The sequence below is a fragment of the Anser anser genome (assembly GCF_964211835.1).
Source record: "Anser anser genome assembly, chromosome: 4".
Taxonomy (NCBI): domain Eukaryota; kingdom Metazoa; phylum Chordata; class Aves; order Anseriformes; family Anatidae; genus Anser; species Anser anser.
In genome coordinates, this window is record NC_139724.1 from 41,650,150 (window position 1) to 41,722,238 (window position 72,089).

At 36.2% G+C, this 72,089-nt stretch overlaps 2 long non-coding RNA genes across 4 annotated transcripts; one reads left to right on the forward strand and one right to left on the reverse strand.

Annotated features, from left to right (window-relative positions):
• Positions 1-28,170: 28,170 nt before the first annotated feature.
• LOC310898483 lies at positions 28,171-52,023 on the forward strand. Of its 2 annotated transcripts, none has more exons than XR_014583330.1 (3): positions 28,171-29,314; positions 42,709-42,768; positions 50,652-52,023. It is a non-coding gene; the product is annotated as an uncharacterized lncRNA (long non-coding RNA). The 2 variants fall into 2 exon arrangements; XR_014583331.1 differs by lacking the exon at positions 50,652-52,023 and adding an exon at positions 45,965-46,047.
• On the reverse strand, positions 46,285-54,572 carry LOC310898482. 2 transcript variants are annotated; one of them, XR_014583328.1, is made up of 4 exons: positions 54,548-54,572; positions 50,753-50,827; positions 49,846-49,954; positions 46,285-47,830 (listed from the first exon to the last, which is right to left on the reverse strand). It is a non-coding gene; the product is annotated as an uncharacterized lncRNA (long non-coding RNA). The 2 variants fall into 2 exon arrangements; XR_014583329.1 differs by lacking the exon at positions 54,548-54,572 and adding an exon at positions 53,055-53,256.
• Between the last annotated feature and the right edge of the window lie 17,517 nt (positions 54,573-72,089).

Here is a 72,089-nt window from a genome sequence, read left to right on the forward strand (position 1 = left end):
CTCACGTACCAGAGGCAAAATGAGGAGAGTGCATTTTTCCACATTGGGTTACAACAAAGCATTAAAATGTTGCTGTGCTTTAAGACACAAAGGTATACATATTTGCTTCTAATTTTTCCAGAGATGATTTATCATTCTCCCTGGTGTGGCCCTAAAAGATATTTTATTCTTCAGCATCTGACAAGAACAATCACTTCTCCAGGCTTTTCTACTCAGGAAAGCTGGCATATAGTCAGCCTGAGTAGGGCTTTACAGAGCACTAACTGCTCTTCCTAACTGCTTGCATGGACGTTGTTAATGCAAAGTAAATAATAATAATAATAGAAAACCAAACAAATGAAAAAAAAAAAACAAAACAAAACAAGCAATCAACAAACCAAAACCCAAACAAAAAACACAAACCAAAACAGAATTAGTTCAGAATAGCTGATAAAGTTTAAATTCCCACCATATCTGACTGTGCTATTAACTTACCAAGGAAATGATTCATTTTTCCTTCCAGCAAATGGAAAAAAAAAAAAAAAAAAAAAAAAAGGCTTGTGGCTAGCAATATTCCTGTATGCAGGCTGGAACCTGGCTGGAACTAACTTACTAACTTTTAGCAAGAGTGCATAGGTACTCTGTATTCAAATCCAGGTCTTGCATCAATCAGAGCCCACAACACTGTCTTTCACTTTTCAAGTTTAACCGCCATTTGGGCACCCTGACTTTTTCTGGAGGCTTTTCAAGCAGCTTCACAAACCACAGTGGAGCACAGAGAATTGCTTCTACTTTTTTCCCCCTGGGTTGTTCTTCGTCTTTACTACACTGCTCTCCTTTGTCACCATATCTTACCAAGAATCCATATCTCTATTTTTTTTTCCTTCCTTTGGAGCTTAAAAATTAAATGGTGCAACATGCAGCACAGATTATGAGAATGAGGGCTGCTCCCCCTTCTTTACTTTTTCTTTAGAGAGCAAACACAGTCCTCAAATTAAGGTTCTTCCATTCTCTGATACAAATGCAACTTCAGGCATTAAGCAGATGGCATTACACACTCTGTGTTTACATGACAGCTGCATCTCCTGAGATAAAGGCATCTTCTTCCCTTCACTACTCACTAGCCCCTTTTTCCTCCTTGTATAGGAAGCATCTGGATCTGACTGCTTGATGAGCTTCAGTTATCTTTCTGGCTCTAACAATTAACTCTTTTCTACCAGACATCTTCAAATGTTTGAAGGCTCTAGGTTTGGAGAAGTTTTGCTTCCCATCGCAAAGGAGAACTGAGAGTTTTCAGGCACTTGCTAGCTGACAATAATAAAAATGTTCAGGGAAAGAGGTGAGGTTTTTACAGACGTTACATGAAACTATCTATATCAGCCAAGTCATGATTAGTGGGGAGAGGCTGAAATGCAGATTACTGGGACCTTCAGTGATGCATAGAAATGCCATCTCTTCAAATACATCTTCTAAAAAGTATTTCTCTCTTTCTCATAAAAATAAACTTTGAGGGGATTCATAAAGACATCACTTAAGCAGATACAAAAACAAAACAAACAAAAAAAACCCTCAAAAGTGGATATGTTAATCAATGTTTTGTGATTTTAACATTCTTATGGCTTTGTATGTATTTTACTATTTCACTGCCTCTGGCTGTTATTAGACTATTGCTGCAAACATATATGAGAAAAGTACTGCAACAAATGTGTAGCTGACAATGAAATATAATTTTACTGAAATATATAGCAGTAACTCAGTAATTGTATGTTCTAAAACATGATTTTTCTCTATGTCAATAACAAAAAACTGATGAGAAAAACAGAAGAGACTGACTGATGTGTGGAGTTCAAATTCATGAAGCTTTAATGAATTTCAGTGAAAACTACTACAATAGTTTTCACCTACACGTACCCTCAGAAGGATAGAGTGAAAGAAGAAAAAAATCTCGTTAGTCTTATGTCTAATGTGAATTCTCTCCTGATTTACTAATGTAATCAGAATTTCACTATCTTAAACAAAGATAATAACATAATAATTGTATTGCAAAACCACCACCAACAAAATTAAAAACTCCATCCTATCTGATGGAGCTTCCCACACTGATGGATAATGGACAGATAATCAAAACAGAGATATCCCAGCACCAGTCACTAGAATAATCCTAATGAACATGACGTGGAAGAGACCCTGCTCTTAGATACATGATTTAGCAGGATGCCTCAGATGATGTTTAGCTCTAAGCACAGCGTTACATTCATCCCTATGCAGCACAGGCTTTAAGCGTAGTCATATGTTTAAATATATTCGTGAATCACGGTCATAGCCAACTATCAGAGAGCATCTGTTCTTTGATGCTGCCTCAACCCTGTCTAGCTCCCAAATTTTCTGTTTAATATAGGAAATAATTTAAGTCTATGCCAAGACTTGTTTTCTAGAGTTATTTGTTACCAGGCTGCAGATGGCTAATGCTGCAATTTGTAACTCATAAAAAAAACCACAACATTTTACTCTTTGCATTTCTTATGCTATATGCTTCGTAGATCAGAAATACATGATTTTTACCTAGGCCAAGAGAGTTTTGACCCTGATTGGAGGTAGAGAAACTCCTATGGACTGAAAAGTAAATGATAATAGGAAAAAAGACATTTGTATTACTAGCATGCTGTTGTGATATGTGTTGACAACCTATTCATCAAGAAATCATAAAAACGCTTGGGAACACAAGTTTGGGGGTTTCAGTTATATAAGTAATATCAACTAAATGAATTTATTTATTTTACATTTAATTGTAAGAAGTCAAAAGTGATAAAAATAATTACGTGAGGCAAATTTCTGAGACTATAATGATGGATTAAAGATACAGGGTCAGATTGACAGATGATATAAATTGTCAAAGTCAATGGAGCTATGACAATTTCCTTTGCTTAGAATTTTTCCCATATATTATAAGTTCCTGATTATAAGATCAAAAGAAATAGAAGAACTATTAGGTTTAGTTTTAAATTGAAGCGGCAAATGTTATGATATTCTTGGTATGGATCAAGTAGCTGTACTCCATACAGACCTTTTCATATCTTAAAAATTTTATGCATTATATGCAGATAAGTATTGCCAGAAGCACTTTCTATTACCAGATTCTACTGTAATGAAAGATAGGGATAGAATTTGGAAGGAGACATTCATCATATTTCTTTCTTGATTTAGTTAATATAAAATCTTTTAATGTAGCACTGAATACCAAGAAGACTAAGCTTTTACATTAGCAGCATTGGTACTTTATATCAGGACCTGCTTAAGAAAAGGTATTATTTCTCTTCATAATTATTTCTTATTAATATTGCTAATATAATTGTACAGTATTTTAACAGGACTCTCCTTGATCAATTTTAAAAGTAGGAATGAAACTGCAGGCTGAAATTGTTCTTTATAACTAGCTTTCATTTGAAGTGGAAATGAGGGATTTTCGCTGACCTCATTCTCTTTGTTCTTGTGGTGGTGGATAGTCACTTCTGGGGTGTGCATGAAATACTGTCATTGCTTTTGGCCCAATACTGCTATCTTTACTTTGATAGCATTCATTTGCACAATTAATTACAGTGAAGTGCTGGGATTTCTAACAGAAATAAGGTGCCAATGAAAGGCTAGGAAAATTAAGCCCTGCTGAGACTTCAAATAGAAAGAAGTCTAAGTCCATGAGCTTACTCAGGAAAGCCTTTTGAACACGCTTAAGCCCTGTTAAAGTCAATTGCTAGCCATAGTCCATTTCTTTCTGAATTCGTAACGTGAAAGCTTAAACCAAAATCTTAACTATAAGTTTTAGGAAACGTACGGGTAGGAAATATACAGCTGAAGTAGCCCCGTATCTAAATTAGCAAAGAAAAGACTTCATCCTGTGCATCTTTCCTTGAAATTGCTTAGATATGTAAGGAAATGATAGAAATGCAGGTAACTAGACGTCAAGAAGGCTTCCTGTATGTCTGTCTTATGTAGGTCAGGAGGCTGAAGAAGCTCCTCAAGACATTTCTTTTAAGAATTTTTTTGAGGAACTTAATTTGACAGAAGTTACAAATAGCAATAACCATGATGGTCTTTGCATATAGCTAACACTATTAAACTTTTTAGGGTTTTCCAACTCATAGCCTTGAGAAGCAAGCCAGAGCAGCAGCATTCATGTTCTTGTACTTTCCTATTAATTATTCCTTCTTTAATAATTAATTTGTGCAATAAGTTACCTTTAGTCACATCTCCTTTCACGCTGATTAATTATCCTAATTATTTCTGTATCTCTGTATTTTTTGCTGCCATAAACAAACTGATAACATGGGTGGTCCAGATTATGTGCATTATCCCTTATTGCACATGATTCATGGAGTTCTAGGGATAAAACTTGAGTTAACCTATTTATTTTAACAAGGAACAAATTACTCAGGCAAATCTCCCATTCAAATCAGTAGGAGTATTGCCTGAGTAATGATTTTATTTCAAAATTAAACTTAAATTTTCCCTTGAGGCTGCCCTTATGTATATTGCTGGAACCAGATTTATTTACAGTCCTCCATGTAATCCTTACTTTGTAGAAGTATAACAGTGGTTGAAGATAAGTGTTAGCCACTAAGTCCAAGTCAGTCAATTGTTCTCTACACAGTGTATTTAGTTAACATTTCTTACTGTCTACTGCATTGCTTTTTGTCAAACCCAAATGAGAACCAGGGGGAACATTTGTGATGCTATATTATTTATATATTAATAACAAACAATCCAATTGCCATACATTACTTCTAACAAATTTCTAAACCATTACATTATGTCAGTAAGTTTATCAAGTTTATCTTGTTCAACAACTGTTGATTATTACTTGTGATCAATGGTACAAAATTAAAAGCATAATTATAAAAGCGTATCATATATTTGTACTATGGAATTATATATGTTACCATATTGCTGATCATTCCTCAATAATACATCAGTTCCTTACTTTCAGAGATAAAGGAGAAAGTGAGCCCTTATTTTCAATGTGTTAAGGACAAATTCTAAACAGAAAGGAAGCATTAAGCAGATGGTTATTTTACTTTTTCACAGCAATGAAAAACTACATTAAACTATTGATGCTGAAAAAATAAAACTCAAAATTGGGAAATACCATAAATAAACCTGTCCAGATAATCTTAACTCAGAGTTTCTGTCTGTAAGTTTTATAATAAAGTCTTCAACTATATGATCATAGAACGCATTTTTATGCCAACAGATTTTGGACTGTGAACTAGATGGCTGATGCCCAGAAAACATTTGTGGATGTCAACTAAGTCATGTTACCTTCATCACCTTCACCTTACTTTTTCGGATATTGGAAGCTATAAAATTAATTGGTATGGAACTGGAGGGAGCTAAAAGGACATTTATTTGTAGAACTAGTTAGAATGATTGGGTTGAATTGCGTTGCACAAAAAAAAAAATGTTTATTTGACAAAAACAAAATGTTTCTTCGAAGGTCATTAACTTTACAGAAGACTTGGATAATAAATTCACAGAATACTTCCTCCTTTTGATGTAGCTGAAATCTTTTGTTCTGAGCTGCTTAGCAATTCATCATGCAAGTTTATAATTTCAGTTTTACACCAAGACTGAAACAGCAATCTGTTTTCCAATGGGCTTTATTCTTACAGTTAAGACAATGTAATGCCAACTTAGAAAATGCATTTTCTGTCATCATCTGTCACAGAAATACCTTATGATTCAATGCAAGTCACTTAAACCCGACTTTTGAAAGGAAAGATGTTCCTCATACTTTGAGTGTTTATCTTGTCACAGCAAAGTTTTCATTTGCAATAATGCAGTATATTCACAGCTTCAACTGAGACCAATAAAAGTTGGGCTGTGAAAAAAATAAAGCGATAGACTGTGAAAATCTGCATGTAGGTCATTTAAGTTTGGAAAAGAAAATCTTAATTCTGGATTTTTCTTAAGTTTGTGTTTTCTAAATGCAGTTATAATTATCAAATTGTTCTTATTCTGTGATTCTTATTTAAAGATAAATCAAATTGAAAATGCAAATATCCTCATTTTGAGCCATTGGAAAACAATGACAAAAAATTCTTGGAACCCCAGTGATCAACGGGCAATTACATTCAAATGATTATTCATGTCTGAATGGTTTATGGCTAACTTCTAGCAGGAGAATCAGTCTCAGGTGATTCACCTAAGATTTAAAGGACATTCACATAACAGCATTCAGAATTTTCCTCCCATTTCATATAGTAAGCTCTTCTTTTCTGCTTGAGCACCTTCAGAATGTAATCCACCCAACAGCATTTACATCTCATATCAAAATTAAAAATACCAGATCAAATTATTTTTCTTCCCATTGTACTTCCCGCCTCCAGCATTAATTATATAAAAATAATTATAATCATTTATTAATTATAAGTTAATAATTCTGAGGTATGTGGAAATATCAAAGCCAAAAAGGTGTACAAGATGCTGCTGATTTTAAGCTTGAAACCTGTATTCAGTAAGTGGTAAGAAAACCACATTGGGGCACCTCTTGCCAAGCTATAACTATCTGGACATGACTGTTCATTGCTTCTGTTATTCCTCTGACCAGAATAAACAACCTGTTGTGGACTCAATGCCCACAGAATAATAAACAATGCGTTTTCTTGAGGTAGCCTTGATTATCTATGACTACATTTACAGTAACACTAATTAACCATTCAACTGGACTTTAGGCTCCTTTATGACCAAAGATTTTTCATCATAATTGACTGATAACAACCATAATTAAACAAACAAGCAAATCAATATATAAGTAAATAGGAGGAAAGCATCAATAGTATGAGTTCTTCTACCAAAGCAACACTCCTGATGAATTGTGTTGATAGTGTCTTGTTTTGTTTTGTTTTTGTTACCTACAACATGTGTGAGTGGCCAGCACCAAGCAATTAAAAGCAACAGCCGTATGAATTATGCTGCATGTTACAGAAGTAACAGGTTGGCAGTCTGAGCCTGAATTTCCAGTACTCTTTGATGCCTGCCGTGAAGATAATTTATGCAAGCAAGTAGTACACAAGCAGTAAACATAATCAGCAGGAACTTGTCCTTCTGCTTTTATTCATATAAAAGCCTGTTCCTTTATTTCATCTGTCTGCTGGCATTTGTTTTTGTTATCACAATCCACTATTCAAATACTACATGATAAAGTGCCTGTTCCCTGCAAAACCAGGCTGGTGGGACAGCAACACAGCTTTGTTTCTGTTACTTTTTTACTGAAAATGGCAAGATGAATTCAAGGTCTTATATATTATACACTTAATAGCAGGGACACTGTAGTTCAGCGAGATTATCTGATAGCTACAGACAGTACAGCTTCATAAAGCAGAAGACAAGAACAAAACAAATAGAACTTTTGTTTTGCTGTAATAGGATTTTCTGAAATTGTTTTGCTATCCCCCCTCAAACTCTCTCACAAAGTCTTGTCCTCTGGTTGCTTGTTTTGACCAAATCCTGCGGCTGTTAGCTTTCCATAGAGGAGCACGAAGGTTTGTGAAATGTGAAGCAGTTAAGTACCAGACTATTTCTGGAAGAAATGGAGAAATTATATCCTCAGATGATCAGTCAGTGACAAGTAGATAGGACAGAGGCACTGTTTTAACAATATATATAAATTTTATATGTATATATAAAAGAATAAATAGTGCTTGTGTGTCTGTAGACTGAAAGCAAACCTCTCATGCTGATATTGCAAAATCTTTTGCTTTCTGTACCAGATTCACTTGGAAATGATTCACTTCTACTGCTGGGTAAGTTTTCTGATCATTTGATGTGCTGACTCAGAGGCTCAGCTGTGCAATCCAGCCAATTTAAGGCAAGAAGAAAGAATGATAGAGCCAAAAGCAGGAGAGGAAGAAAAAGAGAGTAAAGAATGGAGACAATAGCATTTTTCCTTTTACTGGAGTTCTTCTGTTAGATCAGATCAGATTTTTTATTAGACTAAAATCAAGAAAATTTATTACCTGAAAGACATGAAGAACTCACCTTGAAGCCAAAGAGAAGATAACTATGTTTCACTGATTTGTTTGTTGGTCTCTATCTTCAGAGACAATAGCTGCTTTCTTAAGCTTTGCTTTTCACTGTTAAGGACCCTTTTTGTCTTTGCCATAAGGTTTGCCTGGAGTTAGGAGACATCATAGGAGTGAATTCAGGGAAGGCTTTTATGTCACTCACACTGATGGTGCTGAACTCTGGAATAAGGTCATCAGCCCCTGAGAATGTTCCTGATTGAGCTCTACAAAGCTGCAGAGCCAAGGCTGGAGGTCAGTAACATGGTGTACTGGCTAAAAAAGGAGTCAGCATTAGCACAAGGGTAAGCCGCTTGGTGTCCATCAGGGCAAAGATGAGAAGACCTGAGACTCACATGTACCCTTCAGAATTGTGTCAGTGATGGTACTAACACCATGAATAGCCTTGCAGTTAAAGGAGAGCTTTATTGGAGAAAGAACATGCAAGTGGAGAAGAGGCCAACAAATTTGAAGGAAATAGGTCAAGGGTTTTGAATAAAATTGAGGTAAATATTTGCCGGTGTGTCTGATACATGAAGTGAAAATGAAGGTAGTTTTTCTGAAGTGCAGTAATACTTTTCACATGCAGTCTACCTTCAAAAGGTGCTGTAGATATATTTAAAGCAAACCATTTATTGGAAAACATATGAGGAAAGACAAAGGAAATCAGCATCCACCTTTTTCAGAGCAAATGCTTTCTCAGCAATTTGAACCATCATTTTTGTGCACTCAGAGAGGGAAATTTAATCCAGTGTCCTGAAGCTACTTTTTTTTTTTTTTTTTTTTAACATTGTGTTCATATTGAAAGCAAGTGATTATTAAGAAAACTGATCAATCAGTTGGTACAAGTTTATGGGAAGACTCATTACAGTTGACACTCTGGGGATGCTGTACTGCGGGTTTCAGAGCTCAGGGAGCAACAGAGAGCACCAAAGAGGGAAGCAAAGCAGTTGTTTGCTTGTGCCCATAACAAAATAACTTTATTAGCAATAATTCATAGCACTTCAAAAATAATAAAGTAACAGTTTCAAACTATAGCAGTCATAATTTTCTAAATGAGGTGTGTGTGTGTGGCAAAAAGCCTGACACATAATTACTTTCCTCTAGCATTATGGTTTTCATCATTTCTTTGAAATCCATACCTTTCATGTACAGTTCATTAACACTGATCAAAGCATATATCTTTCTAATAAAGTCTATTTTTCCTTGTAATCTTTTGTAGATGTTTTACTTCACGTAATATTTTGGATGTTCTTTATCCTGAAGTCTCGCTTTTAATTTGTGGCTACAGTCCAAAATGCGACAGTATATAAATGACATCAAGGTGTACTATATATCTCTCTATCAATGACATCCATAGCAAGCTTCTGACTCTACAAGGCAAAATAAGATTTTTATAACTGCAGATAAGGTACTTTCAAACTGGTGCCTGCACAATCAGCTGTTTGTGCTAAAATATATAATTTCTTTGTGCTATATAAGGTTAACTTCCAAAAGAATTTTCTGACTTGAAATAAAGACATTGAATGTACAAATCTCAGAGTTGCACCTCTCACTAAGCAGCAAGGTGTACGATGATTTGAATTTTATGTAGGAATATCTGCTTGCACATTGGAAAGACTGAAACATGGCTATTTAGCCCGTACATCAGGTGCTGATTTATTTCTGATCCCTGATGAGGATGGTAGTTAAGAACATCCACATCTTTTAATGATGGATTTCAGGAGGGATGTGGGATATGGTAAATGTTGTGAACCAACATCTCTAGTAATGGAAAGTTTAAAAACAAAAATAAAAGTAAATAAAAAACAAAACCAAAAATGTTTGAACTGGGTAAAATGAGGTCAAAAGTGACAGCAGAATTAGAAGACAACACTCTGGAGGTTAAGTGGATGATGATAAAGAAAAACATATTAGGAAAGAATAAAGAGATTGAAAAGCACACAGTCAGATGGGTTTTCCTGCTCTGTCACAGCTTTCTTCACTAAGACTAGTTCTGTTACCTTCTCTGATTAGGGAAAGATCTTCAACGTCTTGTTCCACAAATTTTCTGCTGATTTCAGTGGCACTGCTGATATGTAAAGCCCTGCAGCTCAGCATTAGAAAAGATAACCATAGGCTTGATTTGCTCACACTTCTATGATTTAAAATTACTTAAAGTTTCCTTATTAATAAAGAGGAAAGAAAAAAATAAATAAAACCACACTTTTCCAGGTACAGACTGAAAGAAAAAATAAGTTCTGTGAGTCCAAAATTCAATAATTATTTACTGTAGGTAGAAGAATTGTTTATTCATTTTGAAACAGCAACATTTACTGATATAGGTAAGCAGGAATAATTTTTCAGTGATTCCTGAAGAATCTATTTAAATTTTTTTTCAGAAGGTTTTTTGTTGTTGTTATGCTTTACATACATTAACAGCAACCTTAGTAGAGAATCAAAGGTTTTACGTCCAGTAATAAACTTCCCAGCTCCAGATTATTATTCTGTTATTAAAATATATACTATATAATTGAAAGGTATTAGAAAAGCTTCTCTACTACTTCTCTTTAATATTATTGTAAATAACACTGTTTATGTGTCAATTTAGGGTGAAGCTTAAATCCTCTGCCTTGTCAGTGGTAAAAACAGACCATTTTTTGAGAGGTTGTTTAACGTTAATATTTCCACCTACTTCACCTTTAAAACTGTGCACTTATGAAAAAAGTATGATAAAGAGAGTTATTTTGGTATGCAGTGAGGTATATAAACTCACAAAAGATCTTGTAGTATTTAAAATGTAGAATGTGCAGCATGTATATTTACTTTATATAAACATACTTACGTACCTAAAGAATTGTTATGTCTATGCCTGTGGATACGAAAAAATACGAAGACAGATACAGTAGTGGGATGTATTCAATAGCACTAATTACAGTTAAGACTGAAAATATTTCAGTGATAACCCCCTGCTTTACCATGCTAATAACCTTCTAAGTGTTTCTCGTAAAGATTTTCCATGCATGTTTTCTGCCTGAAGGGTTGTGTTATTATTGCCGTGTTTGAATAGAAAAAAATGGTCTACAGTTAGGTTAAGAGTGAAGAAAGATACCTTCCATCCCTTAGAAGAAAATATTAATCACATTTTGAAACCAAGTTTCAAAAGAATGGCTAACATTTGAGACTTCAGAACTCGGCTGAGCATCATCTTATTTGTAGAAGTTAGAGATGGCAAATAGCAGGTCATACACATCATAGTTTTCAGATGCATATCTAGGTTGGGCTAGCATACTTATAGGTTTTCAGAGACTAACCAGCCATCTCAGCACTATGGGATATTTCCAGCCCTGCTGCCCTTTTGTGAAGAAGCTCTTAACCTCCTTCATACAGACAACTGTAAGCCTCATCACATGAGGAACTTCTCTCTTTCTTGTGCCATTCTCCTTAAATTCAATGTGACAGAGACACAGAATAGCTCCGACTTCAAAATCTCCATATCCAAGCACTTGCTTTATGCCTCCAGAAATGCGTGGTTTTTCTAATGCGGTATCGCACACTTAATTTGTTGACAGACTTATCTTTTGTAAGAGATAGTCAGAACACTTCAGTGGGCTGGACAGCTTTCTCATTTCTACTAGTGACAGCCTGCATGATCAAGCAAGAACAATGTCATGCCTTGCTGGAAGTCCATTTAAAGTTTCCTGCTTTGGAAGAAGGTTCACACACGCTGATCTTCAACTGGAAAAACAGACTTATCAACTCTCCAGGACCGAAGAGCCTGCAATAAAGTCACAAAAATATAAGAGGCTGATCTTATTTTTAACTGTGCTTCTATTTTCTCTGGTTTTGATGTCATGACACATACAGTTCTTAACAACACATTAATTTTATGTGCACCAGTATGCTTTCCTTTTTAATTCCTTGTTCTTCTGAATTTGGTATCCTACTTGGCCTCCTATGTCCAACACCAGAGAAATCAACACCAGAAGATGATTTTTGCAGGTGAGGCAATGAATTCCCAATGTCAGAAGCAGTAAGCTGTGCAAGTTCAGGTCAGAGAAAAACAAAGTTGTTCACTGGATAGGACAGATGGCTGGGGGTACTGGCTGTCCCTGATCTGCAGGATGCATTATTTTGAAATCATGGTATCTCTTCATAGCCTGGGTTCTACTTTTATTATTATTAATCAGCTCTCACACAGGGTTCAGAAGACTATCCCTTGAAAACTACAGGATAGATGCATGGAAGCTATTTAACATGGGAAGAAAGGACAGAGTCCAGGCTCATTAATGCTTTTATAAGTCTATATTCACTTCAGTAGATAACATACTCTATATCACACAACTTCTGTATCCAAATATTTAGAAGACAAAGAGACCTCACACTTCTGAAAATAATCCACCTCTCAGAGTTCCTGACAGTACACGTAATATAAAAATATCAATTTCACTGAGAACTTAGAATGGGCATCCAGGATATGGTAGACTATTTGCCTCTAGAGTGGGAGACTGTCCCTCTTGATATATGACCCAGGCTAGGAACTTTCAGTAGTTCCTACCTGACATGGAAATGACAGATGTGATTTTTAACCTCAAGGTAATAAAACCAAGAGAGAAACGTAGTTGCACACAGAACCTCCTTTGCAAGTACTGCCTCATAAACAGAGATGTAAAGAAGAGTCACAGCCCTATCAGCAGTGCCTTGACTACTAGGCCACTTTATGAGAGCTGACAAAAGGCGGAAGAGAAGAAATTCTGCTCCTGGGCATGTGCTGGGCTTTCCTATTGCTATAGTGTATGTCCTTCCAGAGTTGCAGGAGGCTCAGTCAAAGCACTGAAGCCCAATGCACCTCAGTGCAAAGAACGAAAGACATAACCACATCTCCTTCTCATGCTGTTTGTAGTAACAGCAGGGGAAAGAATAAATAAATAAATAAATAAATCAGATATTAATGTTTTTACTAGTCCAGCTGGCTTGTAGAAAAATAAATATTATTTGATACCCAATTTTAATAATATTCAGAAATGTGCAGACAAATGCTGAAAAGTAAAATAAGGATATCAAGATTTATTTTCAGCCTTTCTGTTCACTATATTGTGTGCCATCACACATTATCTTTTATTATACACACAAGTCTCTTTAGAACACTGTCTATGTATTTCTTGCAAATGGGAGACAGCTCCTTCTAGGTTATTATTTTATTGATATAGTGCTATAAGTATATGCAGAAAATGTCCATAAAGTGTTGTTTCAGTAGATCTACTTTACTGTGGGCTTTTTCTCAGATGATTTCCTCAGTTCATGCTTTCCTAATCATATTTCCTCTGATCACAAGTCTTTGATAATCAAAGCACTAAATACTTTGTGTTTGTGTCTTTTGTTCCTGAAAAATACCTCTTTCGTGATGCCTTTTGAAAGGATAAGTGTTCATTCCTATACTTCACTGATGTTTACTGGGGCCTGACCCACTGAGTTCAATCAAGTCTGTCCAGTCTTTACAAGAAATCCAAGGAGAACCCCTTAGGAGGACAGAGGAGTTGCTTTTGGCAGAATCATTTGCGCTTTTCAATATTTTATGAAGGAAAATAAATAGGCTCATGAGGAGGACAACATACTTTGGCACATCCACATATTACAATCCAGTCAGAGCAAATATAATCTACTTGTCAAGTCACTATACAGTGTGGTTTCATAATCATGATGATCTAAATAATTGACCCATGGGGAAATAACAGGGGTTCCTTGCAGTGACAGGACTGTTTAAGTAGCACTATGACATAAGTGAAAGTACTAGCAATTTGTTGAGCTACCAAGTATGTTTCAATAACCTAAACGCTTCAGGCTGCTGACAAAGACCAGAAGGCAGGTCAGAATACACCTATAAATAATTGAAGTATGTGAACAACAAAAGAAAGCACACAAATTAAACTATGTTAGAAGGAATAAGTCATTATAGAGATTTCATATTAATAACAGACCATTATAAAATTAATAAGAATGAGAATGGGAATAAGTTATTAAGCATAGTCGTTAACTGAACATTAAAAGCATGTTTGGAGGTCAGTGAATTTGTAGCATATTTGAAAAAATTTGTAGCATATGAGATTAATTCTATCTTTGTTTCCTCCAGAAACAAATTTTATCATGCTGTTACATTTTTGTTCATGCGTATGTTAGGCTACTTGTTGTCTCACAATTTGATATAAAGGTTAGAGTCCTTAAGCTCCTACAAAATTCAAGGAAATAGTCTGCAAAATAAAAGTTTGATAAGTTTCTCAACTCAGGTTTCATCTTCTATTTACACCTTATTAAGCACATGAGATCCCTACAGGGCAGGGCACACATAAGTGACCCAATTACAGAAAAACTGGAGATTACCAGGCTTGAGACACCAAAGCCAATCAACAATGAATAAACCTGTAAGAAACTAGGCTTCATAGTCCTTCCTCACCGAACTAATTTTTCGGTCTATTCCCCCTATGACCCCTGCCTTCTTAATTTAGTCTTAAGACCACATCTTTCAACTTAGAAAGCTGAACCATAGCTATGATAGATGTTATATTCCTGAAACACCTTTTTCTGTAAGTAGCAACAAGCAGAAAATATTCCTTGCCAACTTGCTTGTCTGTTGTCTCTTTGTAGAATTTCCTGTTCCCCAGATAGTCTCCACCTGTAATTCTGAAGCATAGTGTTGGGTTTGGTTCCCCTTCTGTCCTGTCCTTGAATGTGTTAACCTGTCTTTTAGCTTTTATTCTTTTCTGCCTCTCACGCAATTTACAAAGTCTTCCTTTCTTAGAGGAACAGCTAGCAGTTTCCATTCAACTGACAGGCTTCCTTCACAGTTTATATGGAAAACAAGAACTCTCCACCCCTCTAAACGCGCCCCCCATCCCACTCCGCCCCACCCCCCCACCCACCCCATCCCCCCCCCCCCCAAAAAAAAGGAATAAAAGAAAACCTAAATTTTCCAATGCTGTGATCTTCAAAGACAGCATTATTAAATCTAACGTAATAGCAATGGCCACAGAAGGATCTAACAATAATTGTTGCCATACTCTTTTTCATGCCTGACTATCTTCTTTCAAATACATTCCTTGTGTCACCATTTTGTATTATAGTCCTTATGAGAGAGAGAATAGCATGGCTCAAAGAGTGATTTGAGAATGGAGAAACTTACTAAAAACTTGGTTGAAACATTATATGGGGTCCATGATACCCCATATAAATTTCTGGGGCTGCATGAACATAACAGAAAACTGAATTACACTTCAGCTGTAGTGAGAAACTGGAGCTCACGTACTGCATTTCTCAAAAAGAATGTTACATTTTGTTTTTGTTCAACCCAATGCTTTTATCTTTGATTACACCTAGTGTAGCACATGGTGAAGACAGCTACTGTATTCCACATCTAAACAGGAGACAATTCATATACAGCTAGAGCATAAATTCACATCTCCTACAACTTAAAATTTAATTTAAGCTGAAGAGGAAGAACAGAACTGGTCCTTAGACAAATAAATATATGCCTTGTTTTCAATAGTCATGTGTTTTCTGGCTATCACATGGGAAGACACTAGATAGTATTACACAATAACAAGACAACAACCAAAAGTAGTAACAAACGTATAACAGCAAAATGGATGCCTCCCAATTACAGAGCATGCCTTTGCTTTATTTCTTTGAATGATGTTCTTCATACACATGTCTAACAGATGAGAAAGGAGGGATCAGGAATGGACCCAATAGGCTCTTGTGGAAGTAATGCTGCAGCCAGCAGACTACTAGTGACTGAGTCACCACACACACAGACCCCGCTACATGGGTATACAAACCATTGTGCTGCTTTAAAATTCAGCCCTGCATATCCCGTCCTGCAATTAAAAGCCAAGGATCTGCCTTCTTGCTCCATTTCATCTCTTGATATTCCCCTCAACAAACTTGACAGAAAAACAGATTTATTTGATACAGTGCTAGATTGAGCTAATGTGACTCTTGTATAGTGTTTGTAGTGTAAATCTAAGCTGACATTTTAGGAGCAATACAATGAGGCTTTTAATTAAACCTTCCAGATAAGGGATCCCCATTCTTTTATCCTTGCCTACCTGAGGAATCAGTTACCCCATTTTGATACCTCTGTGGATCTCAGAAAATTGTAAATGCAGCATATATTTTTCAAGACTCACTGATACCTTTATGCCTTGCACTGTCTTCAGCTCATAGTCAGAGTTCTTGATGGTTAGTAATGCCATTAAACTGCCTCCTTCTGCTGTGCTTTTGTGTGGAGCAAATGGCAGAAGTGTATGGACAAGCTACCCAGGTATTCAAAGAAAACGTGGGAATTCCTGGTTAGACAGACTGAGATGAACACAATTGTTTTCACCTATTCCCTTTATTCTCCTGCCCTGAAGAATAATCTTTCCAATATCTCTTAATTGCTGAAAATGGCTGTTGTGAATTCTCTGAGAAGGCTCATTATTTCACAGAGCGTTTGTTGCTTTTCCCACAGTTCCTTGCTTTAATGCCTAATAAATAAATAATGTCATCAGGTATATGGACATAGCTCACACTGGCTTCAAAAGCAAATAAAAAGGGGAAATTTACTTCATCTATGTAAATGAGGCCTTATCATGCTACGCGATAGTGGAAGCACTAAGGAAGTTAAGCTAGCAAAACTCTTTATAGAAGGCAATTCTGCTTAATGCAAGAAAGAAAAATGACAGAAATTGTGGGGAAGGGAATAAGAGTGCACTTTTACCCCTCTAAAAGGTTGCAGCCATAAAACCAGTGCTTAATTCAAGAAGCTAGATACTAAGTGCAATAAGCTGAATATTAAAATAAAGTTTATTTGGCAGTAAACTGATGAACTTTAAGAGTGCAGTGAACCATGTGCCTTGTATACACATATTAAGCCAAAAAACTTTCAGTTAAACTAATGTTCAAAGTACAATTCAAAGACACAAAAGCAAGAAAATGCCCAGGATAGACTAGAATTAATGATTTTGGGGTACTAAAACACAGGTTTTATGATATAACCTATTGTTTCTAGACGTATTCAGTACCAATGGCATCAGCTTAGGACTCTCAGAGGAAAATAGCTTGACTGGGGAAAGAGACCTTCTATTAAAGACATTATATTATAAAGACATTTATTATAAAATTGGTATTTTGAATGACTTCAGTTTTTCTAAGCTTTAAAATAGTGTGCCAATGTGAAGAATTTGATTTTCAATCATCAGCTCTCTGAACAGGCTGAAAATTGAATGTTTATTGTAACCATCATGTTTACCAGAGAATAAAATTCTCCACCTGCTTTTAGTTTATCAGAAGACAAAGGAGATGATGACATTATTTGTAGGTTTTCTTTCTTTTTTTGTTTATTTACACTCATGGCTTGTTTGTGAATCTTTCTGCTTGAAACTGCTCCTTTCTGCAGACACAGTATAGCATTCATTATAGCATTTCATTAGGGTCTGGTATTGTTCCAGATACTTCATATTCCACACAAGGAACTTCCTTACTGCAACTACAGAGTCTCTCTTTCTCCCTCTCTCTTCTCTGCATCCAAACTTCTCACCCAATATTCTTACTTATAACATCAACTATTACCACAGACCTGCTGTTTTACTGGAGTGGGGTACCTCATTTGTGAGATTTTCAGTGCCAAGTAAAGCAGAGCGGTCTAGTAGTTATTGTTTCTATGCCTACAGAATGTGAAGAAATACTTAAATATATTATTTCAAGCACTCTTCCATAGGCACCCACCTGTGATCTCTGACAGAAAAAGACTACCAGAGTAGCTGGCTCTTTGTTTTTTTCCTAATACAGTCTTTCATGCATTCTTAGGAGCATGTGAATGATGAATGAAGGTGGTAATGCCATTTACATGCTTAGATCTTCAAGATTAAGCCTTGCTTCTGGGAAGAAGCAGAAACTGACAGTACTGAGAAGTCTTAAGCAAAGTTGTATCTTGTTCTCCCAGCTTTCCTCTGCACTTATGCTCTGTCTCAATTAGATAAACAATCAGAAATGTTTTCCTCTGATGGACAGGAAACCTGACATTGTCTCTTTAAAATCTAAAAGACATTTATTCTTAGAGACACCTTTGTGCGCAAATGTACTTAACTGGTAGTTGTAACAGAATAATTTGTGTGTGTTCAGGAGCAGCGATGCATGTGGGTGTTTGTCTCAAAGATCGTGTCAACTAATACACAAATATCTTCAATGGAAACAACTTGTCTGAAAGCATTTACAATTAATTGCTTCTTCCTGATACTTGTTGCACTGGCCTGAAAAGTTTCTAGATTAGATGTCTGCTAATTGAGCATTCAGGGAGAGTTTTAATGTGGCATCAACATTACTGACATATTGGACAGTAATTTAAGCACCGGTAAACTTGGGAATAGTCAGCAATTAATATGTACATGTCTAATTATACAGTGGTAAGAAGCAATATGAAAGAAATTTTAAATTGCTTCCTTGTTATTCTTTGTTTACTTTTTAATTGTCTGTGCCTGTAACAGGAATACTGTAACGTGATTCTCTATCTCAAGTTTTCAAGAATCAGTCCTGACATCAGTTGTAGGGCTGCCAAAAATAAAATAAATAAATAAAAAATAAAAAAATAAAAACAAAAATCTTAAAGTTATCTTATTTCTACAAAGTTTTCAACAAAACAGTATTTTATTTGGAGGGGGAGGATAACAAGTCTTTCTGTGTAGAATTTTCAGTGTTGGGTATTTCTAATCATATGGGTAAAATTAGCACATTTCCTAAATACTAGGCATATTTCAGCAGTTGCATGCCCCAATTTCAGCTGTATTGCCCAATCTTCTTCATAGACCATATTGTCCCAGTCGATATATTTAACTTTTAATAATGTACTGTTACTGGGAATCACAAAATATACTGTCATCCAAGGAAGAATAAGTAGAGAGAAAAGTAGCTTATCAGACTGGCAAATCAGTCTCTGGACAGAATGGCAGGAGGACAAACCTGAACCAGAAATCCCAAAGGAAAGTGTTGCAGCACTTCCACACATAAAAACAGGTTATCAATGCTGAATAATAAAGTAAATAAATAAATAAAACCCCACTGTTATAATTTACTTTCACTGAAAAGCTGTCTCTCATGTGAGTAAATCATCTTTTATAATAAACTCTAGATGTCACCCAGATAATAGGTTCCACAGAAGAAGTGATTGTTTTTCAGTGCAGACACTCCCAGGTTTTATTGGGTCCTGACATTTTCAAGTACGCTTTAACTCCAAATCTCATTATTTGTATCATATCCCTATTAAAACTTTGACAGTCATGATTTTCCTTCCCTCAGTCTAAACAATCACAGGTCCTCATAAACTGAGATGACAGGATCCTAAAACCAGCTCTAATTAGAGTAATCTTGTTCTCTTACTAATTTAGAAGTCCAAACAGCAGTCTATCATCTTATGCAAATTGCATCATGTATGGAAAAAAGCCCTCTGTATTAAAACAGACCCTATTGTTATTTTATTAAAACTGTCAAAAATGAACAGCATTTTCAACCAGATAATTGCACAAAAGTTCTAGCATAAAATTAAAAATTATAATCAAGTATGTAGCTTTTCAGATTTATACTTGCTTTAGCAGTCATCCAACCACTACAAAATGCAAAAATATTAATGAAATGAAAACTAAATTGAATAAAATATAGTTTAATTTAAAATAGTTCCACAACCAAGCTGTACAAAGGAAAATCTCTTTTATCCCTTGCTTTGATGAATCTAGCCTGTGATCTTGTGAGCTTCTAAAGATGATCAAATTGAGCAGAGAATCCCATGAATCCTAACACAGCACTCTGACTGATGTCCTTAATGAACACAGTATGAGGTATTTAGACCATCTTGAGGACAACTGCTTCCATCTAGCTACTGATATCTTCAAACAGCTCTTTAGTCAAGATACACCATGGGTCAGCTATTGAAGCACTCATCTAGTAACATCCCCTTCTATGAAACATATTAAATTTGCATATTTTGCCATGTCTCAGAGTATTTCTGTCACTGGAAAGGTTTTGTTTTATTTTACTATTTTTTCTTACTTTTATTTACTATTGCTATTGTTATGATAGTTTTACAGAGGAGAACTAAAGGCAAAGAAACAGCAAAGCAAAGAATACGAAAATAATATTTTTAGCACTTCTCTCTGTATTTCTATTACCAGCTGTAAAATTATTAGTTTCACCTGAGCATTAATTTTTAACAGAATGAAATGGGTACATTTAACAGAATGAAGTGGAATACAGGCCAGCTGAGAGGCCCTAGGCAGCACATCCTCTTGCTGAGAAGTGTTCTCACCTGCACAGAGCCTTGCCTTTTACAGAGAGGAGCTGCAGACGCTGGAGCATGGTGTGAACACTGACTTCTGCACCGATCAGGTTTGGCTCCAGCCATCACCAGCATTAACAATGCAGCAGGGCTCATTCAGAGCAGGGAGATAACTGCCTCGTCTGTCTCTTTCTGCACATCCACTGCTTCCATGCAGCTCATCCAAAGCCATACGTGCTGCTCACCTAAGGTATTTGACAGCATGAGCTTGCAGCTGGGGCAGGAGCCACATATCATGTCCTGCATCCAGCACTTACTGCTCTGTGAAAGGACTTTGAGGCTCATTTGACCCAGCAACTTCACGTTTCATCACTTCTTTCTCAAGTTTCACTGTCTCTCCGTTCAAAACTTGACTCAGCTGGACACATACAGCTTCTGAAGCCTGGGCTGATAAGAATCCAAGTTATCTCCCCCCAAAAAAGAATAATTATGATCTGATCAAACGATTATGCAGATGGTACTTCCCAATTTTTACTGTCTTGATTTTACAGTGAAGTTAGCATTTTGACATGAATTTTGGTTTTGAGTAAGATGTAAAGACACCATTTTGGAGGTAACAGAGAACCATAAAAAACACAGACAAGTCCTGTTACATAGAATTTCTTCTGAGTTACCACAAAAGTTTTGTCTTCTCAGTAACACAATCACTTCAGCAGAGTACTACAATGAAATGAAGATTGCTATCATATTAGAGAAAGTTTTGTGCTGACATGGAGTTTCATACATATAACTGATTTTTCCTTTCTTGTAAAGCTACTGTGGCACATTATGGTAAGCAATATTTAATTTAACACATTCAATAATATATCCTATATATCTTTTTCTTTGTGACATCTTCCTTCTTTTTCAAAATGACACCTTTTTGTTCTTTTTCACAAGAGCAAAAAATATTCTTTTAATGAATGTGGAGAGTGAGTTTTCCATTTATCCAGCCCAGATTTATGCAAAATCCTTGCAGAATCTATGCAAAAATGACACTATCATTTACAGTGTGAGACCTAGTCATTAAACAATGAAAGAGGTGCAACAGGTGATATATTCTCTGGAATATCATTTCCTGCTGAAGCACACGCCTACCTTTAGACTAGTCAAGTTGTTAACAGTCCCTTCTACTTGAACTGTGAAAAAGTAAGACTGGAAACACCAAGTAAGCATGGCAACCCTAAAGCTGTTATTCAAAGCAGGAATTGGCAGGAACATGGTCATTGCTGGCTTACCTTGACTCACAGATTTGGTAAAATGAAAATGTAAAGCCTCTACAGACTTTTTCAGTGAAGAGAAATATAAATATATAATTACAGTGTAAGCTGTGTTATTTGTTTAAAAGTGCTGCTAGCAATCAATAAATAATAAAATGGGGTATTGCACATACCTTTTCCAACAACTTCCAAATTATCATAAATTAATTCTACTGATGGCTTTTTGCAAGCTTCTTAGTTATGCATCAGGCATTGTGTAACCTTACAAATTCACCTTTGTGTGGTTTTTGACTTTTTGTGGGGTGGAGAGGTCACAGAAAGCTTTGTTAGGTTTAAGATAGTATCATACTGAAGTTCACTCTAGGAGCACTTTCAATATAGCCTTACAGTTCTAAATAGCTATAGAGGTAATATTTCAAGGCAGAATATAATGCTTATTAGCAAAAACATCAAGTAGCACTGTTACCTGCTGCTACTAAATTTCCTGTTAGAAGGAGGAGATCATAAACAGCACTCTGGTGTATTTCACTCTATCTACTGGAATTCAAGTCTAATGCTTATCTAGGCATTTTGTTTTCCAAAGTAAGTGTTTACCTTTCAATAGGTCAGTTACTTACATATATATGCATACAGCCCCATTCTTCAAAATTTTATCATATTGAGTAATGTCTGCATTGACTTCAGTGATGTCACTTGCAGGGTTCAGTAATATTCACTATTGAAGAATGAATACTATTGAAGAATGTCACCCTTAATCAGCAGTTTATTTGAGAAGTAATTGTTATGTAACAGTTACCAGTGTGTGCTACTGGGAAAAACTTAAAAGGGAATCAATCTGCATATGCCTATTTACTCCTATCAGACTTTCCTGATTGAATATGGCAGCCACATTAGGATCAATAAATTCTGTGCTCTGAAGTATTCTTGGCATTCATGCCTCTAGGTAGATGGGATGTGGCTGACTAACACTGCTCACAGTGTATAAATTTTGTACATGGGTAGGAGCACAGATCTTTTTTGTGTATTTTGTACTTGAAGATCAGTGCCTGTGAAATACAACATTAGACTCCTTCTAATATATATGTCTAAAGAAACATATAAGAATATGTGGCAGAGCTCATCAATCTGTCAGCAACTTTATTTTGAGATGAAAATAAAGGTCAGCACAAGGCCTTTTCCAACACTGACACCCTGCTCAAAGGCTGTGGAGAGCTGCAGATGGGCACACAGGGAAGGTGTGCTGTGAAGAGCAGCCCCGCTGCAACCCTGGCAGGGCAACCTGCAGCCAGTAAATGCAGCGTTGACACTGACTTTGTATAAAAAAAAAAACAAACAGCACCGGCCCCAGGATTTGTCTGGACTCTTTGCCTGTCTGCTGCTTTGTTTTATCTTGTTTAGCTGTAACGAAAATTATCTAATGATCAGCTGTCTGTTAGCTGAACTATGGTAGCTTTTGCTTAGCTTTGTACAACTGTGTGATGCAATGCTTATCGTTATACATCCCCATGTGATATGATGCTTACTGCTATATAATCTAGAACACCAAAAATTTGTAGCATAGGCCCGTGTGAGTACTCTTGGACAGGCCTGTGAGGGGCCAGACAATGAATGTTCACTGTTCACTGAAAAAAACACACCAGGTGAGTGTGAAAGGAAGCTGCAGCTCCTTCTCCATGTCACATGTTGGCTGAGAGGCAGCAATGACATGGTGGAGAAAAGTGATGAAGAAATGGATGCAGTGAAAATAAAGCTTGACTGCCTTCTACTTCCACAGTCGTTTTGCTTCTGGAGAGAAAGCAATGCAGAAGTTCACCAGGCCATAGGGAAATGGTCACTTCTTGTGTAGGCAGCGATTCTGAGACTACTGTTAGACCTTCACCTCAGTATCTCAGTTCCTTGCTTGGTTGCCATTCCTCAGTCTCCAGTGCTTGTGTTTTTGCTATAAGCTCCTTACAAAACACTCAGGCTATTTCATTCAAGCCACCATTTGCAAAAAAATAAAAATAAATTAAAAAAAAAAGTGCTCCTTTAGTGAAGTTTAAGCTAGGAAAGGGAGATCATAACAGATCCTCTATCATCTACATGACTTAAAGTCCTACAGTTGTTCAAAAAGGAATGAGATGGATGTCTTTAAAGTATTCAACTTACTCTAAAGACTCATAAATGAAACCACTTATCTATTTTCAGACTAAACAAAAACATTACAAAATTGCAGCCTTCCTCAAGTATAATACAAGGTGTTTACCATGGACAATCCTGCAAAAATATTTCTTATTCAGAGGACTATATCTCCCTTTCAGGCTATTCAACCAAAGAATTACCAGGTACCAACTGATATCTATATATCTAGCTGCATTCTCTTCTCTTCACAGAAATTCAGAAGTTCTTCACATCCTTTAAAAAATGTATACAAAACACTTCTTCCAGATGCTTGTCTAAAATATTTGTGGTGAATTTTATTTAACCGCTAGGTAAGGCAACTCAGCCAGGCTCAGTTTCTCTCCTCAGTTTTCCTCTGCTCCACAAAAATAATAAAAACTCATGTATAAGCCCAAGACACCTTCACCAATTTCCCAGTTCACCTATTCAGAAACAGCAAAATGTATTGCACTCAAACAATACTGAAAATGAAAGAAACAAGAAAAGACATGATACCAGTGCTGGAAATGACTGCTAAGAACTAGTGAAAAGATAAGATCTATGAATGAAAGAATATTGAATGAAAAGCAAGCTAAATAGTTGCTGAGGGATTTACTACTAGGATTAAGACTATTTAAGATTATATAAATTTGACACTACTTTTGCAGAAGCAGGAGCATATTACATTAAAAAGAACTTCATTGTTCTCTTCTGTAAAACTCTTCTAACGTAACTCTGTTCATCACTGTGGATGATTAAGACAACAGGCTTTAATTTCTTGCAGGAGAGAGTGGAATTTCTTGCAGAAGTGGCTTGGAATAACTTGTGCTGCTCCTGACAATAAGGAAATAAGGGTAATTTTGGCCATGTCATTTGATCTTGTGGCAATACCTTTTAATTTAAGTTGGGCTGATGGGAGGAGATCATAAAATCAAAGAATATCCAACTTGGAAGGGACCCACAAGGATCATTCAGTCCAACTCCTGGGTCTCCAAAGGACCACCCAAAAATCAGACCATAGGTTTGAGAGCAATGTCCATATACTTCTTGAACTACGGCAGGCTAAGGAAGAATTAAAGCACAGCTAAGAAGTATTTCCTGAAATTTGAATCAAGCGCTGTAGGCAGTTTCATTCGAGTTTGAATGCTAGTTTACATTGTAAATACAGCCACCCTTCCTTTCACTCAATCTTCCTCAACTCTACTGAGCAAATGTTTTCATCTTTCTCTGCGTGACTGAGTATTACAATACAGACTGTGAGTAGGCCTGGAGTACATATGCCTAGCTGTCAGAAGTTGAAAAATAAATGTGGGAAATGGCAAAACCCTGTTGTTCACCCATTCTCTGCCCAAGTGTAATAATGCAAGGACACTGGAGACACCTTCTAAAACCCATGTACCTCAGGCAGAGTAGATAAAATCAAGAGAGACATCAGTACCTATTTTTCATTGTACATCATGATATGAAGATATTTGAGACAATACTAAGAGTTAATGCAAGCATCAGAAGCAGTCTCATTCTCAAACTCCTATCAAGGACTCATAATTCCCGGTGTCTCACTTTGGTGTCTCTGATACAGTGCTCAGTGGTACTCTCCTTGATGAAGTCTGACTTTCCTGAATTGTGGAAGCTCTGAAACACTCCCACAGTCAGACCTTAAGGCTACTTGCCACTGCTTTTTACTGAGAAAGGTATGTGTGGCTTGCTGGTACTTTGCAAGAGAGAAAATTTATAAATATATATATATATATATAAAATTTATAAACAATTGTAATTTGCAGAACTTGCATCAAGGCTAAGTTTAATAATAAATATCTGACTTGCCTATTTTCAGGTATTGTTCTAAACAATGTAAAATGCCTTTCCTATGTATGATTGACTTATAATTAATTAATGTTAAAACACCTGTTTGGCTAGATATTATGAATGTAACAAAAGATATGGAAGAAACTTTTTTTTTCTTATTTTACTTAGAGTTGCTATCATTTTTATTTTAGTTATGAAACATAACTATGGCACCAACAGATATTTGTCTGTCGTCATCAGGAATTCAGTGACTGTTGTCATAAAAAGTTAAGCCAAAGTAAATACATTACACTTTGCAATGAGGTGGAAATTTTTATACTTATGAGACATAACAGACAAAAAGCTAGGCAAGGATGGTAAGACATAGTGTATTCACGACTGCATACTCACTTAAGAGAAAATAATGTAGGGAAAATGCAGTGAAATATTACTTTGAAGGCAGGATCTACTGGGTTCCTAAAGAGCTACAGCTAATTATCCCCCCCAACACCTGAAAAAAAAAAAAAGCACATATAATATTTTTGCTAATAGATTAGTTGTGTACAGTTATATATGTACAGGTAAACATGCATAGACATAGTACCTGCAATGAACAGCTGAGGATAATTTGCATTTGGGATTGATATAGTTTACACTTATTTACACAACCTACACACTTAATGGAAAGATGAAGAAAAATAAATAGAGGAAACAAAAAGGCATATTTTATGATGAATAAAAACTACTGAACTTTTGCAGATATATACATATGCCATGTAAATAAGCAATAATGCATCAACACATGAGATGTTAAACTTCTAGCTTTAGGCTCTTTCCTCCCCAGAACACCCTGTAGATTTGGATACCCATAAGGGGTGTATGTATATATGCACATATGCTGCCCATCCCTTACTGCATTATATAAATGAATTATGTGGCTTTTATGCTATGCAAGAGCTTGTTCTGCCAAGAGCTTTATATGCATATTTCGTATGTGCAATGAATTACACAGACTATTTTGCCATTGTTGACATGCTGAGGGGGAAAAATAATAAATGTTAATGAAAAATTCAATAATATAAATAGACACTACCAAATTCAATGGGACTTCTGTCATATTCTTCACTAGCACCAAGATTTCAGCTTTACTCTTTACCATGGGCAGAGACAGGAATGAGTAAAGATGCTTTGTTATTCTCCAGTTCAATTTTTCTCTCTTCAAATTCTTCTTTTCCTTCTGTACTGCATGAATACTGGCACCCAGAGTTTAAAGAAACTAATCCTTATACCTTGTGAATACCTCTCTCATACTGAACTAGATTGCAAAGCGCTGAGCTGAGTTGAAAAGAAAACAGGAAAGTGAGCCAACTGAGAAATAGATTAAAAGAAGGAAGGGGAGGAATTTTCTCATAAAAAGGGCAGTGGCTGTGCATTAGAGCACACACCACATTGTTTCCTTTGTATGTATAGTGTATTTTAATAAGTTGAGGTGACATTATTCCCAGAGACACTGTAGGAAGGTATATTAGTTACTGTAAGGAATTTACAGAGCTGTTGTGTATCTCTTAGGCCTTCTCCTTTTAAAACTGCATGCATATGGATACTTCAGGTTTCCCATGTATTTAAACCTTTTAATCCTTTTAGCATTATTGTTACCCATCTTCAGAGCTTTCATAAGCAGTGAAAGACCAGTATGCAAATTTCTGTTCTCAACAGAGTTTGGCAAAGTCCTCACTTGTTGCCCTAACTTTATGTATAAACTTCTGATCCCCTGAGGGCCTAATCCAAAGATCCTCAAGTCAGCTGAAGGAGTCCCATTTGTTCTCATGGGTTACACAGCAAACTCTCTGTGAAGACTTCAGAACACAGATCATACTGGATTTCTTTTTCTTCTCTGACAGTATCTAATTGCAACCGCCTCTCTGAAAGCCATGTGCCTGACATTCCTAAAATACACATTTCCTCATTTATTGACTAGTGCTAATACCTTAGTCTGTTTCCTTTGGAGACCAATTACATTGCTCAAATTTAAAGTCTTTATCTTTCACTTAGAGAGACTGTTGACATACTGGAAAGAGTTCAGAAAAGTCTCACAAGAATTATCCAAGATCTAGAAAATCTATTTTAGAATGAGTGATTATTTTGGTTAACAAAGAGAAGGATACCAGATGAATTGGTCCTGATCTGCAGAGACCTAAACATGGATATGATTTTTGACAGTAGCAGACTCCATAGCATGCCAAAATTTAAAGACTGGAAGTTTAAACTGAACAAGCCTGTGTATTTCTACCAGAAAAGGCAAGGAGGCCCTTGGAATTATTTGCTTAAGAGTATGCACACTCTCAATTTCTAAGTGTTAAAATCAAGCAACAGCCCATAGCCTCTGCAGAGGTAATGTCCTGTTGTGGAATCTTTTAATGAAATTCCATGACCTGCGTATGCAGAAAATCTTGCATACATCTGACTAGGTTTTCTCCCCACCTCCCTTTTTTTTAAAAAGCATGTAAGTCTTTTAACCTAGTTGCACCTTTTTTTTATGCATTAACACATCAAAAAATCAGCAAACATTCTAGTTAGGCTTCACTTTTATCAATTTCACATTTTAAAATCTGTTATCTGAAGTTTTTATTCTGTTATGTGAAGTTTTTATTGATACAGGAAATCAGGTCAGGATCAGTCCTAAGCCTTAGGGACAAAAGTGCATCCTCTTATTTAAAATCACAGGCATTGAGTCAGTTTTGTTATCTGTCAATATAAATCATCTGTGAGTGTTATTCACAGTGTGACCTCTTTTTTGAAATACATAGACAAAACCTATTTGTCAATCTCCTCTTTTAACCAAGTGGGTTACAGAGACTGCTTTTAATGATATCCATTTACCAGTTTGTTATTAATTTCTTCCCAAATGTTAGCTTTCTCAAATTGCCATGCTTCATATGTACATGAATCTGTTCAGCTGTGGTAGATATGTTTGCATGCCTCATTCATATCCACAGGTACATTCAATCTACAGCACAAAATAGCATACCATTTTGGGGCAAAATAATATTGCACAGTAACATGTTTTAACATTCACTATCAACAAACTTTCCTTTAAGTGTTTCAAATTTTTTTTTTGGATGCATGCAGATCAGTATAAATGAAAAATAAAAGCAAGACTGTAGCTGAAGCTTTTTCAACAGCTACCATTCTTCCATATACCCCATGCAGAGTGTAGCTGAATTACTCTAACATGAATTAGAAATCATTAGGCCTCTTAGGATGAAAAGTATCAGTGCAAAACAAACAACTGCTCCTATAATCAAAAGAAATCCAAGACTGAGCAAATCCTACTTGATACTATCCTATATCTTCACCTTTGGTAGTTACTGTAGATCTGGACTTGGAATCCAAGAAATGGTCAAAAGATCTTCCAGCCGTCTTTCTGATTGACCAATAACCCCCAACAATGTAACAAGGCTTAGAAGAAATGGACAAGGCATTGTGCCCATGAAGAATAATGCAGCATGTAACTGACCACAGCTGATGCAAGGAGGCTCACTACATCTCAACAAAAAGGGGAGCAGAGGGTGGCCGTTGTTTTAGATTAAACAGCTATGTCAACTAAGGAGATCAAGTGGCTATATCACAGTTGACTGGATAAATTGGTGGTGTGAATGTCTCCCTGCATTAGCCAGACCGGCATGGGTGGGGCTCAGCCCAACACAGAGTACAACCAGAAGAACAGCCAGCAGAAGAATTTTGAAGAAAGCTTTGAACTTTGGGGCCTCAACCCACATGGTCCTTCCTGGAGAAAGTGGATGTCCACTGTCATGATGGTGAGAGACTGGTACTAGGCATTACATTGGTATTGAGATTGAACTGTATATTGCAATTGCTGAAATTTTGCTAAGTGTGACTTACATTTGTACTATGATTTCAGTACATTTTGTGTGACTCTGCAAAATCAAAAATCCTATATAGCATCAAATATCTTCCAATAAGTAAATATGATATTAAACATTTCCCCTTCCACATGTGGAATACCTGGAAGAACCTGGTCAGAAAGTAATGGACCCTGACAGACTTACAGTAATGCTATATGTATATCTATCTCTATATCCATGTGTGTGTTGTAGGAATTGTAGAGGTATGTTTTCTAAGCTTCTTGTGCAAGAAGGGATCTCATGATATCATGAAGTTCCTTGACTGACTGAAGGAGCAAGGAGACTACAAATGTGAAGTTAAAGGAATCACAGAATCACTGAATGTTAGGGATTGGAAGGGACCTTGAAAGATCATCTAGTCCAATCCCCCAAAAGGAAAGGAAAATCTTTTCTTCTGATTTTTGTATTGTTTTTTTTTTATTGAATAGTCATATTCATTAACGCTGAGTAGTGTCTGCTTCAAATTTTTTTTATTAATTTATCTACTCAATGGCCTTATACAAGAGCAGTTTTATACTAACTCAATTTTTATTTCTTGAAATACCACAAGGATTTTCTTTTCCCATTACAAACTTAATTTAAATCCAAAATGTATAAATGTTTTATGAAATGATATTAAAAAAGAAATGTTTCAGGTCAATCAAACATTCTTTTCAGATTAAATGTAAACATTTTGTTTGGAACTTTTATAAACTTTTCACTTCCTTGTATTTGAATTATTTTAATTTATAGATGTTATTTTAAAATGAAAAATCCAGTTGATCCAAAAATGCCAAAGTGAGGTGCTGTCAAAACATTTTATATTTTAGGCAAATTTCATATCCTCCACTATGTGTATCAATCAGACAATAACAACAGTTCTCACTAAAGCTTTTATTTAGTAAGATATAGCTATCTTCCCAAGATAGGACATACAACTCCAAGTAATACATTTATGGTTTCCCTCATTTTTGTTTCAACAAGATGATCTCCAATTAATAATCAAGGCCTCAACAAGTATCAAATATATGATCTCCAATTAATAATCAAGGCCTCAACAAGTATGAAATATATATATATATATATGGGAGTGAAGATGTATGCATCTGCATCATTTTTATAAGATATGCTTTTGTACTATTCTGGTATTTGTATTTACTCATTTTGTTAAAAATAAGAATATTCTGAGTAGGATCTAAATGAACACATAGACTGTGCTTCATTTAGCTGTCATTAACATCCTAAAGCATACTCTCCATATTTTTTCGTGGTGCTAAGCAATACAAAAGGCATCATGCACTGCAGTGTCTTCTATTTCAAATACAATGGACTTGAACTAAGGAAAAACATAATTTAATTTGCACAGATACTCATTTCAGCTAATGTTACTCAGATTTCCATAGAAGAATGTTTTAGCAAGAGATTCTGTAGGATGCCCTCAAGTGTGCTTGCATTATACTTTGTAACTACGTGTGTCATCCTGATACTATCTGGCACTTCCTTTTTTCCATTTTGTTGAGTAGCCAGGGGGCTACTTGCAATAGAAGCATTATTCAACATGAGAAAGAAGGCAGAAAATAGGGCCCTTGTGTGCAAGTTAAGCTAAAATCCGGCCCATCGTTTCTAAGAATTTTCTGTCTTCCTACATAATATTTCATCTTTTCATCTTTTTTTTTCATCACTTTCATATTTTTCCTTTATATTGAAAATTAATAAAAAGTAGCTTTTTAACATTTTTTTCATCCATCTTGGAGTCTTCTCATATACAATCTCTTTGTTACTATTCACTGCTCGCTTTCCGTTCTCTCTAGATATTTCTAGAATGCTTTTATATTTCTTTTACTCACCTAGGTAGCATTGTTATATTTGATTTTGCTTTCTTTGCTTCGCTTACTTTACGTTTGCTTTGTTTGCCAGACAGATTCCACCTAGTCCTTTCAATCTATTCATGTGTTAGTTTGGGGGGTGTTTGGTTGCGTTTTTTTTTTTTTTTTCCCTAGGGTGAAATGAATAATGCAAATGACTTTGTTGTTACCTAACAAAAAGAACTATGTAGCTTTAGGTCTAGTTCTTTATTGCTTTACTTACCTCCCTGCAGTGAGTGTGGTGTCTTTTGATCGACTTTCATCAGTCTTTACTTTAGCTAAGCAGCTGAATTTAATTGACTGCAGTATTTTATTAAAATGTATCTTGATTTAAATAGCTTAAGAAACAAAATAGCAAATGACAGTTTCTAGCAATCATGTCTGTTTTCCCAAAGAAATGGCTTATTTATTTTAGAGTGAGAAAAGGAATTGCATGTTAAGGCAGACATAGATAAAAGCTATTCAAATTCATATAACATCTTGTATTTGAATTTTCTTTCAAATAGCATAGCTTTAGCAAAGAAAATATATATAAAAGCAAAGACAACATTGTAAGTAATGTACAGTAAATGCTAAATTGCCATATATCCATTATACAGCACATCTGGCATGAATGCCAGATTTGTAAGCAATAACTTGTGATTAAAACATCTTGATACATTACATTGCTAATATCCTATTCCACAACAGTGTCTTTCAACTAAAAGACTCAGAGTGCTTTATGAATAGGAATGTAAAGTAGAACCTGGCTCCAAATGTTATTGCCATTCAGAATTTAGTTAATTGATGAAGTAGCTGGCAAAGTGTCTTACTCAAGACCCAAGCATATTTTCCTCTTCTATGTATTCTACCCATCTTTGGCAAAACCTATGTCCCATTTTGAAATTCATTTTTAGGAAATTACATTTGGATCCCTTCATTTACAGTGCATTCACAAACTCTTTCCTCTGTCCTTTACTCATTATATCTGATCTTGTCCCCGTTAGCAATCTCTTAGCATATTGAAAAGTATCAAAATGCCATAGTCCCAAAGTTCCATTATTGGTGCATCTTTCTGGAATTTCTGAACAGATGAAAAATCCCTTATATAAGAATGTTTACATAGGGATTGAAGTAATGCCTTACAAAACTCCAGTCAGGCTAGGATCAGTAAATCCTTACTGAAGAGGAAAAGAGAACTGTATCAATCCTAACTTTAAAGAATAAATAATAGTTCTCTAAAATTAGGTGAATGTATTACAAAGATATTTGGGTCAATGCATTCCAATGCAATTTGTTTAGGAATTTCTGTTTGTTTGCTTATTTTAACAAAGACAGATAGTGCATGCTCCATAACATTTTAATTTCATCTCCAAATGTTTCTCAGCAAGATTTGGGTTTTCATACTATACACAAGAATGCATGCAGTTCTATTCCTTTAACAGATCTTTAGTTCAGCAGCATACAATTGAGGCATATTTGTGAGCACACAGCACGTATTGGCTTGAACATTAATATTGGAATGAGATCATTTGCTAGTAATGGGGATTTCAGTTTTGAACTGTGATCACCTTCTTCACTGAGAATCCTTCATAGGCTTGACTTCAGGTGTTTGGTGTCACACTCAGGAATGAATGCAAAATACATCTGCCCATACAAGCTCATGCATTGCAGGAATCAACATTTGACTATAAACACAGACAAATTTAAAATGTTTACCTTAAAAAGGAGGGGAAGGGGGAAGTAATTCAGGTGCTTTATTTCAGTAAATTAATAGAGATGTTGTATGTATACAGGTAGAATGTCAGTAAAAGACAAATATGATAACAGGGAATGAAATAGACACCTTACAGACAGATATATCAGCCAAGTCAAAAGCTTCTTGGTTCAGTAAAAGCTCCTGGCAAAACCATTTAAGACAAATTTTAAAAACATTATAGAAAAATGTCCTAGTGTACTTTATAGGAGCTGCTGGTTAGTGATGTATTAGATCTCATTTGATTGATTTCTGTTAAGATTAGGAACATACAACATACTGGCTTGCAAAAGGAAAACTGAAATACATAATAAAATAATTTATACAGGCTGTATATAGAGAGCAGTTTTACTCATCATGGAAATAAATCTACTTCTTTGTCTGAAGCTATCAATTAAAATGGTAGCCATTATTCATGAAAATAAATATATAGTGTGTTATTCATGACAGGAGAATGTATCATGTATAAGTGGTCAATAAATCATTTTAGAGGAAAAGTGATATGGAAGGCAGTGGCACTTAAGCTTTCAATTTTCATTAAAATTGTAGCTGCAGCAAGGTATTCACCAGAGATTCAGTTCCTGCCACACAGTCCCATGTGAGGACTCCCTGCTGTTCAACAGTGATCTCTGAAATTTACAGAAAACTCTAGCCCCTTCTCCTGGACCTGACTCTGCTGAGTTCCAAAACCTGCCAGAGACACTGGAACGGGACAATGCAGGGCTGAGCTCTCCCATACCATGTATACTCCTCCTGATCAGTTTTGAAACCTACCCAGCTTTGAGTGTCAGTCCATAACAGGCACCAAATTTGCCAAGGGGAGCATGTGAAAATTTGCTTGTGGACTAGATGCTATTAGTAAAATAGGACAACAGAAGGAAATCTGTTTTACAGCATATTTAACTACATTTTCTTGTTTTCCTTATCTTCTTTTCTTCTTGCTTTATCAAAATGTCCTTAATCTGCCATCACTGCACCTAACTGTGCTCCTCTTTAAATCAATAGGCCACGTACTCTTATGTGATCACACTGTCATTTTCAAAACAGTTAATTCTAGTTGCTTTGTTTTGACAAGATTTCCAACAGAGGTTTAATTTAGTGGCAGTGAACATACTGGCAACTCAAATCCTGCTAGGCCACCATCTCAGGCATATGCTGTGTTTCATACACAATATTACATGTAATATCATGACAAAAATATCATGTGTATAAAACTAACCCAATGCCGGTTATAGAAAAATGTTGCAAATAAAATTAACGCTGCAATGCAGTTACATACCAATTGATCTTCTCACTCCTTCTCCAAACTTATCCCAGGGCAGACAGACCTTTTCCTTTCCCCAAACAGGGGCATAGATGGAATGGCAAAGCCATACAACCATTATTCTTTTGCAGTCCTCAGGTCCCAGAACCATCTTATTGACATTACAGTGCAATCAAGAAGCTCAAAGGCTGAATTAAGTTGCGTCAGCCACAGAGCTCTCCCCTTCCACCTCTGCTTTGGGAGGCACAGGTGAGTTGCATAGTCTCCATTTTCTCTACTGATAAATACTGCTGAAAGCATTTCACAACAGGATTTGAAAATCACTCATGTAGGTAAAGAGAAAGAAGGCAAAGGGAATGACCACAATCTCGGTTTCAGACTGGAATGAAAGACCTGATTTAGTCAGCGAGAGTTTTGTTAATGTCTCTAATAGACCTGCATCCTGAATATATGAGTTAAATGGTTTATGGCAGTAAGAGTCATATGGTAGCTCCCTTTTTGGCTAGTTATCAAGATTTAATCATTTTTTCAGTTTAATTTTATTCATTGTCTTAATCTTTTTTTCAGGCCTAAATTTTCTACCTGACAATCTTTCTTTAGATTTCCATTTTCAGAGGTTTTCTTTGAGAACAGGTTTTTTTGTCTATGGATTTTTGCTGCTTACAGAGACAATTAAACTGCTGATGATAAGTGCAACGGTATCAGGTTTTACATGCTGTACTGACAATAGATCATCACAAAATCCTCCATTGCAGTTTACATATCTTGTAAGCTGTTGCCTTTTATTTACAGCATACTCATAGCACACTGTTGTTAGCCTTTTCTGCATTGACCTTCCAGCTAAATGAAAATGGTTTGTTGGAAGAAATTAGATTACCAGTTATGGTGTACAAGTTCAACTTCTCTGATATTTGCTCAGCTGCTATAGAGGCAGATAAAATTCCAAGAGAATTTTATTTGTGCAGGCTGTATACTGTCATCTAACTGACCGACCATGTAGCTCTGCTCTAAAGCTACTCACATGATCCATCAATGTTTTAAAAATACTGCAGCAAGTTTCCCCTTCCTAGGCAGAAAGCAAACCTTCAGGACAAAAAGGTTTCCTGGTCGGTTTCTGTCCGTGAACCTCTTGTGACCCCTTCTAAATTCAAATTTGCTGTAGGGTTCAGAAAGAAATCCAAAAGACTATCCAAGACCAGAGATGATAGGAACGGAGGAACAAATAGCCAACACTGCACGTTAGGAAATCTGTCTCTATATAGACCACAGTAACTGCCACCTAGTGAAACACAACTTCCCCCTCTTAGGATGGAGATACAATGGTTTGGAGGAAGCTGGTACCAGCTGCTGTGCTGCTAGGAGTTTTGCTCACTAATTGGAAAATATTTTATAACCCTTTTATATAGTTTTAATGTCTTATTTCTTCTACCCAGTAAAAGTACATGTTTCTGGACACTGGATCTCTCTCTTTCAAATAGTGCTTCTCATTGGGAAGCAGGAAATGGCAAAAGCACCCACACTGAGCTTAGACATACCTATTGCTTTAATTTATAAATATGCAACAGATTCATATGCCCACAGAAAAATAAAGGCTTATACATCATATTCAGTATTCTGTTTATCACACATTTCATAAGTATAAATATATATGTAACTATGTGCATTTGTTTTCTCCAGTTGGATAGTATCCATAGAACATCCCAGTCTTAAGTTCATTTACGTCTAGTGCAGTAAGAGAAATACAACTAATAACATGATGACATACAAGTTATCTTTAAAAACACAACAAAAAAAAAACTGCCATTCAAAATCACCGCAAGTAGTGATATATCAATTAATCAAGGCAAAAGTTACTCCAAGTTTCACTGTTTACCAGCAATTTCATGTATTGCCACTTTCTTCCTCAACAGTAGTCATTGGAGTTTCACGTTATAAAAGGCCCTACTCTGAAGTATTGATTCTATTTAGTGATCTCATTTTTTTCTTGAATGTGGGTTATATTTAAGAAAACATGGTAAGTTGGCATACATGGATGTTGGAAAAGAACAGTGCGTTGTGGTCTAAAGACAATCTCGCATGTAAGGGGTTATTGTACAGGTAATGGTGTTTTTGATGATGTTGTAAAAGAAATGAGAAGGTTGGTACAAAAGAAAATCTCATAAAATGAGGGTGCATGATGTCCTCTGCCAGCCAGCTGAGGCTGGAAGGGGCTTGGGTGATTATTACTGAGCAGTTTGAGTAGATTTGTTCTGGTTTGGCATTTGAGGTTTTGGAAATAAAGCAAGCCCTGAGGAAGGGGATGCAAAGAGATGATGTATGGTAGCGGACTTCATTTTTCGTTGTACAGCTGGTGAGCCTGCACGGTGACTTACAATTAGCAATAAAGTCCAGACAGCGCTTTACAAATCGTGAGCTAGGTGAATCCTTTACTATCAGAAGAATTGAATACCTTCAAAGAAAAAGAAGCCTTCAATGAATGCCTGCTGAAATTTAAATCTTAATTCATTCCAGCTATGCTTGGGCCCCTTTTAGTTTCTCTTCCTGTGAACATTCAAGCAAGCAATCATTCCTTGTAGAAACCAAAATTTAGCTACATGGGTTCCATATTCATATCAGATGAAATACATTTTTATATGAAATGGAAAAATAATTGAAACAGCAAGGGGGAGAAGGGGAGATGTCTCAGAAAAAAACTTATCAGAGCCCTGCAACAGCAGCAACTGAGCACCCACCAAAAAAAATGCCATTTATATAAAAAGAAGCATATGTATAGACATCCTATAGGACATGCAGGAAAACATAATAAGTATAATATATATATATGCAGAAATTTCCTATATGTTACAAATATCTACACCTATACAAATCTGTATATATTACATACATTTTGCATCTGTGTTATTTTAAAAGTGACCTATAAATGTTTGGTGGTTTAGTTTTTGGAGTTTTTTCTCCTTAGAAAGAGGATTTCAGAATGATTGTGGATTCCCCAAAGTCTGCTGCAAATAAATGCCGATATTAGTGACCAAATGTACATATCCATGAGCACAACTGTCAAGGTGATTACCAGTGGTCTTTAAAAAAGAATTTTAAGATAGTTCCATATGCAATGCACATGGTGAATTATCACCCCCAAGGGCAGCTTCACAAATTGGCTAACTGTGGTGTCTCATTTGAATGTACAAAATGTCAGAGAATACACAAACACTCAAGCCTTGTTATTTCGACAGCAGATAGCCACATAACTGGTTGCTACAGAGCAATGCCTATTTCCTTTAGAAGTTCAATAGACATTTTTATCAGACAATATTTCTTATTCTGAAAAATAAAATAAAATAAAAGGTAGTATTCTATTATCTGATGATAATATACTTCTAAAATAAGACCTCTTTATCTCATACATGCATGTGTGCACATCAAGTTTAAATGATCAGGCTAGGGAGCTCCATTTCCTCCTCCCTGCTTCCATACAGGAGGTGTCATACAGCCAAAAATAGTAGTTTCAACTATTTAAATGTTTCAACATAGTGAATGACACATTGATTCTCCTGCTACTTTCCCTCAGACTTCTTGGTACTGGGAACTAGGATTGTGCTGGCATTGCACACACTTTCTCTCAAGCAAAAAAAGGATTGCAGCTGTGTCCACCATTATCATGCAGAAAGAAGCAGTAGAGGACTATGATTTCAGATTTGAGGGTTTGGATTTGTGAGTTTATGAGCACTTTCAGATCCTGCTAATTCCAGAGGAAGTAGGAAATGCCTAGCACTCAACAGGAAGTTGAGGCCTTGTTCACGCTAATATCAGCTTTTATGTTTTAACATAACTTTTATGCCTGTGCAAGCACACAGATGAGATTTTCAAACCTGAAATTTTTTGACTGCAGATGAATTACTGTAATTACATCTCACTAAAGCAAGGACAAAATACTCCTTTCTTAGCTATGAAGAAAAAGGCTATAAAGGGGAAAGTTTTTTTCCATGCCAGAAAATGAATGCATTCCCTGGACTCAGTCAAATTCTGAAACATCATGTGTTGTCAGTATTCATGACTAGGAAAAAGACAATAAACAGTGTAGATACCCAGTCAACTCTTCCTTTAACCGAGTAAATTGCTAATCTGAGAACTTCTCTTTAACAGGGATGACCTGATGAACATAGTCATTAAGACTTGAGAAAAATTGCCAGGCATTGTGCACTCCCTTACTGTATTGGATCTTTTATTTAAACTGTTAAACTGAAATCACTTGTATACCAGTTAAAAGAATACCTACAGGGTGGTGGGGCTAGGAGGAAAATCATTCTTCCTATTTATTGAATTTTCATATTGAGAAAAACAGCTATAGGATTTGAAAGCACATTTGCTGGGGAAAAGAATTTGCTAAAGATAGAAAACACAGTGGGGCTTTTCTCCAAATTCCCTTGCTGATAAATGAACACTAATGCTTAAGCCCTTCTAATGAAGACAAGTTTACCATGGAATAAAGTCGTCAATGATGAGCAGAAAATAGAGCATTTGTAAATACAATGTAGCAGAGAATGATAAAGCACATCCAATTTATGCAAAGATGTGCTTGCAGCAGTACGATAAATAATATCCACATAATCAATTACTGGAAAAAAGACAGACTGAATAAATTGTTTTCTGGCAATTTATGGAAAACAAGCCTAGCACAAAAAGGACAATTTGACTTTAGTCTTTTAACAAGATTGCCTGACGAGCACTAAAACCAAACTTACTAATGATTCAAAGGACACAATATTTATAACTGCCTATTTTCATTAGCAATAGAATATTGTAAGTAGGGCAACAACAGAATTCCTTTTTTTTTTTTTTTTTTTAAGTATGGTATACAATGTAGTAATAGAAAGGTGTACATATGACATTATACCTGAGATTCTCTGGTTTAAAAACATGCAGATTGCAGGGGGTAGGAGAGGAAGCAAGAAAAACATATTTGAGGCTCATCAGTAAGTTTTAATAATGGGATACCATAGGTATTTGAATTTGGTAGTGTAGACGTGCATTTAATAGTCTGATCCTACACTCACTGGTCTTATTGAGAAAGTTTTTATTGAGCTGGGTGGCATAGAAGCAGGCCTTCAGAGAGATTTCAGAATAACATTGAAACAGAACTGGGAAAGTTGCAAATTATAAGACTGCTCCTTTTCAGAGACATTTATTTTATGATCCTAAATATCTCTGAGACGCAGAGAGTGTTTCTAGAAAGCATCAGTAACTGTTTAGTATACTGAAAATATTAGAATGAGTAAAAACAGCCATTTTGTATCCCAGGATTAGATTTGGAAGACAATGTTACTGAAGAGAAACAATTCTCCAATTCCCCCACCAATCAAAAGAAAATAAAAATTAAAGAGAAAATATCTGGGAGCTGACAGCATATAGAGCATTTGCCTGTAAGGGTATTCAAATTTTCATTAGAATCTGCATAAAACAATGAGATAACTAACTAAAAAAACATTTAGCAGTTTATGACCTTCATTCTATGCAGAACATTAAAATTCACATAACCTTCACTTTCCTTATGAAACATTCAGTGATGCCTGTAGCACTACTTATTCTATTAGTAAATAAAATACTGGTTTTATTTTGATGTAATTCCAGCATTATAAAAACCTCTCTCTTCATTCATCCACAGACAAGGTACATCCAAGTTCCAGCAGGCTAAAGTTTGTTATTTGTCCTACTTATGTGACACAGCCCAAACTTCATCAGCTAAGCAGATTAAAAGAAAAAACCAATAGCTAGCTGATACAATGCTGAGTGAGATTGTTGATTGTGACTGAGAAGATAGAGTATGAGACCGGACTCCCTAAAATTTGCTATTGACTTTGGGATTTGGGTAGGTGTTTGAATCTATGCACATGATGCCATCCCTCTATTTGGGATTCTGTATCAAATTTGATCTATTGGCTGTACAATTTGCATGTTTCAGGGTAATCATACCTTGATTAGCCATGGTCTGATTAATGGAAATACTTGGTTGTTCAAAGGTCTAACATCTCCCATCAGCCCATAAATCTTCAGGCACTGGTCAGGCTTCACTGCCTACAGAGTTACTTCCCAAAGTCTTTATCACTAATCCAGGACTGTAAGACTTCACTGCACAAAGATTTATATGCTGAAGCATCCTCATGTTAACACTTATGTACTAAAAACCTGAAAAGCAGTTGCTGCTCCGTTCCTGACCCAATTAACAGTTATGCGCAGAGACAGGGGCTGTAAAAATCCTGAGTGGAGTCAAAGCAAGCCAAGCAAACACCCAACACAAGTCCCCAGGGAGCCTTCATAAAGGTTAGAAAGGTTTTGTGTTGGAGAAGCTATGCCTTATGTAAAGTATTCATCCGTGACAAGGTTAAAGACTTCTTGGAGATTGGAAATGACCACGTTGAATATTCAAAGTGTATTTACCTTGCACTACACATGCAGATCCCTGAAATGTTAGAGCTTCACACGTCACTGAGAAAAATGTGACTAAAATATACTAGAAATAAACTGTAAATATTTACATCCTGAACATAATATACTGAAGTATAACACCATATAAATTACTTTCTGAAACAAAATAGTAATAGATAGTTCATTGTTTCATAATACTGCTTCAGTGTTTAGGATTCAACTGTAATATTAATAGGAAAAAGAATTTCAGCTTCATGGAAATATCACTTGCATTTCCCAAGTGTTATACTTGTGCAAATTGATACAGCACCAAGGCTAGGAAAGTCTTACACAGAACACAAGGATCTAGCCCCCACTGAAGCATCAGTAAAATTTCCAGTGAAAAGTATATATCCACATCATTGTAAGCACAGAATATTGGAGACATGGTCTAATATGCTGGAGTGAACCTCAAATGTAGGCATAAAGGCACGTTGATATTTCTGGATGGCAAAATTCCTCCACAAAATGTGGTGGTTTTTTTTTTTGTTTGTTTTTGTTTTGTTTTTTCTTCACAAGAAAAAAAAAATCAACATTGTACCTGCTCTATAGAGTTACTTCCTCAGAGAATCCTCCATTTCTAAATGCAACAGAACCCCATTTTATTAACTGTCCTCAGAATAAATTCTGCATCCAATTTTCCCTTCTAGTCAACCCTGCAGTGTCAATGAAAGGCTTTCCTGTCACAGAAACTACAGGAAACACATGTATTTTCATTTTAATAAAGTAACTGATACTGATAATAAAGAAAGTTACAAAAAATACTTTAAACCTTTATCGCTATGTTTCTCATGGTAACAAAATGAGTCAAAATAGAAAATATCTGATGAATAGATTTATGTTGGCATATCAGAAGACTATTAAGCATCCTTGAGAAGGTTAAATCCTTCATTTTGATTTCACGTTGAAGTAAACTATGGACATCACTCCCTTCTTAAACAGCAAAACTTTGTATGCAAAGACCTTAATTAGCATGGAAGCATGGGACAACCTTTTCTGATGCAGCTTTCTCTCAGTTTAGATCTATGAGGGAGTGTCCTCTAGGGTCAAGAATATGTATGTACAAAGAGGCAACAAGACTGGGCTAAGCAGAGATGAGAGGCATGTACCATTACCTTACCAGAACTATTCAAAATTTCCCTAGAGGTGAATCTAATCCGAGGCTTCTAATTGTTGTATCTGTTCTGACTTCTGATTAGAGTTACTAAGTACTACAGAACATCTTTAATAGGGAGTACACACTCATGTTGCTCCCAGACAAAAGTCCAAGCTTCAGTCTCCACTTAGATCATACTTGTGAGTGGTTGTAAAAAGCATTATCGAAACTCAGGGGGACAAGACAGGTGACACTCTTTCCATGATGAATTTCCAAAATCCAAAGTTTTCAGACAGTTTAATGTTATAAGTTGTTCTTGCAAGAATTAGAATCAAAATCTCCTACTTCACTGAAGTAATCTAGAGAAAATGCAAAAATAAGAACTACACACATTTGCAGCCCTCTGACCATATCCTTTTTTTTTTTCCTCCCTGCCAGAGGGCTACCTGAGCAAAATGTTAAAAGAACATTTAAGTTTGAGGGCTTGACAGAGCCATACACTACCCTGAATTTAGAAAAAAAAATAGGAACAGTAAGTTGTCATTAGCAATTAAATACAGTTATCAACATGAAATTGTTGGTAAATGGATTTTTTTTTTGGCTAGATAATATCTATTTTTAAAATGCTAATAACTTCAAGCTGACAGCAAATTGCACAAAGACTACATCATGTGAGGAATAGAAATAATTCTACCTACAGTACATTCACCTGTGAAATACTGTGTGTATGCACTTTGCTGATTCCTGTGAACTTCATTTTGAACAAATCAACCACAGAATTACTCAGGATGGGAAAAAGAGGGAAAAAAAGAGTGGGAGAAGGAGATATATTTCATGAATAAGACAGCATTAGTGTTCTAATAAACTTATTTATTTATTTATTTAAAGATAACACCAGCGACTAACAAAGGCGTGTTTAATATAAGACACATGAGGAAATAAATGAACGTAAGTAGAGAAGTTAAACAGTGATTTCCTTTTATGTAATTCTGATGATGAATATTAATTCTTTTTGTATTTCTTCTCTAAATAGATACATGACCCAATCATTCACAGCCCTACATTGTCTTAAAGACAACCTGACACAGACTACCTGTGAAAACCTGGTGTGCAAGGAAATTAAAAAAAAAAATGGTATTAAAAACAAACAAACAAACAAAAACTTACTGGCTTGAAGTAGCTGGAATAGCATGAATGTTGACTAATTACACTCACTGATTTTTTGAGGTCATGGGTATCTCCTACCAATAAGTTTCTGTGAAATTGCTCTCACAATATAGATGAAAAGAGATCTGATCAGCCTAAACCACAGGCAGCACACAGTCATGAAATCAACCACCAATCTGTCAGCTGCAAATACTGTAAGAGCTATTAGCAGGTAGTTTTCTAGGTCACCTGTCCTGTATGGAGAAGCAGCTTGTTAAGAAATGCTGAAAGACATCCTTGAGTACCCTTCACCCAAGTTGCCTTGTGTGTTCCTTACCAGCAGCCACAGGTCTGAGCCATTAAGTTCAAACAACATAATCTACTCGAACTTTAACATTCCATTTAGTGTTAATTTATAATTGAAATCTTATGGAACTACAAAAGCTTTACTATTTTTATTAAAACCAAGTACATTTATTACAATCTGAAACTGCAGCAAGAAGATTTTGGGTTGAATATTTCATTAATGTAATTTTTCTTTTTTATTTTAAAAGAAAAATCTTGGGGAAATATAGTGTTCATGAAGGCAAGGTCTTTAAGTCCTGCTTCAAGAAAATACACAAATATTACAAATACAAAACTGTGACTTCAGTGAGACATTGTATGTAGTCCAAGGTAAAGTTCCACACAAGTTGCTTTTCAGAGCCTAAACTTGAGGAAGACATTATTAATTGTTTGAGAAAATGCTGTATATTCTTCTACGTGCCTTGTCATATATTCCAGTATAGCTTATTCTAACACCTGCTATTCTGACTTTCTGACTACATTCTTTTACTAAGTAAGGGATGCTTTTCTTTTTTTTTTCCCTTTGACCCACTTACACAAGGGGACAATGACATGATTAGCTATATTTTCACTTGCTTCTCATGTCTAAGGAGGTGATGGGCCTGGTCCACTAGCACAAGGTACCTCTCTCTGCTGCAAGTTGCTTATAGTTAAGAAAAAAAGGCTTAATGTTTCTATTGCAGCTAACAAGATATGCCAATTTAAAAAAAAAAAAAAAAGTCTTAAAAAAATATCTCTGACAGTTCCAACTAGGAATGTTTTCCACAAGCAAAAGACTCTCTAATGCATGCAGAAAAGTGAAGAGATGCTGCATATGTAGCGCCTGAAAGATTTTCAAGTGTTGCTACAGACTGTAGGAACAACCAAGTGTTGTCTCACATGGGGATCAGTGCCATGAGCTATGCAGTTTTTGTCAACTCCTGACAATTTTCCTTACTTTATAATTCTGAAAACATGTCAGATAGTTCCTTGCAAGGTGGTCAAATTGTATGCACTTTTTATAAATGAAACAACCAAGAGCACAAGAAATTTCATCTAGTATTTATGGACTTATTTTTACACATAATGGAAAAGAAATATGAGGTCTGGAACATTTTGGTCATTTATGAAGAAAAGCAGCATATATTTTCTGAAAAATAAAAACTGAAAGAGAATATCCTTCCAGTGTTAGCAATAGAATGAAAGAAAGCATTGGGGTAGATGCAGACCCAAAGAACTATACACAAAAACAAAGCTGTTACTTTCAAGAGCATATCTCCCCACTTTTCTTACTGCATGGAGATTTCTCTATGGAGAAGTGGCTTGGGTAACTACATACAGAAGGGGCAAACTTTGCTGGAGAATTTGTAGTCCACAGCTATTTCCAAGAAAATTATACATAGCCAGATACTGCATGGTATTACTAAAGGAATTAGGCAACTTCTACTTATAAAATCTCAAAGCAAGGAAGAATTTATTAAACACGACTAAGCATTTTCTAAACAAGCTGTGGAAATGAAGAGCTCTTTCTCTTCCCTCTAAACTGCTTTTGAAGTGTTTTCCTACAGAATTCACACAGAGCGTGAGAACTTCTACACAGAGCACACCTCAGTGAGGCAGAAACAGGAATGAGATTAATTATTTTAGAGAAGCAAACAGCCATTCGCAGAAAATCTAGCACAGCACTCATGCTACCTAGTCACCAAGGTACAAAAGAAAGTGCCACTTCTCATTACGCTGGAGTTGTTGTCTGTTCTTTGTACATTGCTCTAGCACAGTGGGGCCTGGTAATAAGCACAGCTCCTAGGAGAGACTACAATATAAATAATAACGAGAGCATGTGCCTTAGTGTAGCTGTAAGAGCCCTAACCACATTCATAGCATCTTTTTAATTGGCACAGTTTTGTTACTTTTAGTGAAGCTACAGCAATTTAAACCAGCTGAGAATCTTACCCATAGTGCTAAGTCCTGTTGCAAGAGTAAAGTAACTTCAAGAAATAATAGCCTCAGAAAATCTGATGGTCTGAAAGAATATCAGTTTTTAATATAATCTTTCTAAAACAATTAGGAAGGACTCCAGTTTTTAAGAAAAACTAGATAGGGGCCATTTCATCATATTATATATTAAACTAATGATATTCCCAGAAAACTCAAGGTTCTTTATCCCCACAGTTGCCCTCAAGTTTCTGGCCAATATGATTCATATACAAGCAGTATGTTTTTTGAAAAAGCAGTGACAGTTTGAAAATGGATGAAACAGACAGAAAGGAAGACAACTTGAACACAAAACTTGCAAACATTTATGTGGCTAGATCTCTACACAGATCCCTTTGTGGAACTATGTCCTTTGCAATTTGCTTATTGAGAAATAAGTGCTTGTGGGGTTTTTATAAGAATGGGTGGATATACTCATCAATTTTGCACAGTCCCCTGTCTGGCAGTTTTACTTTGCTGTTGTCTGAGGTCTTCTTGCTTAAGTAGCATCAGATCATTTTCCCCATGTCCTATAAGCACAAAGGGTATCAAAGATATTATATCCTAGCCTCTACCTCTGCTGTCTTTAGGCTCTGAAACTTTTGATTTCTCATAATGTCACAAGTAAAAACTGAATTTGCCCCCTGAATTTCAATGGCCACTTAAAACATTTTTTTTTCTTTTTTTCTTTTACTGCTAGGGTTTCCAGGATTTTTGCTGTTTGATGTTGAGAAGTATGGACATGTAAAGAAAAGATCAAAGTACACTTCTGGTTAATAAAACTCAGCAAAAGTTACTGCACAAAATGCTGGTAAAATTAGACTTCATCAAAGAATCACGGATGGCTAAGGACAAGGGGAAAACATTAAAAATCAGGGTAGAAAAAAAGTTAAAAAAAAAACAACAGAAGAAGGAAGTAAAAATTAGTTTTAGAAGAGCATGATGGAAAGATGTTAAACATAATCTAATTTCATATTTTTATTTTCACATTTGTTTACAGATCATGTTCTGTAGGGTATATTAAAAAGTTTGTAGCTCAATAACATTGGTGGTGGTAAATGAGCATGCTCTCTGAATGACAAACAAAACTCAATATTTATGTTTGCAATTGTAATTCTTCATAGATTAGATTTTAAATTATGGAAAAAATACAATTTTGTTTTCAGGAACAATAGCAACAAGTTCTTTACAAAGTAAGACCTTTAGTTATAAACTTTAAGCTTAAATGTCTTATTATTTTTCTACTATAGAAAAAGGAAGGAACTACTTTAAATTAGACCATTTTTCCTTTGTAAAGAATTCATTTGACAGGTTATAAATAAGAAAGCAAGTGCATGTTCCATATTATACTACTCCTACTTTGTCTCCTATTCAGCATTGTCCAATATCTGTTTCAAGCAGCAACCATTGCCTTAATGGATGTTATCAAAAACTAAATAGTTAATGAAGAAATACCTTGTTCCATAGGAAAATTATGCAACTAGCCCTCAGAACTAAGATTATACACCCTATATAGTTGATTTGAAATCATGCTTATAGTACAAGTCACTGTCAATTATAATCGATATGGAATCATACTTAAAATAGCGCAAGTTACTATCAGTTTTCCTGTTATTGTTATAAATGACCAGTCTTTCCCAAGAATGGTCTTAATATTTCCTGGCAATGAGTTTGACATTCAATGTATTGTTTAAGGTGTGATTCCTCTTACTTGTTTTAAATTTCCATTTAAAATTTGAATGTATTCTTGCATCAGAAATGAATAACCAATTTTCCATCACTACAACAATCCCAGTCCTCTAAACATAACTAAGTATTGTTGTCTGTATTCAGTAATACAGAATGCCACTAATAATTTTTGTCACCCTTTTGTATTCCACCTGGTTAATCCAAATCAGACAGGGAGTTAAAGTTGAAAGCACTGTTGATTTATAAAAACATTCCATGCTACTATTGACCAACTATTCTTCCTCTTCATGTGAACTGAACTCTCCTGGCTTGGCTGTTCCAGGGTGCTGTAAAGGAGTTTTCTTACACCTGTCCAAAAAGATGTTAAATTGCTCTAGACAAGCAAGACACTGCCAAGTGAAATAGATTGCATCTGACAGGTGGAAGCTTTATTGAACTAATCCCAAAGGAGCAGTAAAGAGATGTGAAAGAGTGAAGTCCTCCTCTGTAACCATCACAACTATTTAAAGCGTCCAGTCCACATAGAGACCATGGAGGGAGAAAAACTATAAAATTTGCACAAAAGTGTAGGATGATGATGCTGAGCTTTTTCTAGAGTCTCAGAACAAGGATTCAGTGACATTAATAGCTCAGGGGTCTTCATCTTGTCAGATACTGGTTGAGAAAACCAGTGGCATTCCCCTGGAGTGAATGAAATTTAAAAGCACACAGTCTCAACCTTTCCTCTTGAACTGCCTATGCAACCCGCTGCTGTGGTAGAGCTGAAAAGAACAAGTGAACATGAATGTGTCTTGTCCATTGAGAAATTCCTTCTTTCTGGTCCAGGAATAAACAACCTATCAGACTGTAGAACATGTCCAGGCAACCAGCAGTTCCCCTAAGAACAAGACAAATTTATATATATTATATATATATATTATACATGTATTATATACATATATTTTAAAAAATAAAGAGGAATAAGGGAAATACCACTATGTGGGGGGAAAAAAGGCCTCCAATCCTTCTGGGGGAGCTAGGACAATATGCCTTGAAGACTAAACAGTTACTGCTTTGTACTAAGATGGCTCTCCTCTGCCTCGTTGGTTACTTGTGGTAGGAAAGATAAAATGAAGAACAACTTGAGGCAGTAACACAGATAAAAAGCTGTGGGCATTTCCTTGCAAATCCCTTGCCTGCAGAATTAACATTCCTACAATCTGTCTATCCTGTGTTTGTCAAACAAAAGCTGCTACTTTGCCATGTTAGATGGGATAAATATTTTCCAAGTTGAGACAGTTAGTGTAGATGTCAGCAACAGAGATGACCACCCTGACTTATCCTTTCATTGTGTTTTGAATGTTGATTATAATTGCTATCACTCGGTGAGAACCAGAATGATGAGATGGGGAAGTTCTTACTTTGATCTTTCTTTGCACAAATTATGCAAAAGAATCACCCAATGTTCATGTGTGAATTTATTATTTTTTTAAGATTAACATTTAACTAGTGAAGAGAAAGGAGAGCCAACTCCCTAAAATTCATAAAGCACCAACCCAATTTCCAGAAGACATCAATGAGATGACGTCACCTTTCACTTTCAGATTCACTGTTGTGGATTTAAAGTATTTTTAGTGAAGTTTGTGAAGTTTCTCAGGATTTGACTGCCCAGTCAAAAGCTATGAAAACAAATTGCTTTCAAGCAATTGAATAACTTGCAATATCAGTTTCTATAAGTAGAAATAAACAGAGCTTTGTTCTCTTTTGTGCAGATTCCTTGGAAAGAATCTTACTTAATGGACATTGGCAATTTGAATTCCAATCCCCTTTACTTCCTGGTGTGCAATCACAGCAGAAACAGGGTATTATTAACCAGTTACTCTCTGGAAATATTTTAGAAATCAGTTCTAGATCTGACATATTTTCAAGTAGCTAACTCAGATTGTATTTAAAGTTTTTCCATACCTTGCCACATATTTGCTCAGCTTGAGTTCTAATTTTTTTGGTGCCCCGATTTGCTTCCTTCTTTTCAGGTTTGCACATGCAGTGCATTTCATGTTCTCTTCCATTTCTTTCTCCCTCCCCCCTTTTTACTCCTTCCTTTTCTTTCACCGGTTCTTTGGCTTTCTTTGTTACTCCATTTCTTCCACTCCATCAATCTATTGATTGACAAGCTGATGTATAGCTTTAAAAGGGTTCTCTTAAGTACTTTCAGTACCACAAGACCTGCCAGGTGTACACAAGGCATGTTCATTTTCAACCCATTAAATCGTCATTGGACTACTGGAATTTCTGACGTGCAATGACAATGTTTTTTTTTGCTTCCTCAGAGACGTAAGTTTGCCAGATAGGGGAAATTCATGTATACCAGAGTAATACCCATCAAAACTGTGGTCTGTATCCTGCACTGCTCAAATTAGAGTCTGCTGCCAGATTGTTTGAAAGAACATACAGGAAAGTACACAGCTGTGGCAGTCTCTTACTAAATGAATAATGCAATATCAACATCTGTACGATTTTTGAAATGCTAAATGTTCAGATATGAAGTCTCTGCTGAGGACACAGATGGTAATGATGTAGTTCTTGCAGTGGTTCCCATCAGAAAGAGACAGAGTTCCATAATCAGACTGGACTGTTAATGCCTGAAACAATACTTTCCTTTAGCAGCACTAGCTTTCAATGCATCTCAGAATGATAAATGCTTGCTTTGTGGGTTGCATTTAATTCCAAGCTTTGTTAAGCTAAGGAAATCCAGTAATGAATATGGACGTCTTCAAGCATGAATACAGATGCCATCACAAGCTGATAGCACTCAGCAGGTGAATTTAAACTGACAATCCAAGTTAAGGTAGAATAATTAAAATAAATCTTCTATTCAGTGAAAAAAAAAGTGTAAGAAAGTCCACTGTTTACCTCGGCAAAACACAAATAACTACGCAAACTTCTCCTTTATGCACAACGGTATTATTTCACAGGACTATACTTATTTTTCTGCTGTTTAAAACACATCAGTACACATTGCCTAGTGAGAAAAAAGAAATACAAATCATCTCTGGTTTCAAGCAAACAAACAACTGTTCATCAAGTGTTTTGAGGTACCGATGAAAGAGAGCACCATGTCTTATAATTTATTCTCTGTCCATTATTTTTTTCCAGTCAATAAAAATTGTGTTCCAAATGCATTGAGCAAATACAAAACAGTACTTTTGCTCAAATTAGATGATGTTCCTGGAGTCAGAAGAAAAGCTAGAAGAAATGACTGAAAAGCCAACATAAAATTAAGCAGAGCTGAGAGGCAGAGGAATTATAAGAGGCTAATAAGGAAAGCAATGACTATATGAAACAAGTCTCAGAGAAGGCACGATGTCACCAATCAGCTCATTTGGACAGTTGCAGACTGAACACTTGATCCCAGACAAAACTTATCTTCTTAGCTGGGATAGGCTCTCCAGAAAGATCAAGGATTATTTCCTTTGTGCACTGACACAGCTGAGACAAGTATAGCAGAAATTTTAAAAACTGTACTCAACTGAAGACGAATATTTGAAAGGCTTAAAAGACAGGGGAAAAGGTCAAGATGCTAAACCAGAAATTCCAGGAAGTCTGTGTAGGCAGAGATGGAACAGGACACATCATTTCAACAAATGTTCTTGATTAACCCTATAAGTAACTTAATAAATTACAATAACCCCCTTTTGTCTGTTTGTTTTATTTTTTAGGAACAGATGAGAACTTCAGCCAAAAGAAACCTGATGCAAATAGCAGTCACCATTCCTATTTAAATGCAGGAAACACCATCTTCAGAGACAGAACTACTCACCTCTGTAAATCTTGGAGTTCCTAACCAGTAGCCCTCTTGGAAGGGATGGAACATGTGTATTTCTACTAATGTTCTCTAGAAAAATCAGAAAGGGATTTTAAAGAAATCAATTTTAAAATTTTCTTTTTAAAGAAAAGGAAAGTCTTGCATCACCCATACTGCCACCTTTAGGAGTTGCCTAACAGCTTTGTCAGTCCCATCCTTTCATTATGCCCAAACTATTTGTCCTCTGTACCCTGTGAAGACGAGGAGCCACATGCTTCTTCTGCTTCCTGACAGAGATGTTAAGAAAAGTGGATTCCTATGTTCCTTTTGGGTACTTATCTTTGGGTTTGGCTCTTTCAAATGTTTGAGTTGCAGTCCAGCAGAAGGCTGGCTTGCCTCTGGGATTGGTGAAGCCACCTAAGCAAAGCTTGCAGACCAATGTGCCTTTATCCCTGCAGCAGAGAAGGAATTTTCGTATTCTAGAAGTCCCATTTCGAAAAAGAATAATTGCTATTAGAAACACTGGGGGATGAGGGGACAGACAGAAAGACAGACAGAAAGACACAGAAAAGAGCAGCATAACCACTTCCTAAAGTCAAGAAATCCTACAGAGCCTTGGAGTAGAAGGTCCTGGGGGACCATCAGATGGGTTCAGTAGTTTTATCACCTTATAATACCCCACGTATTGCAAAACTATGCACAAAATCCTCAGCTATAGATTTAAGAGTGAGAAAGTTCATATAAAACAAAGCCTCTTAGGTCATACAATTCTTTTCCAGGAAAAAAAAAAAAAAAAAAAGTATACTGCTTTTCCCATAGGAGAAAAAGAAGCATTCATAGCCAAAAAACGGAGGCAGACTGTGAACTCCAGGGTCACAGAAGCTGTTATAGCCAAGATTAAAACCCGATGAGAGTTCTCCTTAAGTAGAGAGGCAAAATTCAGGACCTTTGTGCTGTAAACTGAAAAAGAACTTCTGCTACTGAAGCAGCAGATAGGGATAAAATGTCCAGACAGGGATTCACATGTTTTGAAACAGAGAAACCAACTGACGAATGTACATCTTGGTGCACAAAACATTAGCATTTTCCACATGCATGAATATAAGCTTCAAACCAAGCCACGGAGGGCCTTAGCGACTTGCCCAAGGTCAAAATATAAAGCCTATCTAAGGCTCTTTGATTGTGATTTGCTTTCTAATGTAGATAAAGCTCACATGCTGAGGGAACTGAAACACTTTTCAGGCATACAAGAGCTCCATCTAACTAATTTACTATTCATACATACTTTAAAGAACCTGATCCCAGTAGATGTTTGTTCACATCACAAAGCTACCACATATTTTGAAATAATCTGTTAGAGTTGGAAGACTCTGTAGAGGATAGGCCCAGAAATCCAGAACTGAAACAGGAGATATGTTACAAAGCAGGATCAAAGGATACACCGACAGATGCAGTCAGGAGGCTGAGATGGTGTTTCTGTGCTCTGGTAATAGCATGAATTCTGGGTATCTTGTGTTAATACTCATATGTAAAGCATTTATCAAAGACTTAATAATGGCATTAATATGGTAATACAATTTCTACTCTCTTGTGGAACTTCTACAGTTGGTAAGAGTTATATTTCATTTTTCTTCCTAGGAATCTTCTACCTTTTCCCTACATCTTCTTCCATTCCTCAGTTTCTTAAATAAGAAAATCCTGGTACCTACTCAGGCACATTATCACATCATTTACACTATCTGCTACAATACACTCAGAGAAATAAGGGCCTCACTTTTTGGTAATACCAGCTTCCTGAAAAAAAAAAAAAATCTGAGCCAAATCTAGAAATGTCCCCTTATTTTTTAGCTACATAGTTAACTCCAATTGAACACTCACTAGAAATTCATTCAAAATTACACATATTGTGAAATACTTTGCTGATGTCAGTCAGCAGCCTCACTGCTGAACCAGTTTCACTATGTGTCCTAAAAAGTGCATATAGTTCATGCATACTTTCTGTTTCCTAAGAACACAGAACAACACAGACTTGTCTTTCTGATTTGGCTGCAGGTGGAGCAGACGTCACTTTCTGCTGCACCTTTGCTGCCCAATTAAATGAAATAGTACTGTACAGAAGAGAATATAAGCATTTTCCATGACACCCTAACCTGGTAGGTGTGGTGTTCTGGCAGTTGTGGAATGTAACTAAACACCTACCTAAATATCTAAGTATATTTATGTTTCCATAGACAAAGCACTTCCCTAACTGAGGATGCTGATCCATAACAGACACTGATACTACAGATTACCAACACAAAGCCAAAGAACAAATGACCTGTTTGGAAAGACTATGATTTGCAGATCTAGGATCTTAGGAGAGTTTCAGCATGTTGAAGAACCTAATAGAGAAAGAACAACATGTTTTATAAAACCTTAAATTATGTAAAATACTGAGATGTATTATATGAGGCATTTTAAATAAGGGCATAATAAAGGCTAAATACTTCTGAACTGTCTCAGAAAAATTAATCCTTCTTAATTCATGCACCATTACTAGACTCTGATATTAAAATGCTGCCTGCCTTTAGGGTGATGTAGTTAATAATTATTCACTTGTTTTAATTCATATTTTATGTACTATGTATTTTTACGCAGCCCCAACTGTGGTGGCATCCAACGATTAAAAACAAGCATAAATTAAACACTCGCTTACTGGCAACCATCTTCAACTAATTAAGTAAAGGACCTCCTATGATAATTAAAAGTTCCAAATAAGCCAATACATCTCCTAGAAATCTTAAAAAATCCAAACTTTTCAATAGGACCTTTTTGGCAATGCCAAGGAGGCATGCCATGTTAAACCTATTGTGAAAATAAGAGCCAGATCATTTTGTCTCTCTGACAATGACTGGATGCTCCAGGACTCCACAGCACAATCCTCCCAGCACCACTTTAACAGTAGTTAGTGTATTGAGGCCAATGTCAGAAAAATTATGCTCAATTTTTTAACACTGGCTTTCTCAACAACTCTGGGAAAGAAAACTGGTATTCTGTATACAAGTTCTTTGTCTCAGAAGCACCACGGTGCTAAGTCAGGGAGTTAGTTATGACATGATGTAGAAATTTAAAGTCTTCTATCACCCTTATTGCAACCACTATAGTACACTTTCCTTAACAGAGTTTATCCTCAAACATATTTGAGGATTCTAGCATGGACAGAGATCAACAGAAAAAAAAAAAAAAGAAAAAAAAAAAAAGAGAACTTGGGGAAAAAACAAGCAAAAAAAAAAGTATCTTTCTGGGATGGAATGGCTATAACAGCATCCATCATAGTTATTAAACTTTTGCATTCCCCAAATAAGAAACAGTATGCAGTGTTTATCATCAGAGAACAGACAATGTTAATACACCCAACAGTCCAGTAGCCTTTTTCTTGTAGCTACACATGGCACCATAATGGCACCTGAAGAGAGGATGTAGGATTTATAAACCTCTCAAGCAGTCACAATCCTACATCTAGCACAGGAGGAAAAGTTGCCAGCTATAACTCATACAAGAATATGCAATGGGGAAGAAAAAAAAATTAAAAAAATATATAAATCAGACTTCATGGCAAATGCCCTCAGGAAAACAGAAGAAAAAAATAGAAATGCAGACACTGTTCCAACAGATTTAAGTTACGTAATTTTTTTAGGCCTAATTTTGGACCATTCCAGTCCCTAGTCATCCTTCCGATGAGAATAAGAAATCATGCCAAAGATCCAACTCCCAAGTAGCTGGGTCTTAAGCTGACAGGGTTTGAAATATAAAAATCAATACTACCTTTACCTTAGAACTGGTCACGAATCTTGATGCTATGAACTACCTCCTGCTGTACAGAGAGAGAATTCATTGTATTAGCATATGATTGGTGAATATTAAATTATCAGTATGTGATATAGATACTTTCCATGAGTATGCTATGCTGCATAACCCATGTTACACACTGAAATCCTGGAATGTATTCATAACTTTGTTGCAGTGGGAGACTGCAAACTTAATAAAATATGTAATAGTGCCCAGGAAACAAGATTCAAATGTACAGTAGAAAAGTATGAGTATACAGTCCTGATATTTTGAAAAAATACCATTGAAGTATGCTATTGCTTTTAAAGTTCTATGACTTTCCTCTGGCAAAGCTGCTATCTGCCTTTACATGTAGAATGGTATTTCTGTTATGACCTTTTGTAGGTTAGGAATATTCATGTTAAAAAGACTGAAAACACTACTCATCAATATTTAGATTTGAGAGACATGTGAGGAACATATCTATATTAAGCACCCTCTTTAGGGATACTGAAATACATTTATATCAAGAGATATTTAGTCTCTTGTCTAAATTATTAGTAGAAAATTTAAACAATTTACCACATTTCCTTGGGTAGCCAATTAGAATATTACAAGTAATTAACTTGTATCATACTTTTTGACTACCTCAAACACATGCAAGAAGATACTTTTCAGACATAAAAGACAAGTGTATTCTTTTAAGAAAAATGGTCCAATAACTTAACAGCAAAAATAAATTGCTCAGTTAGGAGCCATGTAGGTTTCTCTCCAGTGAAATTCTGTATCAATCTGCCTCACACAGCAACCACCACATGTAGGCAAAAGAGTCCTGGAAATTAAATAAATCGTGCCATACAGAGGAAATAAAACCAAACAGTTCCATAACACAACACAGCAAGATGATGATAAAGCCAGATTTCACAGTGTTTCAGTCTCTCATATACTTGTTGTATGTCCATTATCACATACTTCCCATCCTGAATTGTACTCTATAAATCCATTTTTCACTTTAAAAGTTACAGAAAAAGCCTATGCAACAGCAGATTTGATTTTGAAGGGTACATACGCATATAGACCCATACATCCAGTGTTGAAATAAAAAGATTGTATTACAATTTAAAAACCGACACATTGATAAATGTCAAAAATATTTTCATTTAGACATTCTGACCATATAAGCAGTGTTTAATTCCATTTTAACTTGATTTATTTTCCAGACTATACCTTATACCTGACTTATCTTGGCTCATTCTGATAAACCAACTTTCCTAGGTCCCAGATCTGGTTTATCTAATCTAAGACACCCTGCCCAATTAATTCTCATTTATTTTGCGGGAGGATTTATTAGCTGAAGCATAATGACACACTTAATGCAATTCCTGGCCAACTCAGAAATCAGGCACAAGAAGCTTGTATCTCCCTCCAAAAAGTTATATAGAAGCAAGTTTTGTTTACCAAATTCTTGCCACAGTACTCTCTATTGCGGGTTCCTCTCCACAGCTCTCCCACCCTTCTTTTCTAAGCATACCTAGTTCTTGTTCTCTTTGTGTCTACATCAGGCAGATTTCCTCTCCTTTCCCCTTTCAGCCAGGAACAGGCAACATCTTCACTACAAGATCTGAAGCTTCCTTTTCTACAAAAAGGAAGGCTAGAAAAACTCTTCATAGAACAGCAATGATGAAAAATAAAAAGTCTATGTTTAGCTGTTTGAACCCGGACAATTTGGGGCAAATTTTCAAGAGAAGGCAAAGGTCACAGCCCTGATGCAGCAGCCCCTCTCTGCCAAACTCTGACCACTTATTTGACAGTAAGATTTCATAATTATTTTAAATTCAGACTAGCAAATAGTTTTTCTCTGCTAATGAGTGAATAGTTTCAGAATTTTCCGAAGTAATTCCGCTCAAGTAGTTATAGAGAGGCAAAATTTGAAGCAAATGAAAATAAGATTCTGAATGCTGTGTCCAGTAACACAAACGGGTACTTCAACATCCCATACCCAGAAAAGTTGACCTTGAAAACCTTCTTACACAGACAAAAGTAAATCAAGTGTTCTTCTTACGTTCTGCAGCTTTTAATTTCTATATCAAATGAACAATCATTCTCCAGCACATAGGGCAGATGTGCTGGGGATGAGCATGCTGTGTACATTTCTGCACAGTGCTATTTCATGAAGACATCAAACACTTGGCCCAAAGAGAAAAAAGGCATCAAACAGTTGTTGCAACTCTCTCAATGGAAGAACAGCAACATTACTCAAAAATTTAGTATCTGTAGTTTATTTTATCCTCTTGTACTCAGGCAGGTGGACGTTATAAAAAGGTCTCAAAGCTAAGGTCACACAGGGAGCAATAAAGCAAGGGTTCAAATACTTCTTTGTGCCTGTATTTCAGGCATTATCTATTATTTTAGAGGGACAAAAGAGGACATCAGTTCCTTGTCTGCTCTTTCATGTCACTGATAGCACTTCAAGAAATGGTGTCAGTGCCAATTGTGAAGATACATTTTGTAATGTGGAAGCTGTTTCGCTAGGAGACAGACATAGGTCGTCAACCTGGGACTCACATGAACATATTAAGGGATGTTAATGCAGGGAGTGAAAACAAACAATTTTCTGACATTTTTTAAAGATATTAAGTTTCTACAAAAAGGAGAAATGTCATCTTGCTGTCAAACAAGATGACATTGTTTGATACAGCTAAAAAACAACAACAACAAAAACAAACACAGTGTCTCTCCCTGTGACACCCCCATCACCCCTCCTTCCAAAACAAAAGAAAAACACCCACCTTCTATCTGGCTATGAAATTGCATCAAAAGTTACCAAAGACACATCCTCATTTGGAAGCAGCAAAAGGTGGTCCTGGAATGTCTATTTTAAAGCACATGAAAGCCTAACAGTAAGACTGGGAAAAGTTTTGTCTTCTTACCTAAAAATTGTTCAAAGCTCTTATCTTCTTGTCCCATAAAAGAATGAAAATGACTTAGTTCTCTCTCCTCCCCCCCCCCCCCGTGAAATTATAATGTAAACAGAAATCAGAGTGATTCTCATTGCTTCAATTCAAAATCACAGCTATTATCTTCATAATATTAACAGGGCTAAACGTTTTTTATAATGTTCCCCCAAATTCATATCTAAATGTAATCAACAGCTTTGCTCCTCTGACACAATAGACTTACATAGCAATAGCAAAATTCACCTTTGCAGGGAAAAAAAAAAAGTTTACTTAAGATTGTGGAATTAATCCACATTACAGACACTAACAACTATCTATCTACTGCACATTTTGGTCACGCATAAAAACCACACCAAAAATTCCTATGTACAATGGTGACACGAAGAGCTTGAAAAGAACACTTAGAATGGTTGGAGTAAAATGCTTATAATGGGTCATATTAAAAGCAAATAATATTTTCATTATCAGTATAAAATAATCATTTAAGACTGATGGATATATTGAAGCAATACAAGTAATTACAGTTTAAAAAAAAAAAAAAGACTTTTTCAGAACAATAATCTATTCAAAAATGATATCTTTCCTAGATTCTATCTTAATTTCATGCATAATGAAATGAATAGAAGATTATCATTCCATTTCAATGGACAAGTGATCAGGCCCTAGATACCCTTGCTGTAGTGAACTTCACTACTGAATTTCAATGGAGGGAACTTTACAAGCTGATGTTAGATATTGTTCTGGAAATTGGTTGGGGACAAGTTACTCACACAGCAATGTGGTAACATTTTCCCAAAGGAAGGAAAAAATTATATTATCACTTGAATTAGAAACTTGATATCTCCAGCAGCATAAGGCACAAGAAATCCAAGTTAACACTTGCATCTTGGTCTCCTCTGTGTTAATGTTATTAGGATTTCTAGATGGTTCTTTTTTCTTTACCTTTAAATGAAGTAGGTACAAGATGTAGCACTAAGTCTTATACTTCAGACTTGATCTTGTAAAAAGCTGAAAGTCCTGAGCTGCTTTAGGAAAGTAGAACCACAGAGTTCAGAAGGCATTCTTGTCAAAAAAATCTACATAGCAGACTTCCAATACCACAAATCAGTTCTTGTTCTTGTCATTGTTCTGCATGAGTCACTGTTTTAAGATCACTGAGGATGTTAAATAGATTTATGCATGTGGTTTCCTTCACAAAATTTATTAGCTAGAATTTGGGTGGGTACATTAGGTTTATGAGATGCATTACTGCCTCCAGTGGTGGGGAACATTATGAACAAGCCCGATAGAAAGGCAAGTTTCTTACCTCTGTAATGTCACATATCTTATGTTCCTCAAGTTTTCTGCATTTTTTCACTCCTTCAAAACCGAATAAGCAATATTTAAGTAAAAACACTACACTTCATTGAATCACAGTATAAAGTTCCTCCTCTTTGATTGCTGATTGCTCTTGTGCAAGAGGTCATAAACATTATCTACAAAATAAAATTGCATATATGGACCACCCAAACATGCTATGAAATGCATCTTTGGATCCTAAATAAGCCTCCAAGATTTTCTTGGAGGTATGTTCTGTGTCATGTCAGGCAGTATTGATGCTTTCACACACTCTTAGGCTTTCTGCTGGGAAAAGAAAACAAGACTGCGGTTTGTGTTCTGCAGTATGTCCACAATTTTAACAGGAAAAACAGCACCTGTTTTTTTGTGTGTTTTTTTTTTTTTTTTTTTTCTATTGCAACTTCCCAGTTGGCAAATGTTCTGCCCAGAGGGACTGCTACCAGGATTTATGCCAACAGAAGTAGGAATTAACTGTGATCAACGGTTTCCATGATTAACAGAATAAATTCCCCTTCCTACAGATAAGAGTCTGGATTCTATCAGAAGGGATATAAAACAGAAAAGCTATGACAAAGGCACATCCTTATGCTCAGGTGAGTTGGGGAGGTGACTCTTTCAGAGGTGCTCATCCTGCTAACTGTGGACAGTTAGCAGAGCTCCCAGCACCGTCTCCTCCTGGGACTGCTCTCTGCCACCCAAGCAGTAATCCTCCTCAGCCCCAAGCTCCTGCTTCACTTCCTCTTGCTCTGGCTTCTCGTCACCTCAGCTCTAGTCTCTAAAAACATAAGTGAGCTAGAGCTCTCCTTCACTGTGATTGAGACACATCTGCAGTATGTTCCTCAGTAAAACTCCAGAAGCGGCCTGTATGACAATGGGATTGCATTATGTGCACAACTACAAAAAGTCATGCTTTACTCAGTGTAAACCACTTTCGACCTTACGCTTTTCTTTCACAAACTGCTGTTTTGGTGATGACTACTCGCCTCCTCATATTAAGCAACCATTTCTGCCCTTCACAAAATAAAGCCAGAGTGAATGATGCAAAATCAGAAAATATGAGTGGATACACTTTTCACCAGTTGGGTTTGCAGTGAGGATTGCCTGGCTGCTTCTACCTCATCTAAACAATAAGAGAAAATGTCCTTTACAGTTCCTGGATAGAGTTCATTCTCTGCAAGCAGCCTGTTTTTCCTTTGAAAGGAGAGTAGGAAAGGGCTACATGTTATACTCACTCAACTATTTCAAATGTTCACTTTGTATATCTGATTGGGATACATATCTCATGTAGATTTGTTCTAATCTCATCCATTTTCTTTCTTTACTGTAACCACAAATTGCCCTATTTCAGGGAAGCCGAAGACATTCTTTCGACATGAGTCTACTCCTCCAGAAAATGATCTACAACAGGGACAGGCTGTTAAGAGAGCCTGGAGAAGTGATTTATTTCCCTTAAGTAGAAGAGAAGCTTGGAGAGATGTGCCTCCTTGCATGTGCACATAGATTAGGTACCTACATGCAAGTAGCAAAGTTACTTCTGCTTCCTTCCCTCTTCTGTATCCTACACTGAGTATCCCATAAGGCATTTACTTTTAGGGAGAGTTGATTCATACACTTCAGTTGTAGGCCCTACTTCTATATTTTATGAATGATTAAGAGCAAACCTCTAGCATAAGTGTCTTTTTTTCCTGCCTTCCTCAGCTTTTCTCACTATCTGTGTAGCTATTCATAAATATATACTTGTTACTAGTGGTACAATACTGTCTCTCTGACACCCACAACAAAATTGATCTGGGCCATAAATCAATAGTGCTGTGAAATGCAAGAATGCTGAGCTCTCGTGGAAATCTTATCCATGTTATGCTTTACAGTACAACCATGCATGCAACTGCCACGATTGTCATCTACAGCTTTTCCTGAAGCGTAAAACCAAATTATGTTAAGTATTTCCTTCCCCACCCCGACTAAATATATAGACATATATTCAGGGCTTCCCATTGGTGACAAATCTGGATCAATATCACTCACAAGAAAACACTTATCTAAGTGCTACAAATGCTAACACTCTCATTAAAGACCTGAGCTCACAGAAGTCACTGGCACCCTTTCAAATGACTTCCATGCTGATCACATCAGGCCCTGAAATACCTCAGGAAACACCTATAGTACTGAAAATTACAGACATTTCCAATGAGAGCCTTGTGTTGGTTTTTTACATAAAGTATTTATGAGAAAATATTGAACTGTATTTCACAGTGACTCAGTAAATAACTCATGTCATGCTCAGTGCTTTTGGGTGGTAATTAAAGATTTAAGGCATTCAACAAAAATGTCATTGCTTAATTAAAACCAATAAAAATATTTCCACATTAAAATATTTGCTTGTTGCCACTCAGACTTTGTTCTAGGTGTACTATAGGATTTTTGTGGCTAATCTTACTTAAAGCAAGCACTAAGCTATTTTTCCCTGGATGAAAGCTTTAAAAATCATATTGCCTTAATCTTCACCAAGTTAAGAATTTTAATGTGAATTTATTCTTCAAATGTGTGGTCCCATATGCATTATTTAATTTCATTAGAGATAATGGGCAAATTGATACTCACTATACTTTCATACTGCTTGTGTTTCTTTGTTGGAATTGTGGAGCTATAATCCAGCTATTATCAGGCAGAGCATTACAGACTGCATCAGCCTCTGACTGGCTCTCAGGTCCCTCTCCAGCAGTTCTCTGGTCTATAAAACCTGTGCATACTGTTTCTACCTCCAAAACAGCAGCAGAAAAGTGACCTCCGTCCTCCTCGTCCCCCCAGGCAATTGACTTGATAAGTAACATTGACTGGTGAATTAACCTTGCAGAGGGCTTAGTTTGATCATGTGCCGAACAACCACATACTCAGTAACGCAAGAGAGACAAAATCCCAGAAAGGAAAGAAAAACCCTGAATCCGTATGTATTGTCTCAGTGAGAAACATTAAGTGGGATTCTGTCACGACACAACTTCAAAGGAACGAGCTACGTGTCTAAGAGATCCTCATGATGCATTCAGGGTTCCTGGATAACAGAAAGATTCGGAAGCATATTCTAGATAACCTAATGGAAAAAAGGTCACATGGACCTTGATTTATGAGATAGAATGTCTATCCCTTTGCCTACTAACTCCTATTTTTGGACTACTGACATAAAATTATAAATATAAATCATTTTAAAATACCTCAGTTAAGTATTTGTGTATCTTCAGTTTGGTCTCTTTCCTCCTCCTTCTTTATCCTGGATGAACAGTATTTAGCCGTATTCTGTGCAAAGAAAATGACAATTTCTACAAAACAAAACTTTGCAAAACCTTCTCAGTGAACCAATATATTTTCACAGAACAGATGGATTCAAAATGTAATTTTTTCACCAGTATGACTGTATCACAAAACATTCTCCCAACATAGATATTTGAGCTAGATCCATTTGGGCTAGCTCCAGCAACGGCATCAGTCTAACTATTCCAGTAAAACACTCCACTTAGCTGAGTACAAGTCAGAGACTTTCTTGATGTTCAAATATCCTGTCATTGAATTCCTGTTCTCTACTACTTTTATTCTCACATTCAAAGAAGTTTAAGTAATGAGTAGGTTAGGCTTTTTTTTTATCCCCCCCCCATAACTGTGATGGCAAATTCAATCATACCATGAATTTTCAGGTGTTACATATTCTATATTTTAATTTCAGCTAATAAAAAATGAAAGCATTATTAGTACCAAATATTTTGGCTGACCCTAGAATACCATATTTCATTTTCCACTTTAAATGGCGGTATACACATTTTCATTAATTCCCGTCTTTGCTTCTTAGCATCCTAATTTCCTCATAGACTTCACTTTTTATATCTTTAAGAAGCCTTTGATCTGTTTTGCACCTTAAAATATTTAATCTTTTTTTGATTTTATATAATCATTTTTGGTGGGTTCTTTTGAAGTCTCCATTGTATTTATTGCTTTGCTATATCTCTTTATTTTTACTTTCAAAGAGCTTTCTTTGTTCAGAGACAGGCATTACTTTCCCAATGTTATTTTCCTGGCATGTTCATCTATAAGAGGTTTGCATTCTTTATTTTTTAATTTGAGGGGCTTTTAGGCTGTGCCAGCTCTTAATACTTACCTTCATTCTATGACATCCTTTATTGCTAAATACAATGAAAATGTGTCCTCTTGTATTTGGTGGCTGTACCACTGTTGCTTCTTGAGATCACTCCTACCTCAATAAAGGTTAAATAAAGAATAGCCTCTTCTCAGAACAGTGGAACAAGAACCACTTGAAATGTTAATAAAACATCTCTCTGCTTTGTTGTACTGTGCTATTGATGAGTTGATATACAGCTAGTTGAAGACTTTTATGTTTTGCCAATTTTTTCTGCCTCTTAAAATCCAACTCAGAACTATGCAAAGCACATCTGTTTTACTAATCTAAGGAAAAATACAGCACAGACTACTGATGGCAGCAAGTTGGCCATCTAACCGGTCTGCATACTACAAACTGCATACTCACACCAAAAACTCAGCGGTATGGTAGTTTTCTATCAGAATTTTTAACAATAAATGGTGATATGCAACCTTTCAAGAACAACATGATTTTCTGATTCACGTGGACTTTCTTCTATATCTTACATTTCTGATAATTACCAACATCTGTCTCTAGGAACTGATGTGGAAGGGTTTATTTGTTTCTGCTGCTGTTTGCAGTTTTCATAGTATGTCAAAAGCATCATCTAGTTTGAAACCAGGCAACACAAGCAAGTCAGATGCTGAGCCCAGAAGTTGTCTGTGCCTCAAAGTTCATTACGGAGCAGATCATGGTCATTTGAAAGTATCCAAAAATGTAACTTCTAACATAGTGGTACATAGCGTCATTGACTCTATTAGATACATAGATTACATTCTTCTCTGACATGAAGATTTATCCAGAGGAAAAAATTCCCCAGCTGATTTACTCATAGAGCATTAAGGCCTGTTTTTATGAGCAGCTCAAAAGGGATTTAGGACAACACAGGTTCTATACTTATTCACAATTCATAATACACTAGAATTATTTTCATTCTCACTCAAGGTCCTCTAACAGAAGCAACCATATCAATCATCGGGATTTAATCATTGTGCATCTCCCAGTAGATGATCTGAGCTCCTGGAGTTAAGAGACTGGGAGAAAATTTCGGCTTTCGTGTTAAGGAAATTTAAGTTTTTTATCCCTTATGATTCTCAACAACAGCTAGAAAATAAAACTCCCAAGCATCATAAACAGAAATTAAAATAAAACCTAAAGTGAATGAATAGTTTTAAGATGTGTAGATTTTCAAGCCAATTGCACTTCTAGGAGACACTGAAGAAATGGTTTATGGCAATAAAATCTACTAGGACACAAAAAGATGCTCTTTTGTCTCACCTTTTGAAGTACTGCTGCAAGTCAAGGTTCACACATATTCCCTGTGCTTCTCACACAGTTCATACTGCAGGAGGAGTTTGCCTTCTGGCACCTCTCATCCATGATTCCCTGCTGGTCCATGGCACAACACAGACCCCTTTCTTTCCCAAGGCAAAACCAGAATTTGCAGGATTGTGCACTCTTGGGTTTTAGCCCCAGGAACTGAAATATTGTTTGTGCCATTTGGGGGGTGAAAAAGAAAGAAAAAAAAAAACATACACACAAAAAACACTGCAACCCCTCACTTCCCACTTATCCCCCCCAAAAAAAATTGAGTACTACTTTGGTTAAGTTCTTGGTATGCTTTTCAGGAGAGCAGATTCACATCCCCCTGCCCATCTTAGTTTTACCACTAAATAAATAAATAACATTATAACTCTGTGTCATGCTAAAAAATAAATGAAGTTGGTGCAGTTGCTTGGACAATACTTGTATGCATCTTCTTTCCATATAAAAAGGATCTTCATATTATGTATGTGTCAGCCAGCCAACCCTCATTTAAAACTTCAAGGTCTGTTACTATTTTAAAGACAAGATCTGTGAAATAAAGAATACTCTTGAAGTTGTGCTGAGCTTTGGGAACTGTGGGGAAAATATAAAGTTTCAAAGTTTAATTCTTTGTATGGCTGTATCTCAGCATTTTCTTAAGTAATATTAAGAAAGGTTAGCTACCATATTAGTGCTGATTTTTAGAAAAATGTCATCTTGGGGAAGGTGGATAGAGGGGAATAACATCAAGATGAAATTACCAACAAAGAAATCCTACTTTCACTGAAATAAGCCCCACAGATATTGTAATGTAATTTCTTGTTAATGAATGTATCGTTAGAATTTTTCGACAGAAGAAACCTCTGAATTTTAAACTCTCATAGATCTTTGTTTGATCTATGTATGACACAAACATTTTATATCAATTACACTATTTCATTTTCACAGTTGGGTGAAACAATGATAGATTCTGGGTTTATCTCCCAGTAACTCAGAAACAATGATTAAAATCATTAAAACTCTTTCCACAGCACAAAAACTTGACGATGCAATGTTACTTGCAGATCCATCAGGAAGAGGCCTTCGTTCAGCTCACTGATGCAGTGGGGGTTTTACTTGTACCTGGCTGCTGAGATCCAAGGTTTGAAGGAGTGAGAATTTACACAGTGACTTTCTAAACCATGGAATATTCTTTCCCTCCCTCCCTCCCTGCTCACATAACCAAGAGTTTGAAATTGAACTAACAGGGGTTCCTATTAGACCTCTTCTGTTGCTATTAGAGAGCAACCCACACTGCACAGCAGCTTCTAACCCTGTACACTAATTTCAGCATTAGCAAGTTGCTTACCTTCCGCAGACCTGAAGGTTACACAGGTTACTTACTAAGAGCCCAAGGGCTACCTCCAATCTGCATATAAACCATAGACTTTTAATATGAGTGCTCAGAACCATATTTGGTTGTACTTTATCCTTACACATTATGCAGATGGAACATAATTCATTGTAGTTCAAGTTCATTAGTGGCACCAACCAGCAGTTCTGCTGTTTTATCCCCATCCTTCAGTTACAGGAAGAGGGCTGCTGGAGCCCACATTATATGACTCAGCAGGTCTCTTTTGGCCCTTGGGCTGCACATTACATGCCCCTGCTCAACTGTTTGATTTGCTGAACAATCTCCGATTTCCAACTGGGGATGTAAACTGATAATGAGATTGCTTTTATGCTCTAAATCTCAGTGGCATTATCACAAAGGCTATTTTCTGGCTTTTACAGTTGCCTGAAAGGGAAAGGCAAATAAGCAGTAGAGGTGAAAACAGAATTGTTGTGTAAGTTACAAGGCAAACACAAGCTGCTGATTCAGGAGAAAGTGCAAACTAGTTCCAGGCAAGTAGCATTTTTGTTTTTTTCTTATATGCGTCACACTGAGTATTTGTTTAAAATCCTGTTCAGATAGACAGGCACAAAGGATGTTGCATTATATGTCCACCAGCATCTTGGGAACAACACATAAATGCTGTAAATGCCTTGCAAACATTAAAATAGCATAGTAGGACATATGATCATTTTGTATACAATCACAGTATGCCAAGAGATCTGCTCTACATCAGCAACAAAACTAATGATCTGTTAAATGCAATATTAAACAATCTAGCAGCACTTCTCTTTCCAGGTGTTATGACAGTCCATAATTACTTCTCTAATTCTCACTTAACATTCATGCTATTGCATAGTTTCTGGTTGTCAGGCATCGTGTAATTGTATTTTAAAATTCGCTAAAGAAATATAGTCTTGAGAAACCATAAGCAGCAGGGGCCAAATTTTAATAAGAATCTCTGTTAATGTCACTTCAACAACATGAGTCCCACTATTTAAATCACAGGGGGTCTTTAACACGCCTTCAGGGACACACAGTTAAAGCCAAGAAAAATGTCACAATTATCCACTGACTACAAAGAAAAAAAAGTAATGAAGTTGTTTAAGCATTGCTAGAAAATTATACTCTTAATTAGAGCATTTGAACATTTTTATACTTCTCACTTTGGTAGCGAGCGGTAATGACATATATATTTATATCAGGGGTAAACACACAAGACACTGACCTTTACTAAAATTAACTGGTAATGAGTCTGTTGCAACACCCCTGAACTCCAGAGACAAGTCTGTGCTGTCCTGCCAGGCTGGCCACACTGCGTGTCTCCTTGGTCCACTGCCACCTGCCCTGTCATATATCACACCTATGGTACACAGGGAGCCTGTCATAGAACCCTTCCCTAAACTATGTGCGCCCTTATCCAGTGATGGCCAGTAAAGCACTAGAAGAGATCTGTGCTTCTCTGCACACAAAGGTATGTAGGAACCAGGCAGGTGGAGTGATACACAGCCTAGTTAAGTGAACATGCTGGGAAATTCCAGGTGGCTTCAATGGGGACATTAAAAGGTACATGCCACAAACCCACACTCTTCTAGGTTTGTTCTTTTTCTGCTCTGTTAGAAGCCTATGCGATGACTGAGACAAAACTTAGCAAAAGGAAACTTGAGTCTTAAATCTCTCCTCTATGAAGGGTCTGTACAGTCAGTAGTGAACACCCTAACTTCTTTTACTGAAAAAACAAACCTCTGGCTTTTCACCTGCACAGAACACTGCACAGCTGTAGTAGCAGGGCATGAATTGCAGTGAACTATGCATTCCTACACAATGCCATTACCTACTCGAGTTCCACATTTATTTTAAAAGTCCTTGAACAATACTGTGAGGAAGGAGGAAAAAATAAAATAAAATAGTACTGTATTGAGAAAATGTCTCCAAAATTCTTCCAAAACACATAGCATATCAGAACACCAGCATGATGAAACTCTATGGTATTATACTGACCACTGCATGCTGCAGGTGAAGTATGCCATGTCAAGTATTAGAGAGCAAAGTGTACACAGCTGAGAGAAAATAAAGATTGGGCAGCAATCACCAATTACCTCCATGGGTCATATTTGCTTCATCCTTATCTAATTCCTGTGCAAGACCTTAACTGCTGTTTTGAAGTTTAACACGTCCTCTGATGAAGACTCTGTCTTTTCTTATGTTTTGACACCCATATGATTTCTATGGGTACCTCAATGTTTGCGCTTTTCACTTCCACTTCTGTTGTTCCAAGCTGGTTACCATCTTCAGCTTTATTAGTACCAGATGTACACAGTTGAGCTTGACCACCTAACTACAAATGCATGTAACTACTTTGTCAAGCTTTGACTGACAGTAACAAAGTCCATCTTGAGTTTCCAGAAGCCACTAATAAAAGCTGGAATGAGCCACCAAGCAAACATCCAGGAAAATAAACTGTATGAGAGCTCAGTGAGTGCACATACATTTTAGATTGATGAAGGGGTTTTTTCAAGGGTGATGTTGGTCCTGTGTCCATACTTGGTGTCCCATGACACTCGGGCCCTTCCCCTCTTGGTGGAAACAAGAAACATGGAGCAGCTGGCTCTTAAAGCATGCCCAGTGGATCTCAGGCAACCAGTGTGAAATTCGTGCTGAAAAACACAGCACAGATGCAGGTTTAGGAACGCAACAGATGAAATGAAATCTAACCTCACCCCCAGTTAGTAAAGAAAATGCATTGAGTGAGCTCAGCTTCCCCCACTCACAGAGAAGGAATGAAATGACTTGACAAAACCATATTGAAGGGGGAGAAGAAATGGGAAGGTAAACAGAATAAAATATTGTTTCTCATTTTTAATAATAGTTCCAAAAATAACAAAACTAACAATCATATCACAAAACAGAGAACAGTATGTAGCTCACTAAGGAGAAATACAGTCACCATGCAAATCCATGAAAGATTTTGTAAGGAACTTATTCCCATTTTGGTTTCTTTCTTCTGAGAAGGGGGCTACCGGCTAGAACACAGTTAAGAGAGTGAAAAGACTAAAGAGTCTTAGACCGCTGAGGTTATACACGATTTGAGGATGTACTGACCTAATCCCTGGCCAAGTTGAAAAATCCTCTATTTTTTTATTTTATTTCTTTTATCCCACAGCACATAAGGCAACTGTGGGCCAGGTTTGGAAGAGGGTAACCATTTTTTTTTAAAATATATTTTGTACTGATAGAGCGAGAAGGACAATGACTTGGCATTTATTTGAATTCCTTACATCACAGATCAAATCCACAAATATCATTCACAAATGTCATTCTACCAAAGGCAAGACTGCTGAGCAGAAAATATCTCACTATCTGATTACAGTACTACTTGTTTAATTAATGTAATGGAGAGACAGGACAGTATCAGACTAAATAAACAAGCTGCTAATCTTAATGGGATTGTGTTTTGAAAGTGAAATGAACTTCTGATCTATTGATGACTTTCATTATTCTAAGAATAATGACGGCATACTCAGAAATACTTGTGTGCGCAATTTTGTTTTGCTTTCTTTATATAATTTTCCTTACAAGCCCTTCAAAGTTGTTATTTATGTATTTATATGGTGCTTACCTTTGTGGAAGAGAGTAACTTATATCCTAAGGCTGCATGCTATCAGAATAGATCTCAACTGCATACATCACACAGAAGACTACAGCATCTTCTTCAACTTTGTGCAACACATATTTACTCAGGTGGAATTTAATTAAACTGAACAAATTAAATTTTGACTACTGACTCATTTCAAAGCACTGGAGCAGAGAAGTAGACAGTGACACTGGAACAATTTGCAACCATCTAGGACATCACTATTTCTCATCAGCCCTTTATTAGCCATTAATAATTTTGTGAATTTAAATTTGATTTGTACAGTGTAACAAGTAAGTTGAGAAGAAGAGAGACCTATTAAGGCATGCATTTCAAGAGGTCTCTCAAAATGTGGAAACACCAAACTACACACTTTTTGACAAGTATAAGGAACTGTTTTATTGGCTAAAACATATATTTCATTTTCTTTGATTTATTAGCCTTTCCTTCACCTACTGAACATAACCTGCTGACCCTCTTTCTATATCCACATTATACAAACTGAGGCTAGAGCACTTTGTACACGCATTTATGTTCTTATCAAATTATAATTACAGGAATTGCAGAAACGAAATTAGTATTCAAATATTCCTTTGCCTCTTTTGACTTTGTATTTATGTCTTTGTTTGACTGTCTTTACCAGTCAGATGCAACTCAAATTGAAATAGTCACTGAGCAGTTGTAAAAGGTCAGTACAAAGGCCATGTGCTTAACTGCTCCATATGCTCAGTCTGGTGTAACCCATGTCAGCTTCAGTACCTAAGCAAAATTTCCCAATCAATTGATTTGCTTCATTCTTGTACAGGGCCACCTCACAACCTGTGGCATGAACAACTGATAAATGATTTTATGATTCTAACCTGTGATAAAAAGCCTCCAGTGAGGAAGGTCCTCCAGCCTCCATGAGTACTTCATTCCAGTGCTTAATTCTTCTTACATTAGAAAAGCTTTCTACTTAAACTAGTCTCCTTTGATGCAGTATAAGGTCATCACTGGACATAACTCATTCCCTTAGATCTTGAAACAATCCTTTGTATATTTGAAAATTGTTCCTGGGTCTCTTTTTTACAGTCCTTTAGATAAATCAACCCCAGTTCTCAGAGAGCACCATCTTTTGCATGGCGCTCTCAAGCCCTCTGAACCTTCCCCTGATTCTCACAAAATAACCCGTCCTCGTATTCCTCTGGAGCTGGGTGGCTCTGCACAGGATTGGAGGTTGGGCTCTGATCCTTGGTAGGGTTTCTAGACACCTTCAAAATGCAATCACTGCATTAACTCCTTAGTAACTGAAGTGTAGCAGTAGGTAAAATATTCCACATTTTCCGAGACAAACGGAGTGCACAAAATAACCCTGATATGGTATGTCCCCATAAGTTTCATCATTGAACAACATTAAAAAAAATAGAAAATGTTTCTAAAATAAGCATTTGGAAAGCAGAAGGAAAACATAAATCACTGTGATTGCTAAAACAAGTGAACAATAATGGATGAAACTCAAAATGAACATCAAATAGCACAGAATATTTCAACAGAGTAAACTGGTGCTCAGTAAATGTTCACAACATGTGAATAGCTGAGGATGATTTTTCTTTTACTGAAAAAAAACACTGTATAGAAATGAATGCAGGAAGAAAAAGCAGTAAGAAAATTTACAATCAAAGCCAGAACAGAAGAAAAGACTAAGATTCAGCCCTATCAATAATACAGGAAAAAGGATATGTTCTTGTCTACTTTTAAAGATGAGGAACATTTAAATGACAAGGCAGATAATACACAATGATTTCCAACATGATTTTTTTCTTACACACTAACAGAGCTATCTTCAGTGTGGTTTTACAATTTTATGTGCAAAAACACAGAAGTCATCCATACAGATATATGAGAAAAGCACAGAGCTCCTGTTTTACATGGTGGAGGTCTGTGGAAAACCTCTACATGTAGTGCTATAATTCAGGAAGCCCAGAAATACTCATTACATGAAGAAAAGCCCAGGGCTAACCACAAAAACTGTAAACCAGGTTATTTAATTTCAATCACAATTTATCTGTGCAGAAAAAGCCAAATGAGGACAGACTTGAAGAGCACAGCCTTTTGTATAAGTTTCCATGTACCTTGACAACAGGAAGCTAATAGAGCTATCTCTCTGTTTTGCATGAATAATACTTGTTACGTAGTTAGTTCGATTAGATTTATGAATTGTTCATGAGCTAAGTCTCATCGTCATTAATACGTGTGCTAAGCGTAAGCTTTCCTGGAACAGTTTAGACAACTAATTTGCAGGCTATTTTTTTGTGAATTGTTTGGTTTATGTGTTCTCAGATTTGGATAGTGGGTGGTTGCTAATTCAGGCTGCACTGTTTCAATTTTCATATTGGCTGACAACCTTCTTGCAAATAATAACAAATCCTCCACAGCCCCCCACCGCATGTCCAGGAGGAATTCTTAGATGCATAATTGATCCATCTCAAATAATTAAAACATCTAAGACTTGTGAACATTTGTACAATTAACCAGAAGATGCTAGAAGGCTCATGACTGATGCTTAGTAGCTCACTATGGAGCACAGCTATTCAAAATTTGACACCTGTCCTCAGAAACAGACTTGCATTTATGAATCTGATCTGAAACATTTGTTTATTTTTGAACCAGCTGTGGACACTATCTTGGAAACTATTTTTACTACTACATCGAAGTGCACAAAATAGACAGTGCAGATGCTACGGGCATAATATTTGGCTAGGATAAGTCAACAGATTTTATACAAAGCTGTACTCCCCTTGACAACTGCTGAGATT